This window comes from Nomascus leucogenys, chromosome 15 (genome assembly GCF_006542625.1).
Source record: "Nomascus leucogenys isolate Asia chromosome 15, Asia_NLE_v1, whole genome shotgun sequence".
In the NCBI taxonomy this organism is placed as follows: Eukaryota; Metazoa; Chordata; class Mammalia; order Primates; family Hylobatidae; genus Nomascus; species Nomascus leucogenys.
In genome coordinates, this window is record NC_044395.1 from 4,459,532 (window position 1) to 4,520,479 (window position 60,948).

Below are 60,948 nucleotides of genomic sequence, written 5' to 3' on the forward strand. Positions count from 1 at the left end.
CCAGCCATCCCATTACTGGGTATATACCCAAAGGACTATAAATCATGCTGCTATAAAGACACATGCACACGTATGTTTATTGCGGCACTATTCACAATAGCAAAGAGTTGGAACCAACCCAAATGTCCAACAACGATAGACTGGATTAAGAAAATGTGGCACATATACACCATGGAATACTATGCAGCCATAAAAAATGATGAGTTCGTGTCCTTTGTAGGGACATGGATGAAACTGGAAAACATCATTCTCAGTAAACTATCGCAAGGACAAAAAACCAAACACCGCATGTTCTCACTCATAGGTGGGAATTGAACAATGAGAACTCATGGACACAGGAAGGTGAACATCACACTCCGGGGACTGTTGTGGGGTGGGGGAGGGGGGAGGGACAGCATTAGGAGATACACCTAATGCTAAATGACGAGTTAATGGGTGCAGGAAATCAACATGGCACATGGATACATATGTAACAAACCTGCACATTGTGCACATGTACCCTAAAACCCTAAAGTATAATAAAAAAAAAAAAAAAAAAAAAGAAAAAAAAAGTCTTGAGTCAATAATCTAAGCTCCCAACTCAAAAAAGCCTAGTGAAAAAAAAGAGCAAAATAAACCCAAAGCAAGTGGAAGGAAGGAAATAATAAAGGGAAGAGAAGAAATTAATGAAATCAAAAACAAAAAAAGATTAAAAATTAATAAAACAAAAAAGAGCTTATTCAAAAAGATCATTGAAATTGACAAATCTTTAAGAAGACTGAAAAAAAAAAGGAAAGAAAATACAAATTAATAATATAAGGAATGAAACACAGGATATCATTACAGGCTCACAGATATCAAGAGAATAATATAGGAATACTACAAACAACTCTCTCACATAAATTTTTTTTCTTTTTTTTGAGACAGAGTCTCACTCTGTTGCCCAGGCTAGAGTACGATGGCACAATCTCGGCTCACTGCAACCTCTGGCTCCCGGGTTCAAGAGATTCTCCTGCCCCAGCCTCCCGAGTAGCTGGAATTACAGGTGCTCGCCACCACGCCCAGGTAATTTTTTTATTTTTAGTAGAAACAGCGTTTTACGAGGTTGGTCAGGCTGGTCTCGAACTCCTGACCTCGTGATCTGCCCGCCTCAGCCTCCCAAAGTGCTAGGATTACAGGCATGAGCCACTGCGCCCAGCCGTAAATTTAACTTAGAAGAAAGAAATCAATTTTTTGAAAGACACAAACTCATAACTCACCCAATATGAAATTAGTAATTTGAATAGTCCTATAACTATTAATAAAATTAAATTCGTAATTTTAAAATTCCAAAAGAGAAATCTCCAGGCCCAGAAGGTTTCACTAGAGCATTCTACCAAACATGTAAATAAAAATTAACACCAATTCTATACTATCTCTTACAAACAACATAAAAGTAGAAAACACTTCCCAATTCATTTAAAGAAGTTAGCATTACACTGATACCAAAACCAAGTAAAGATGGTACAGAAAAAAAGAAAACTACACACCAATATTCCTCATGAATATAAATGCCAATATCCTTAACCATATATAATAAAACGGAATTCAGCAATACATTAAAGAACTAAACACATGACCAGCTAGGGTTTATTCCAGATATGCAAGGCTGATTCAATTCACAGTCAACGTCATCCACCATATTAACAGGCTAAAGAAGAAAGTATTCATAATCATAACATTAGCCAACGAGGAAAAAGCATTTGACAAAATTCAACACTAGAATTAGAGGTAATCTTCCTCAATCTGTTAACGAGTATCTACAAAAAGCCTACAGCTAACATACTTAATGGTGAAGAATTAATGCTATCTACCCTCCCTTCGTCAAGTTCAGGAACAAGGTAAGAATTGCCTACTCTCACTAAGCACTCAATATAGTGCTGAAGGTTCTAGCCAGTGTGAAGGAAAGAAAAAGAAATAAAAGGCATATAGATCCAAATGAAACTGTCTCTATTTGTAGATGACATTATTATATAGTCAAAAATTCCAACTAACCTATTTTTCAAAAAAAAAAAAACTTCTAGAATTAACGAATGAGTTCAGCAAGCTTGTGAGATACAAGACTTTTTTTTTTTTTTTTTTTTTTGAGACAAGGTCTCGCTCTGTCACCCAAGTTGAAGCACAGTGGTGTAATCATGGCTGACTGCAGCCTCAAATTCCTGAACTCGAGTGATGCTCGCACCTCAGCCTCCCAAGTATCTGGGAATACAGGTGCACACCACCATATCCAGCCAATTTTTAAATTTTTTTGTAAAAACAGGGTCTCATCATCTTGCTCAGGCTGGTCTCTAACTCCTGGGTTCAAGTAATCCTCCGACCTTGGCCTCCCAAAGTGCTGGGATTACAGGCATTAGCCACTGCACCCAGCCAAGACAAATATTTTAAGAGTTAATTATATTTCTATATATGAGCAATGAACATATAGATACCAAAAGTAAAAATACAATATTGCTTACAATAGCTAAAAAAGAATTAAGTTCTTGGGTATAAATTTAACACGTGTAGACCTTCTATGCTAAAATCTACAAAATGCTGATGAAAGAAAAAATACCTAGATAAATGGCAATAAATATCTTGCTATGGGTTAGAAGATTAAACATGAGGAGAAGATTCTCCTCAAATTTATATACAGATTTAACATATTCTTATTAAAATGCTATCAAGGATTTTTGTAGATATACAGAAAATTATTTTAAAATTTATAAGAAAAGCCAAAGGAACTAGAATAGCTAAAGAAATTTTTCAACAGAAGAATAATTCTAAGAGGAAATCATCTACCCAATTTTAAGACTTATTATGTAGCTACTATAATAAGTACTGTGTGGTATTGGCAAAGGGAAAAATGCACAAATCAATGAAACATAACAGAAAAATCCCGAAACAAACCTACATAAATATGCCAAACTGGTTATTAATAAAAGGGTAAAAGCAATTTATGAAGGATAGATAGCCTTTTCAACAAATGGCACTGGAACCATTGGATACTCAGAGGCAATAAAATGGACCTCAATCCGAGTCTCACATCTTATAAAAGGAAAAAATTCACTCAAAATGGATCATGGACTTAAACATAAAACATAAAACTATAAAACTTTTTTTTAAACGAGAAAATCTTTATGATCCAGAACTAGGCAAAGAGTTCCTGGGTGATACCAAAATCACAGTCCCAAAAGAGACAAACGATAAGTGGGACTTCTTCAAAATCAAAAACTTTTGCTCTGCAGAAGACTCTATCAAAAGGTCTACAGACTAGGAGAAAGTATTTGCAAACAAATTTCCAACAAAGGACTAGCCTCTAGAATATATAAAGAATGATCAAAACAAAAATAAATCAACAATCCAACTAGAGAGTGGGCAAAAAGCATGGAGACATTTTATCCAAGAAGATGTAAAATAAAAAATAAGCACATGAAAAGATGCTCACATCATTAACCATTAGAGAAATGCAAATTAAAACCACGAGATATCCCTGTGCACGTATCAATATGGCTAAAATGAAAAATAACAACAATACTAAATGCTGGCAAGAATGTGGAGAAACAAGATCACTCATTGTTGGTAAAAATATAAAATGGTATAACCACTCTGGAGAAGTTCAGCAATATCTTATAAAACTTAACATGCAACTCCTAGGCATTTATCCCAGATAAATGAAGATATTTTTATACAAAAACCTATAAATGAATATTTATTTCACCTTTTTTAAATTAAAGCCAAAAACTCGAAACATCCTTCAGTGGGTGAATGGTTTAAAAAATGTGGCACATCTACACTATAGAATACTACTCAGAAATGAAAAGAAACAAACTATTGACACACACAACAATCTAGATTAATCACCAGAGAATTATGCTGAAGGCAAAAGCCAAGCCAACTTCTAATTTCCAGTCCAGCATGTAAGGAGCTTAGAAATCACTATTCTGTCTAACAAGTTTTAAAAGCTGGGGAAAAAAAAAAATTCTGAAAATTAACAACTCTTCTTAGATCCATTGGAGAAGTAAGGCAACAGGGCAAATTACCATCCCCAAAATTGGAGAGACAGACAGGTTAACACAGAGAATCACAACTTACCAGAGCAGAAACCCACAATCAGAAACCTTTGTGGAAGGTATTGGAGTAGGAAAACCTAAACTGTAATTAACAAATTGCCAGAGGCTCAGTGTGGACATGTCTCAGAGTTTAAAACTTCAGGGGCACCCAGTCATGGAGGGAACCATGCACACACACTTGCGAGTTTTGCCTCCAGGTTCTCACAGTGAATATTAATTTAAAAGTCATCTTGTGGGCCAGGAGCAGTGGTTCACACCTGTAATCCCAACACTTTGAGAGGACAAGGGGGAGGACTGATTGAGCCCACAGGTTCAAGTCTAGTCTGGGCAACATAGCAAGATCAAATCTCTAAAAATAAATAAACAAATAAATAAAAGTAGCTGGGCATGGTGGCATGCACCTGTGGTCCCAGTTACTTAGGAGGCTGAGGGGATGATTGCTTAAGTCCAGCAGTTTGAGATCAGCCTGGGCAACATAGTGAGACCCTGTCTCTACAAAAAAAAAAAAAAAAATTAATTAGCTGTACTGTGCACCTGCAGTCCCAGTCACTCAGGAGGCTGAGGTGGGAGGATTTCTTGAACCTGAGAAATCAAGGCTGCAGTGAGCCATGATTTTGCCATTGCACTCCAACCTGTGTGACACAGTAAGACCCCGTTTCAAAAAACAAGCCAAAAAAATCCCCTTCTGCTTCTAGGAGAGGAAGGGAGAAATGAAACATCTTGAAATTTGTAGCTAAAGCAGGTGGGTAGATATAATACCCAATGAATGGTGGACAGAGGTCCCAGCCTTGATTAAGGTTGTTGGGGGAGCTCTCTGTTCTTCTTAGCAAGGCCTTCCTTCAAAAGCAAATTATTTTACTGGAACCTAAATTATGAATGTTTTTCCCTAGTCTAACTGACCTGAGCAAAGCAAATACCCAGTTCCAGACACCCCTAACCATCATGTACAACCTAAGGGGGTTGAAAAAAAAAAGACTGAGAAGCACTGGTGAAGTTCATAGTCCAATGTTAATAGACTGAGACCTAATCACAGCACTATAGGACACTCCCCTTGTCCCCAAACCTTACCACCACATTAATAAAGGCCTCTTTACTGCACTTTCTTTTACCCAGTACATCATGTATGACTATCCAGAAAAAATTACAAGGCATACTAAAAGACAATAAAAATAGTTTGAAGAGACAGAGGAAGCATCAGAACAGATTTAGATTATGGCAGGGATGATGGAATTACCAGACCAGGAATTGGAAACAACCATGATGAATATGAAGGGGCTTCCAAAAGTTCATGAAGTCTGGGCATGGTGGCTCAGGCCTGTAATCCCAGCACTTTGAGAGGCTGAGGTGGGTGGATCATTTGAGCCAGGAGTTTGAGACCAGCCTGGGCAACATGGTGAAAGCTTATCTCTACAAAAAAAAATGCAAGAAAATTAGCTGGGCATGGTGACATGCACCTGTAGTCCCAGCTACTCAGGGGTGGAGAGCTGAGGTGGGAGGATCAATTGAGCCTGGGAGGCAGAGGTTGCAGTGAGCCAAGATCATGTCACTACACTCCAACCTGGGCAACAGAGTGAGACCTCGTTAAAAAAAAAAAAAAAAAAAAGTTCATGAAAAATACACATTAAGAAAAATTCATGAATGAATTTCAAATTTGTCTGCATCAAAATTAACTTGTACTAACTTGTAATAACATGTCTGAACAGGACCCAGTTTGAGGCACTAAAAAGGATAAGATATCAGTTTCAAAAGAGCCCCTATCACATCAACATGAATTCTACTAAAATTGAAGCAAGGACAAACATCACATTTACAGTGGAATTTCGGTGAAAAAATAATGAAATCATTGAGGCTTTATAAAGTTTGTAGGGACAACTCTTCAAATAAATCAGCAGTTTACAAATGGATAACTTGATAAAGAAGGAGATGATGTTGAAGATGAAACCCACAGCAGCAGAGCATTCACATAATTTGTGAGGAATAAAATGTATCTTGTTTGTGCCCTAATTGAAGACTGACAATTAACAGTACAAATAATAGTCAACACCACAGTCACTCAATTGATTCAGCCTACACAATTCTGACTGAAAAATTAAGGTTGAGCAAACATTCCACTCAACAGGTGACAAAACCATTGCACCCAGATCAGCTGTAGACAAGAGCAGAGCTTTCAGTGGAATTTTTAAACAAGTGGGATTAAGATCCCAGGGCCAGGTGCGGTGGCTCACGACTGTAATCCCAACACTTTGGGAGGCCGAGAAGGGTGGATCACCTGAGGTCAGGAGTTCGAGACCAGCTGGCCAACATGGTGAAACGCCATCTCTACTAAAAATACAAAATTAGCTGGGTGTGGTGGCGCATGCCTGTAATCCCAGCTACTCCAGAGGCTGAGGCAGGAAAATCGCTTGAACCCAGGAGGCGGAGGTGGTAATGAGCCAAGATGATGCCACTGCACTCCAGCCTAGGCAACAAGAGAGAAACTCTGTCTCAAAACAAACAAACAAACAAACAAACAAAAAGATCCCAAAACATTTCTTCAAACAATTGTAACAGGACTTGAAACATGGCTTTACCAGTATGATCCTGAAGACAAAACACAATCAAACCAATGGCTACCAAGAGGTGGAAGTGCTCCAGTCAAAGCAAAAGCAGACCAGTTAAGGGCAAAAGTCATGGCAACCATTTTTGGGGATGCTCAAGGCATTTTTCTTGTTGACTCTCTCTTTGGCCAAAGAATAATAAGATCTGCTTATTATGAGAGTATTTTTAGTTAGCCAAAGCTTTAAGCTGAAAAAGGCCCAGGAAAGCTTCAGCAGAGAGTCATTCTCCACCACAGCAAAGCTCCTGCTCATTCCTCTCATCAGACAAGGGAAACTTTGTGAGAGTTTCAATGGAAAATTATTAGGTATCCATCTTACCGTTCTGAAAACTTTGGGAGGCCGAGGTGGGCAGATCATGAGGTCAGGAAATCGAGACCATCCTGGCTAACATGGTGAAACCCTGTCTCTACTAAAAGTACAAAAAAATTAGCCAGGCATAGTGATGGGCACCTGTAGTCCCAGCTACTCGGGAGGCTGAGGCAGGAGAATGGCGTGAACCCAGAAGGCGGAGCTTGCAGTGAGCCAAGACCACGCCACTGCACTCCAGCCTGGGCAACAGACCGAGACTCCATCTCAACAAAAAACAAACAAACAAAAGCCTTTAAAAGGCACCCATTTTTCTTCAGTTAATGTAAAAAAGACCAATTGATCTGGTTAAATTCTCAGGATGCTCAGTTCTTTAGGGATGGACTAAATGGCTAGTATCATTAGTTACAAAAGTGTCTTGAACTTGATCAGTATTGAGAAATAAAGTCTATATTTTTATTTTTATCCTTTAATTCCATTTTCACCAAACTTTTAAAAGTCTCCTCATATACTACAGACCCTCATGGATAAAGTAAATAGTATGTCAGAACAGATGGGTAGTATAAGCAGAGAGACAGAAATTCTAAGAAAGAATCAAAAATGCTAAAAATCAAAAATGCTATAACAGAAGGGAAGAATACCTTTGATGAGCTCATTAGTAGACTAGAAACAGTGAAGAAAGAATCTCTGAGCTTGAGGATATCTCAATACAAATTTCCAAAACAGAAAAGCAAAGAGAAAAAAGGCTGAAAAGCAAAACACAACAGGATATCCAAGAACTGTGGGACTACAAAAGGTATAACACATGTGGGATAGAACACCAGAAGGAGAATGAAGAAAGGAAACAATAGATGAAATATTTGAAGTGACCATGACTTAGAATTACCCCCAAGTTAATGACACCAAAACCCAGATCTAGGAAGCTCAGAGAACACCATCAGGATAAATGACAAAAGCTACACCTAGGCATTTCATATCCAAACTGCAGAAAATCAAAGATAAGAACAAAATCTTGAAAGAAACCAGAGAGAAAAACACCTTACCTATGTAGAGAAGCAAAGATAAGAATTATATCTGAGTTCTCCTCAGAAACTCCTCAGAATAGAATGTACTGAAATGTTTAAAGTGTTGAGAGAGAAAAAAAAAAAAGACACCAACCTAGAATTCTGTACTCTGTGAAATTATCTTTCAATAGTGGAGGAAAAATATAGACTTTCTCAAAAAAACAAAAATTGAAAGAATTTCTTGTCAGTAGACCTCCCCTGCAAAAAAAAAAAAAATTAAATTTTTTTCAGAAAGAAGGAAAATTATATAGGTCAGAAACTCGGATTTACATAAAGAAAGGAAAATCATCACAGGACAAACAGGTGAAGGTAAAGTAAAAACTTTCATTTTTCTTATTCTTATGGATCTTACAGATAATGGTTTGTTCCAAATGATAATAGCAACAATATATTTGATTATGTATGCTTATGTGTGTACATTTTAATATATATTATATGTTACATTTATAATGTATGTTTATTTATAAGTGAAATGAATGACAGGAATGATACAACAAATAAGAGGAAATAATTTTTCTTATTACAAGGTACTTGTCCTACCTGTGAAGTAGTATAGTGTTATTTGAAAGTGGACTTGGATTAGTTGTAGATGTATATTACAAACTCTAGGGTCACCACTAAAAAAAAAATTTAAGCATAACCTTATGCTAAGAAATGAGAGTAGGTGGAATTATATGAAATGCTCAATTAAAACAACAAAAGACACAGTGGAAGGCAAAAATAGGATCAAAGAACAAGGGCATAAATAGAAAATAGTAGCAAATAGGGTAGGTATTCACCCAATTACATCAATAATTACTTAAGGGCTGGGTGCGGTGGCTGACACTTGTAATCCCAGCACTTTGGGAGGCCAAGACAGGTGGATCACGAGGTCAGGAGATCGAGGCCATTGTGGCCAACATGGTGAAACCCCGTCTCTACTGAAAATACAAAAAAAAAAAAAAAAAAAATTAGCTAGGTGTGGTGGTGCACACCTGTAGTCCTAGCTATTTGGGAAGCTGAGGCAGGAGAATTGCTTGAACCCGGGAGGCGGAGGTTGCAGTGAGCCAAGATCACACCACTGCACTCCAGAGAGAGACTCTGTCTCAAAAAAAAAAAAAAATTACTTAAAACATCAATGGCCTAAATATACCAATTAAAAGGCAGATATTGGAGATTGTCAAAGTGGATGAAGAAACAATACATAACTGTATGTTGTCTACAAGAAACCCACTTTAAATATAAAGACACATATACATTAAAAGTAAAAGGATTGAGAAAGATATATCATATTAACACTAATCAAAAGAAAGCAAGAGGGACCACATTAATTTCAAGCAGAGCAGACTTCAGAGTAAGGAAAGTTATAGGGGCTAAAGAGGGGCATTACATAATGATAAAGGGATCAATTCTCCAAGAAGGCATAACAATCTTTAATGTGTATGTATGTAACAACAGAGTGTCAAAATACATAAGCAAAATCTGCTAGACCACAAGGAGAAACAGGCAAATCCACCATTATAGTTGGAGACCTCAACACCCTTGTATCAGAAATGGACACCTCCAGAAGACAGAAAATCAATAAGGCTAAGGCTATAGTTGAACTCAACAGCACCATCAATCGACTGGACATCTATGACATTTATTGACATCTATGGACTACTTCATTAAACAACAGCAAAATACACACTCTTCTCAAACTTAGAAGAGCATTCACCAGGATAGATCAAATTCTGGGCTGTAAACAAAGTTTAACAAATTTAAAAATGAAATCATACACTGTATGCTTTCAGTCTGCAATGAAATTAAACTAAAAATCAGTAGCAAAATGATAGTTGAAAAATCCCAAAATACTTGGAGGTTAAACAACACATTTCGTCGTTGTTGTTGTTGTTGTTGTTGTTGCCCAGGCTGGAGTGCAGTGGCTCGATCTCAGCTCCCTGCAATCTCCACCTCCCAGGTTCAAGTGATTCTCCTGCCTCAGCCTCCTGAGTAGCTGGGATTACAGGCGTGTGCCACCACGTCTAGCTGATTTTCGTATTTTTAGTAGAGATGGGGCTTCACCATGTTGGCCAGGCTGGTCTTGAACTCCTGACCTCAGGTGATCCATCCACCTCAGCCTCCCAAAATGCTGGGATTACAGGCTTGAGCCACCGTGCCTAGCCTACAACACATTTCTTATCAAAATTTGTGGAATGCAGTGAAAGTAGTGATTAGATGAAAATTTATAGCATTGAATGCATATATTTAAAAAGAAAAAATATAAAAATAAATAATCTAAGATATCACCTTAGGAAACTGGGAAAGGAAGACCAAATTAAATCCAAAGTAAGCAGAAGAAAACAAATAATAAAAAATTAGAATAGAAATATATGGAATTGAATGCATAAAACCAATTTTAAAATATCAACAAAACCAAAAGCTGGTTTTTTGAAAAGATCAATAAAATCAATAAGCCACCAGTCAGGATAACTAAGAAAAGAGAGAGGACACAAGTTACTAATATAAAAAATGAGAAAGGGAATATCACTACAGATAACCTGGACATTAAAATGATAACAAAGGAATGCTATGAACAACTTTATGCCCACAAGTTTGCTAACCTAGATGAAATGGACCAATATCTTTAAAAAATGCAATCTGTCAAAACTTACACCAGAAGAAATTAAAATTTTGAATAGACATATTTATTAAAGGAATTGAATTAATAATAAATATCCTTTCAAAACAGAAAGAACCAGGTCCACCTGGGTTTGCTGGTGAATTCGTCTAAACATTTAAGGAAAAAAAAAAATCAGTTCTCTGCAATTTCTTCCAGAAGATAGAAGCAGAGGGAATAATTCATTCCTAATTCATTCTGTGAAGCCATCATTACACTAACACAAAAAAAAGACAAAGATATTAAAAGAAAGAAAACTACAGCCCAATATCTCTTATAAACACAAACACAAAAATTCTCAACAAATTAGCAAATCAAATCCAACAATCCATAAAAAGAAATATACACCAGGTGGGATTCATCCCAAGTAGGCAAGGGTGGTTCAATATCTGAAACTCAATTAACATAATCTGTCACATTCACAGGATAAAAATGAAAAATCACATAATCACATCAATAGATGCAGAAAAAGCATTTTACAAAATCCAACACTGATTCATGATAAAGACTCTCAGCAAACTAGAAGTAGAGAGGAACTTCCTCAGCTTGATTTTTTTAAAATGCCAGTGAAAAAACTACAGATAACAACATACTTAATGAGGAGAAACTCAAAACTTTACCACTAAGATCAGGAACAAGACAAGAATGTCCCCTCTGCCCACTCATTTTCAACATTGTACTGGAAGCCATAGCTAATCCAATGAGACAAAAAGAGGAAACAAAATGTATACTGATTAGGAAGGAAGAAATAAAACTGTCTTTGTTCGCAGGTAACATGATTGTCTATGTAGTAATTCCAAAAGAGTTGACCAGAAAAACCCACTTAAGTGATTTAGCAAGGTTGTAGGATATGAGGTTAATATACAAAAGTAAACCACTTTCCTATATACCAGCAATGAACAAGTGGAATTTGAAATTTAAAACACAATGCCATTTACATTGGCACCCAAAATAATGAAATGCTTAGGTATAAACCTAACAAAATATGTGCAAGAACTGTGTGAAAATAAAGACCTACAAAGCTCTAATGAAGGAAGTCAAAGAAAAACTAAACAGATAGGGAGATATTCCACATTCATGGATAGGAAGACCCAATATTGTCAAGACATCAGTTCTTCCTAACTTGATCTATAGATCCAGTGCAATCCCAGTCAAACACCCAGCATGTTATTTTGTGAATATCAACAGGCTGATTCTAAAGTTTATATGGAGAGGCAAGAGACCCAGCGTAGCCAACACAACATTGAAAGAGAACAAAGTCAGAGGACTGACACTACCCAACTCCAAAACTTGCTATAAAGCTCCAGTAATCAGAATAGTGTGATATTGATGGAAAATAGACAAATAAATTAATGAAATGGGACAGAGAGCCCACAAATCGAGCCTCATAAAAATGGTCACCTGATCTTTGACAAAGGAGGAAAGGCAGTAGAATGGAACCAACACATTCCTTTTAACAAATGATGCTGGCACAACTGGACATCCACATGAAAAGAAAAACGAATCTAGATACAGACTTTAAACTCTTCACAAAAATTCACCCAAAATGGATCACAGACCTAAATGTAAAATGCAAAATCATAAAATTCCTAGAAGTATGTAAAAGAAAGTCTAAATGACCTTGGGTATGGCAATGTCATTTTAGATATTACATCAAGGGCATGATCCATGAAAGAAATAATTGATAAGCTAGACTTCATTAAAATTCAAAACTGCTCCACAAAATACACTCATGAGAGAATGAGAAGACAAGCCACAGACTAGGAGAAATATTTGCAGAAGATATATCTGATGAAGGACTATCATGTAAAATATGTAAAGAACTCTTAAAATGTAACAATTTAAAAAATGAACAACTCGATTAAAAATGGGCCAAAGACCTGAAAGAACATCTCACCACCAAAAATATACAGATAGAAAATAAGATATGAAAAGATGCTTCACATCGTATGTCATCAGAGAAATGCAAACTAAAACAACAATAAGATACCACTACACACCTACTAGAATGACCAAAATCCAGAACGCTGATAACACCAAACACTGACAAGCCTCAGTTGTTTCTTCAACCCTGCCTTAAATTATCTGAGATCCTTCAGTGGCCTCCATGCATTTCCTCCATTTTACCCTAAGTTAGCTCAAGACAACTATTGTCCCTTGCAAGTAAAACAGTACTGCCCCAAATACCAAGACTTGGGCTCTGTCAGTTTAAATGCCATTAATTAAGTACAGTCATGAGTTGCTTAATGACAAAGATACATTCTGAGAAATACGTTATTGGGTTATTTCATCATTGTGCAAACATCCTAGAGTGTATTTACACAAACCTACACGCCTAGGCTATAGGGCAAAGCCTATTGCTCCCAGGCTATAAACTTGTACAGCATGTTGCTGTGCTCAGCACTGTAGGCAATTGTAACATAATGGTAAGTATTTATGTATCTAAACATATCTAAACATGGAAAAAGTACAGTAAAAATACAGTATAAAAGATGTTTTTAATGGTATACCTGCATAGAGCACTTACCATGAATGAAGCTTGCAGGACTGGAAGTTACTCTGGGTGAGTCAGTGAGTGAGTAAATGTGAAGGCCAAGGATATTGCTGTATATACTGTAGGCTTTCTAAACACTGTACACTTGGGCTACACTGGATTTATTTTTAAATTTTTCTTTCTTCAACAAAAAATTAAACTTGGCTTATTATAACTTTTTTACTTTATAAACTTTTTTATTTTTATTAACTTTTCAGTTCCTTTGTAATAACACTTAGCTTAAAACACAAAAACATTGTTCAGCTGTACCAAAATATTTTTCTTTATATCCCTATTCTATAAGCTTTTTGTATTAATTACTTTTTTACTTTTTAAATTTTTTTGTTAAAAATTAAGACACAAACACACACAATAGCCTAGGCCTACACAGGGTCAGGATCATCAATATCACTGTCTTCCACCCCCACAGCTCATCCTGCAGCACATCTTCAGGGACAGTAACAGGCATGGAGCTGTCGTCTCCTATGACAGCAATGCCTTCTTCTGGATACCTCCCTAAGGACCTGCTTGCCTGACCCTGGTTTACAGTAAACTCTTTTTTATAAGTAGAAGGAGTACACTCTAATGATAAAAAGTATAGTATAGTAAATTCATAAGCCAGCAACATCGTCATTACTTATGATTATTAAGCACTATTTACTGTACATTATTGTATGTGCTAGATTTTTATATGACTGGCAGTGCGGTAGGTTTGTTTACACCAGCATCATCACAAACACATGGGTAATGCTTTGCGCTGCAACGTTCAGACGGCTACATCACAAGACAATAGGAATTTGTCAGCTCCTTTACAATCTTATGGGACCACCATTGAACATGTGGACTGTCATTCACTGAAAACTTGTTATGCGGTGCATGACTGTAGTTGTCACCTAAGAACAAATATACTCCAGGCTTCGCTTGTCTAAAGCCTCTGATGGTGGGGGGAGGCAGAAGGGATGATTAAAACAGTAAAAATGTCCAAATGGATGAATAGAGAAAATCTTCCTCCCTCTGTCTTGATTTCATCCTCTGTAAAATGGGGACAATAGTAAGAACAAAAGATCCCTATGTCTATCCTTCCCTCTCCTAGAATCAGTGTAAATGTCAACCATCTTCGCAGTCTGTCTTCATTCCTTATCTCCAAATAACTGCTTCCTCCCCTCAACTTCAATAAATTTTCTCTAAAACATTCCCACACTTTTTATCTTGTGTTTTAATTAGATGAGCACGCTGATATTCCCTGCTAAACTGTAAATTCCCTAAAGGCAAAAGTGTGTGTTTTATCTTTATTGGTCCATAGTGCCTAGTATATTACAAATAAAGTGAGAAGTGAGTATTTGTTGAAAGACTACATCAAGAATAAATTAAGACGAGATAGGAGGAAGCCCTTTTAAAAGTATAAAGCATGGATTATAAAGCGTCCATGCACTGCATAAACGTAAGGTCTGATTCTCATCACTGATGGTGTGATCTTGGGCTAGTACTTTAACCCCTTTGGCGTTTCTCACGAACAAGGCTCTATGGACATGGATCACAGGGAAGGTGCAGTTGTAGTCTATTTGCTTTTGCTTTTAATTTCCCACTCTGAAGCTTAAAGAAACGAAAGTGAAGGGTGGGTACAATAAAACCTCCATGCCCATAAAGATAACAGGGAGAAATTAGAAGTTATAAAGGAAATGGGGGAGATAAGTTAACTGGAATCACAGGTGAAACAGTCACTTGGTTGAGTCCTAAATTTAGCACTAAGCTTCCTGGTAACCAAGGCAAAAAGCAAAACACAATGGTGTTCATAGTTCTTATTGCTAGAAAAAGAGATTATACCAGTTATCAAAAAACACACACCCTTCCCTGGAGCTGCCTTCCAGAAGGAATTATGCTGTCATTCCTTTAAAAAGGCCAGTGAATGTCACTTTGGGCAACATTCCCTGCTACATCATCACAGAATCAGGGAGGCTGCTGAACAGTTTCTCATCTAGGGGAGCTCTGCTTCTGGTAGAGGGTCAGAAAGGACTGGCAGTAAAGAGCTGGGCCCCAGCCAACACCCGGCACAAAGCAGCTGCAGAAACTGGCCAGTCACATCATTATTTAATGTTGGCTGATTAGATGTAGGAAAATGTCTGCCTAAAACAACTATTTTCAGTCTGGCATGAAGTGGGGCTATTCTGACAATACTTTGCCATTGAATTGAGGTCTTTACTAAAACAGATCACGACTCCTGAGGGCAAAGCATAGGCCATGATAAAACATAACAGCATAGGTTTACTATTTATTGTAGCAGAGGGTCATTCGATAAATTCATCTAAAAGGTCACCAACTGTCTGCAAGTTAAAAAAGGAGAGTATTACACAGGGAAGGGGGCATGATGTTGAGGAAACAACAGCAGCAGAAAGCGGGGTGATGAGTGCCTGGGCCTTGGTCGTTCAATTCTCTCTGCTTTTGCGTCTTTGAGTGTCATTGTAAAAATGTTTTAAAACATTTCTCATGCAGGCTCCTGAGGAAAGTGATCTGGGCCCCGTGAAGCACGAGCCAGGGGTTACCGACTGCTCATGGCTGCCAGTGAGACTCCATGAGGCCCCACGTGGCTTTCCTGAGTTCACACACAGGCCTTGTCCTCCAGTCCTGGCTGAGGGCACCCGGTGACCTGTGGATTTTGAATGATCCCAGAAGTATTTCCAACAATGAGTTGAGTGTTCCCATTCCGGTGGCTGGGCTTAGCTCCCTCCATGCCTGCAACAAGAAACCTTGACCCTCAGTGGAGGTGGGAGCTAGAGGGAGATCAGGGGCTCTGGCCCTCCCTAGAGTTGGGGAGGCAGAATGGGGTGCCGGCCCTAGGGACTGGTGGGTCTGGAATGAGAAGGAAAGAGAAGGAGCAGGAACAGGAGGAAAGGCGGAAACCAGAGTCCTAGGGAAGCCAAGTCCCCTCGCCTGCAGACAGGCAAGTTAGCTTTGCAGAGGGAGCTGCAGACACCATGACATGAAGAGGTGGCCCAGCCAGAAGGAGCCTGCGGCTGTATTCTGGGATGGAGAAAGGGCTTCAGCATGCTGGAGATGAAGGGTTGTGACCTGGGAGTGAGGGAGTCATGGCGCGGGGTGGGGGTGAACTCTCCCCCCAGAGCTAAGTTCAGAGATGCTGTTGGCTGCAGAGCCCTGAGCTTGAGTAGGCTTAATTCCATAGACTGGCCCAAGAAAGGCGTATGCCGGGATCAGAGGCTAAAAAGAGAGCGCAGCTCTGACCCTGAGCTAGGCAGCCCCTGCCCGGGGGGCAGCAGCCGGCTTTGCTCTTTCCTCCCTTGGAAGAAAGCAGAAAGAGAACATGCTTTGATTGTCCTCAAACAAACACTGTGTTGAGTAAAGAGATAAGCCCAGCCTGGGTTGGCTCAGGCGTCCCCAGGCAAGGGAAGTCACACTTCATATTTCCAACATGAAAGTCCCAGATGGGCTGGGCCTCGAACCTGGCAGAAAGCTGAGAGGCTGGGGCCTGTGCCCTGCAGGGAGAGGCCCAGCACGCGAGGGGTGATCTGCTGTGACCCGTGACAGCTGCGGCTGAGGCCCTTTTTTCTGCCAGCCAGGCCTGCGTGTCCAGAGCATATAAGATCCAACCCAGAAAGAGCCAGGTCCCCACCGAGGGGACATTGGTGGCTGATGCTCAAGGAGGTGCCACCTCCCTAGCCAGGGGCATTGGAAAAGTGACCTTGCTGGAAGGAACGTTGTCCTCTAAGAAGCTGCCTGAGTAAGGCAAGACGTGAGAGGCAGGAAGGGAGAAGGCTTAGGAGGCGCAGGAGGACCCCTTTCCCATGCCCATGCGCCTTGACTGCTGCTGCCCTCACCTGCAGTGCACGCCTGGGTGACAAGGACACCGGGCACTCGGTGCTCTGCACGTCCTCCGCAAGCCTGTCAGCCAGGTACTGCTATTACCTCCCTTTACAGATAAGGAGGCCAAAGCACCGGCAGGAGCGACCGTCACTGGAGGTCACGCATAATTCACAGGGCTTGAACTGGGGTTTGGACCCGCATCCTTGAGCTGATTCTCTGCGCCTCAACCTCTCTTCCCAGATGCCCGCCGCCCCCGACCGCGCACCCCTGCAGGTGGGACACTGCCCTCGAGGCTCTCCCTGCACTTGTTTCTCCCGATGGTGGGGTCCACCCCAGACCCAGGACTGAGGTCCTCCCTCAGTCCCTGGTCCTCGTGGCCCTTCTTGTAACCCTTTCTCCAGACTCCTCCAACCTCCCCGCCTCCGGCACAAAGCCTGCAAGTATATATTCCTCTCTCCTCATCTCTCTCACTGAGAAAGTCAATCCCACAAGGCATCCCCCAAAGGAAAGAATGAAAAGAAGAAATAAAATAGTCCCCCATGTCTAGCCCCAGTATTCTTTTTAATTTTTTGTCAAGTTGGGCTTGCCAAGCCAGTCTCTTTCGATGAAGCAGAGGACTCGGGTGCAGCCACGGCCCACGCAGGCTCTGAGGTGCAAGCCGCGAGCAGATGCCATCAGGGTGGACACACACCGTGGACACACAGACGGGGGCCCAGCCCATGCATGAGACCACGAGTGCAGAGCCCAGGACAGGCCAGCACCATCACTACTTATGTAGTGGCCACAGTGTCACTGACCAAGTGTCAGTGTGGGCTACCAGGGACCCACAAAGAAAACTGTATTGCAAGACCCAGGGAAAAGGGACAAGAATCTATAGGTGCCTTTCAGAAATAATCCATGCCACAGGGAAGCAAGTGCCAAAAAGAAGCCAATCTCTTGGGTGGGGACAATAACCTAAGAAGCTGTCACTTGTCTCTGTGGTGAAGCTATAAAGAAGCTCTTGGTCACCAAAAAGGAATAGTGAGGAGGAAACCTGTCAGATTCCCACCTGGTGTTGCAGACAACACCCAGCCATGACAGGTATTCCTGTCTGCTTCTAGAGACATCTAGAATGAGCCAGTGTCTGCGTGGCTTGATGACACTTCCCTTAAGTAATTCTTCCTATATCTGTAGTTCCTGAGCTGCCTTCCAAATTTAATTTTCCAGGTAGGTTTTAGTATAAAAAAGAGGCGAATATAACAACAAAAACATTGCTGTGTGTTGAATTCCTGCTAATATCTGCTTTACAGACATTTCTTCATTAAGCAGTCGCAACAGCCCTCTGAGTTAGGGTTATTTTATAGACGAAGCTGTATCTGCCTATTGTGAAGTTATTTACAAGTAAACGTTGGTCTAACTACTTTTATTCCTCATTCCTCTCTGCACATTTCAGGGCAGTCCCTTGCATAAACGGTAGACTCTCAATTATTTGTTCAATTAAACTGAACAAGATTTAACAACACTCTGGGATTAAGAACACCATACTTCTTAACATAAATTGCATATAAGAGCTTTTTTCCTTGTCTATTACCTTTCCACGGTAATAAAAATAGCTAATATTCATCAGTCTTACTAGGTGCCAAGCACTGCGCCAATGAATGCATTCCATTCATTATCTGATCTGATTATCATAAAAATCTTACTATTTTCTCCATTATGAATGCAGAAACAGAGATCTAGAGAAGCTGTTACAAAGCAGCAAAGTCAGGATCTGAGGCTGTGCTCAAATTAAGAGTCAAACAACCTGACTCTAGGTGTGTGCTCTTCATCACTAAGCTAATACCAAAAATAAAGCATAAAACAAAAGAAATTCATACAATAAAGAAATGGAGGGAAATCACCAGAGGTCATTCCTATACTGCCACATCCCTATCACCAGCATGGCCCCCACTTTCTCAAAATTTTCACTGTTAAACATTCAGCATATATCTTTCCACATGTTTTTTTGGTATACCTATATACATGTAGGTTACATATATACTATTTGTTTTCAAAATGGTATCATGCTTATTATACTGATCAGCAATTTATTTATTTTTTAAAATTCTAGGCACCTTTCCATATGAGTATATTTAGCTTGTTATGAACTTAATTGTGACCTCCCCAAAATTCGTATGTTGTAGTCCTAACCCCCAACACCTTAGAATGTAACTATATTGAGAGATAGGCTTTAAAGAGTTAATTAAATTAACATGAGATCATTACGGTAGACCCTAATCCAATATGACTGGTGTCCTTACAAGAAAAAGTGACTAAGACACAGACACACACAGAGGGAAGACCACGTGAAAACACAGGGGAAGACAGCCATCTACAAGCCAAGGGAGGCCTCAAGAGAAACTAACCCTGCCGACACCTTGATTTTAGACTTCCAGCCTGTGGGGTTGAGAAAAACCATTTCTGTTATGTGAGCCCTCCAGTCTGTGACACTTGTTATGGCAGCCCTGGCCAACTAGTACATACCTCTGCCACGTTTCTTTTTAACTGCCACAGAGAATTCCATTTTATAAATGTACTATAACCGATTTAAATAGCTCTCTTTTTGGTAGCTTTCTAAATCCTTTTTCTCGTTCCTTCTCTCTTCCTTTCTTTCTACCTTCCTCTCTTCCTTCCTCCCTTTCGTTTTTCTTTCTTCTCTCATCCTTTTCCATTACAAATAATGCTGGGCTGAACATCCCTATAGGTGTAATCTTGCATATTTATGAACGAGTGTTTTCAGAGGTTAGATTCATCAAAGAGCTCTCATGTCAAATATGCAGCATATCTTATAAGTCAGTATAAGTCATGTTGCCTGGGAGCTTTGAGTTTTGCAAGCATACAGTCTGTTAAATAATTCATCATGGTTCTTTCCCTGTACTAAACTGGCTTCCTGCTCTCCCTTCTAGGTTTCCTGTTTTTTTGGTGTTTTTTTTTTTATTGAATTTGACTTTTTCAGAGCCAAAAAAAGAAAAGGAAGAAAAAAGAGTTATTCACATACTTGACTCTAGAAAATGACGGAACCCTTAACTCCAGAGAAGTCAAGGAGCCTGTTTTGTCCCTAGTTTCAGTTTAGGACTAATTATCTCTTGGGTTCCCTAAGTGATTCCTTAAACTTGTAGAGACCAACCTAGGAAGTCACATGGCTGTCATTGCTCCATATGCCATTATTGTCATTGCTAAATCCCTCTAAGAATAGTTCTGGGTGGAGATGGGCAGTGGCATGGCAGTGTTGCAGAGTTCTCCGTAGTCGGCTTCAAAGAGCTCAACCCATTAATGCAGAGACGTGTTTCTGGCACTAGGCATATAAATCCATATTCCTCTCTCCTCTCCTCATTTCTCTTACCTAAAAAAGTCAGTACCACAGAATTTCAGAATACTATTCCCTTGTTTAGAAACCAGACTCTCCATTGCCAAGGCTTAACATGAAGCCTCAACTTTCTGGGCAGAACTCAAGCTCCCCCACCAGTCTGGTTCTACACCCTCTCCCCCGCCACACCTCTCAGGCACAGCGCCACTGCTCCAAGCCAGCTTCTTCCTCCCCTGCAGAGAGGCTTCGGTTATCCCTGCCTCATGTCTTTGTTCAGATCAGCTGTACCATGTCAACATTAGACTGTGACCTCTCAGAATGCACATCCTTTGTCTCATATTCCATTATTTCTGGAATATACTGAGAAAATAATAACAAAATATCAAAAAGAAAGAAAGAAGAGAAAAAGAACAGGGAAAGACACAGTCCTGCGTCAAGGGGAGGACTCCCCTGCGTTCCTCTGCACCACCTCATGGCTCTCTTCTCCAGCCTCCAACTCTGACCTGTGCTTTCCTTGCCTGTTTCCACTCCTCCTCTTTCATAACTCCTCCTCTTTTTGGACTACTCTATACTCTTTATTCACCTCCCAAGTGTATGCACAGCCCCCTGACCTGGACTATAGGCCCTTCAAGGTTATGGCCAATGCTTTGGGTCTCTTCTTAGTACTCCAAGCACACACTGCCATCGATAGTTACTGAACCAAACTGAAAATACCTTCCACCACCCAATCCGCTCTTCTTTGACAGTTGAGATAGAAACTTGGCTATTGAGAATCTCTGTGAGATCAGAGGCCCAGGAGTAACTACTCTTACCATTTCTAGCACTAAACTTATCAAGCCACTTGTCACGTACCAAGTTTTATAAACATCAGTTTTCTAATCTGCAAAATGGGGATAATAATAGAATGTACTTCATCAAGTTCCGATGAGGACAGATAACTTATGTAAACACTTATAAACTATAAACACATATGACATATACAACATACCATCCCGTAAGAGTGCCTGGGTATTGAGAACTCTTCCTTGGCAACAGCCGGCCTTCTTTTTATCCCACCTTCCACAAGGAACTGAGGTCTCTTTTCCCAAGGCCCAGTACAAGGAAAATGCAGTGAATAGAGCTACGCACTGGGCAGCAGCGCAGAGTTCAAAACGGATTTTATTTGCTAGGTATGGGCATGACAAGTACAGGGAAGAAATAGAAATATTTAAGTATCAGTTTCCTGGTCGCTGACATCTAAAACTACTTTAAAAGTCAAGAGGAGCTAAGGAAACTTTAGAAGCTAATCTATGTACTGAGATTTTGCAAATGTTTATTCCCCTTTGGAGGGCTGCCTACCAATGGAAGAGCAGGTAGACATGCCTTGGGTGAGGAACTTCCAAATAGGAGTGGAGAAGCATGGAAATTTTTGAAGTAGCATGGAAATTTTTGAAGTATACAGCCAAAAGATACATCTACTTTTGTTTCAAATGAAGTGGCAGACAAATTTTTTAATCCCCTTAGAGCTGAGATTTTCAATGGATGGAATCGACGTGTCTTAGAGCTTGAAAGGGAATGCGTAATTTATAATCAAGTTCAATGCCTCATCTAACAAACAGGGAAATGAACACCCAGAGGGTGACCTTGTGCAAATGACCCAGTGCTAGCAGAGTCTAGACAGAAGCTTAGGTCTCCTGTCTCCCCAGGCTGTGGTTGTCCAGGCCACCCGGGCCATGACTAAATAGGTGACTTTTGAAGAAATAAGACTAAAGTGAACTCACCAAGACATAGTGGGTAACTAACAGAAACTTTCCCATTCAGCAGTTAGGTATTTATCTAATGATCTCAAAGGCAATCTACATGTGCAAACTTGCCTAGGATGTTAGGGGAAAAAATAGCAGTGGCCTAAACCATTGGAATCTCCATTTCAGATCGAGATTAGGCAACAAGGAGATTTAGCCAGATTGCTTCAGGAAGGTTTTCTTGCCCTGATATAATACATAAGATAAACCTCTCATTCAGAAGATCTTCAATTTTTGTCAACCTAAGTCCCATCCGCTTGCCAATCCAGTCCACAGTGTGTTACACGTTAAAGCCACAGGCTTCCTTATGGGTAACATATGTTGCTGAGACATGTGGAGCCATAATATCTCGCAACCCAGTGATACTGTCCCTAGAGTTAATATAACTCCACTAACATATGTTTCTGCTATTCCCATCCTGAGATACCAGTATTGAAATATATTATGCACAATGTACAGTTAATTGAAAGATACAGGGGGTATATTAAAAAATAAATCTGTTTCTACGACCTCTCCTAAAGTACATTTGAAATACCATATCGTTGCTTTCACACTAGTGTACGTGAACTATCTCTGTTGTTTTTTCTGGTCTCTATTTTTTCCTTTCACTTGCCCATGTCTTCTTGGTGCCATGCTAACCACACGACACTAAGGCTGGAGGTTGGGGGATGTGATGCCAGGAACTAAGGCAGTGAGTAAGGAGGCGTGGTTGGAAGTGAGAGCAACAGGAGAAATCATCAGTCATCTCATCCCTCGGAATCCTGGCAGTACCATATTTTAGAAACTTAATCCCAAGAGGAAGTCAAGTATATCCGCCTTTCCCCTGCCCTTGTGGCATGGTCATATCTATGTGTCAAGGAATGGCCTAATTTTATACTTCTTTTGTAAAGCAAGGAAGTCGTTGAGATGGAAAACATTGATCTGCATTTCCTCTAACACTTCTTTTATTGTCACACCCTGCACACGGTTAGCGCTCAAGACCAGCTCATACTCCTCCTAGATATTTCTAGAATTTATGTCATCCTCTCCAATCCACTTACACTGCCAGGTTTTCATGGTCTTAAATCTGGATTATTGCAGGTGCCTCTTACTTGGTCTTTCTGCCAACAGTCTTTTCCCATCCCAGTCCATGCTTACTACCAGCTCACTGGAGTGGTAAGCTAATTACGGTCTGATTTAAAATATTTCCATGGCTCTCTGCTGCCTGTCAAACAAAGCAAAAACTCCCTAATGCAACATAAGAAGGCCCTCCATGATCAGACCCCAGCCCAGCCCAGGCTTCAAGCCCACCACTCTCTCTCATGTATTCTACAGTCCAGCCACATCAAGCTGTTTTCATTCCTGACCTCCATGCCGTCGTGCATGCTGGCCACACTTACAGGAATCTCCTCATCTGCCCAACAAATTCTTTTCATTCTTCAAAACCCAGCTCAAAAGCATCACTTCCCCTGACTCCTTCCCAGGTCCACTCAAAGTGATTCCCGCAATTGCTTCTTGTATAATTCCCATAGATCTAGAAGCATACTTCTGTTAGAGCACTTCTCATGCTCCATCATAATCATTTTCTCATGTCCATCTCCCCCAAAAAAATGTTTCTCGAGGAGTAGACTAATCGGTTCATTCTACAACTTATTCAGTAAATACAGGGCTTGAAGTCCTGATGCTGCCATTTACAAGTTGGGGGAATATCTAAGGTCCTCAGCTTTGATCCTCAGCTTCCTGATACACAAGAAGAGGCAGTGACAGAATATAATTCATAATGTTGTTATGAACAATAAATACAATAAGAGAAGTAAAGCCTTTAATAGAATGCGTATATATAGTTAATGCTGGGTGATGGCTATTATCATTGTATGATCACTGTGTGCCAAGCACTTAGTGAAAAGACAACTAAAGCCTGCCCTCGAGGCCTTTAGGGTACAGCCAGAGAGACAGACAGGCAATTAGCTCAATGTCAGAAGATGCAGAGGGTGCCATGAGAGCTCAAGATGGGGCACCTGCTGTCACTAAATGTCACACCTGCTGGAAAGATTGAAAGCAGATGAATCTGAAACAAGGGAAAACAGGTAGAGACTACGGACATACTCCAGTGAGACATGATGCCGGCCTGCACTACAGCAGCAGCAGCAGCGGGAAGGAAGAAAGGGACCGAGTTTGAAGATATCCTGGAGGTGCAATCAAGTCATGTGACTGGATGAATAATGAGATGTTTGGGGTGGTCTGTGTGGGGTTGGTGGGGAGTCTGGGTGAACACAGGTGGGTGGGAGGGTTACGTATGCAGACGCAGAACCCACTGATGTGTTGGTTTTAACTGAGCAGTGAGAGAGCACGTGATCCCCAAGGAAAGCATATGAAATGCATGAGCCAAGCAGAGGGCTGCAAGGAGCAGCAGCACCGGGCAGGCGGTGAAGATCAAACAGAACCAAGTATGCAGACAGGCGGTGCCCACACTGAGAAGTGTCCCCACAGTTCCACCAAAGACAGGCTCCTTCATCCGTCTTGGTTTGGTGCGTGTTCCCAAGGAAGCCTCTGCGTCACAAATGCTCATTGACCACTGACTGTGTCCCAAGCCCTGGGCTCTAGGTGCTGTGTGTAACTGCAGTTTCAGAACCAGGTTCCCATGCACTGCAGACTCGGCCCAGGGAGGGTGCTTAGAGAGGTCATGTCATCCTCCTGAACATGTTTCCAGAGCACTCTCAAAGGCTTTTTTCTCAAAATCCTCAACAACAACAAAACCGCATCAGGAGTATCTGCTCAATTACCCACGGCAGAGAGTCGGGGTGCTCCGTGCTGAGGCCAGAATCCCAGTCCCCTGAGGTCATCTGAACTATTGGTCAGATGTCTGGGACAGCAGTGGCTTAAGGCCCTGGACACTGTCTGGGACTGTGGCTAGGTACAGGAACAGGGAATGATATGAAGGCAATTGTTTATAACAGCCTAGGAGTACAGCTAAAATCTCATCAAATTCCAGCCATTCCCCACGACAATATTTTCACCCTTTGCCCAAATCCAGTTTTTCACAAGGAGATTCCCTCCTCTCTTCATCTCCCTCTATCTTACCCTTTCTGCCAAAATTGTTCTCCTTTGGAAACAAATAGTTCTGTTTCTTCTTTGGAATGCCTTGGGAGGTCAGGAACTCTTTATCTCCTCCTTCACAACATTCTGGTCACTGCTTGGAATGTGACTTACGTTACTGACCACAGCTCAGGAGAGCAAAACAAAGGCAGGGCTGCCCAGCTGAGCACGAAGGGGTGGGCCTGGAGGGAGGGGAAGGTGAGGGCTGAGTTTCTGGCTGCCCTCTCCCTCCCCAGTTTCATGCTTTGGAGCAGCAAACATTTCATTGCAGGCTTCTCACAGCTGCCGGGGGCTGAGGGGTGACACCGTGGCAGTGATGTCTGAAGAGCCTGAAGGGGGATGTTCTGCTCTTCTGGGATTTGTTGCTGGGATTGCAGGCTTCAGGGCTGACTCACCCATGAGGGCTGGACACAAGCCAAGGAGCAAAGGAAAGATGCTTGGGTCACACGCGCTGCCCTTGGCCACGCCAGTTCAGCCTGCTGGGGGCTCGCCAGGGTTCACGGGGCAGGCGGAGCATGACCCAGGGGTCGACACCTTTTTGCAATTATCAAGGTTTTTTCTCACTGGGGCAAGAACACATTCCCCTCCAGAGGATGGATTACAAAGCAAATCGTTCCTGCCTCTCTTCAAAGGCCAGCAAATTTAGGAAACTGCTCCTTCCTTCTCCAGAAACTTTAAAATGCGGCCAAGTTTGTTACCCGCCACACACCCCATTGCCTTACCTGGAGCTCTCCTGAGCCTCCAGGCCCCGCTGTAGTTGGGACCCAGCCTCCTCTGCTTCCTCAGTAATTTGCTGATCCCCAAAGCAGCCCAGAGGACCTTTTCCTTAGAAAGGTTTTACTGGCAATTGCTTCAATGGAAAACAAAAAGGATTACAAAAATAACCCCAGGAATATGACAACATTTTGAGCAATTTTAGAAAGATCTTACAATTGCTGACTTCCAGCTTAGACATTAACCCAGACCCCTGAAGTTCCCTTCTGGGCCTTCTGCTAGCTCATAGACTCATGCAGGCTCTTCTGGCTAGTTCTTCCTTCTTCCAGAACCTTCTATCAAGTGCTGAAACTTTGTCCAACCTCCCCACGTCCCTCACCCACATGCCTGAAGGGGCAGCTCTCCCAGCTCAAGAGGGAGTCACTCCCCATGGCCTTGCCCTGCTGGAAAGTCAACAGGAGAAACCCCTTCATCTCTGAACCCCAAACTGAAAACAAACCATCAGCTAGCAAAATCTAAACCATAACTGGGCCTAGAAACCCAGACTGCTAAAGCTGGAAGTGCCCTAATAGAACACTGAATCTACCCTTCTCACTTTGCAGGTAGGAAATGAGGATTCCAAGAGAGGATCTCAGACCCGCGACCAACACGAGTTTCTAGATGTTCTTTGCAGTGTGTCACACCTCTCGTGCCTGCATATTCGCTAACATTTCCAGACCAAAACAAAACTAGGAAGAGAGAAACATTCTCCAAAGAGAATGAACCTTTCCCTCGGGACACTTGGGGTTTCCTCCTAAGGCAGGAGACTGGAAGCCCACAGGACAGGGGCCCCTCTGGCCTCTCCCGTGTCTCATCCTCTCACCCGCGCACAGCCCCAGAGCTTCTCTCAAGCCCTCCGCACACCCTGCCCCAGCGGCCCCCAGGACTGGGCCTTCTTGTCTGCTGCAAGGCCCCTGTCCCCTTTTAACAGGGCTGCTGTCTCATCCTTCAATCTGTTTCATTGTCCCTTCCTCTGAGGGGCTTTCCCTGATCACTCTCCCACACCCAAGCTCTTTTTTCTTCGTTTCTTTTTTCAGCTCCTTCTCTCTGAAAAAGTTCAAATGCAATCAAACACCCGCACCCAAGCTCCCACTCTTGGCATCAGTTGGTGTCTCCTTCACTTGTGGCATGATCTGTCACAACTCTGTGCTTGCTGACTTGAGCTCCGCCTCCTCAGCTAACCTGGGAGCTGCACAGGACCAGGACTGTGCCTGTCAAGGTCACTGCTGTCTCCATAGCTCCTAGCACAGTAGCTGGCGAAGCTGGGCATTCCATGGATGTGAGGAATGCATGCATGAATGAGAAGCAGTCACAGAGGCAGGACACAGGTTTTAAATACTTACAGCTTTATTAGGAGAAGGCTGTGGTCACCTCAGCAGCCAGCTCCCCTGTATACACAGTATACACAGCCCAGCCAGCACCCAGGTCCTTCCATCCTTCTGCGGTACATGGAATGCAAAAGAACCAAACACAACGGCGGGGAGGGAGGGTCTACCAATGAGTGTCAGTGTCTAGTGCTTCCGGGAGCCAACTGCCAGGCTAGGGACACTCAAGTCCCTCGAACTGTCATCAGCTCCTGCCAGACCCCACTCCAGCATGTCGAGGTTCACGTGAGAGTGTTTGGGCCAGACTCCTCCAATCAGTGCACGCGATGGGCAGAGGAGGCTAGGGATTCCTGAGCCCAAAGCCGTATTGGTCCATCCCCCTCAAGAAGTTGTTGGAGCTTTCAGAATGTTCCTCTTCTTGTGTAGACATGAGATACCACTGTAACTTTACTCCATCACCAGAAACCTGTGCCTTGAGTCTAGTCTCTGCTCAGCCCTCGAGAGCATGGTTGGATTAAGGAAATAGTCAAAGGCAAGCAAGACAAACTCCCTAGGTTGTCTTGGTCATGCGTCTTTTAAAAGGGAAAGAAGAAAAAGGAAACACCACCACAACAGATAAAAGCACTGAGGCCTGGCTTGTGTCAGGAGTCAGAGTGGTTGTCCTTCCTTGAAATGGTTTGTAAAGTGACTGATGGCAAAAGCTGCTTCTGCTCTACTGGAGGCCAGCCTCCTACCGATGGCACCTCTCTTCCCACCCACCCAATCCCCCTGCCATCCCGCACAGCCCCCATGCCACCCTCTCCTCCTCCAGGAGGGAGTGCACCAAGCACAGGGCGCAGTGCTGTCGTCAGCTAGCAAGGATCTGCTTCTGCCTGGTACCGTGGTCCTTTTTGTCCCTGTAGCCCCACAGTGGTCACTGGCACAGAGGGGTTCCTCTTCACTTAGTTCTTCAGGGGTGACTGCAGCCCTGCCTCAGAGACTGGCACCCCCTCTGCCCCTGCATGATCTCTGTCCAAGGGCTCCAGCCCAGCGTTAGACCGGATGAGAACATCATCGCAGAGGCTTGGCTGGCTGGCTAGTTGGTTTGTGGATTCTGACTATTAGGGAAACCCACATAAAAGAACTGAACTCTTCTCTCCCAGGAAGACACATGCTTTGATCTTAGCTCAATAAAATTCTCCACTGAGGTCCTGGATTCATCACCTACACTCAGAAGCAGAATATCCCATGTACATAGTGGGGCATCTGAACCTTCAAGAAACACCCTGCTTAGCCAAAGAAGCTGTAACCCCAAAATATCTCCCCACTTGGAGCTAGAGAAAATGCCTGTTTCTATTTTCCTGACGTCTATAAGCCAGACAGGTCTCCAGCAGTTCACACTAGTGGCTGCCAGGCCCCCTGGGTCAGTCATTGATTCTTGGTGCCTCCTGAAACCTACTCCCAAGGCGTCTGAAGAGGCCCTATCTTCGGCTTTGGAGCCCCAGCAGGGGGCTGGGCTGTGGGGAGCAGGAAGCCACACACCACACCCTCATTTCTGTGGCTGGACAGCTCAGTCTCCAAAGACTGAGTGTGGTGGAAGGACCAGGTCACCACTGTCCTAGGGGAGGCATACGGCTGGGTTCCCAAAGGGCGTAATCTGAGGTAGCAAACAGTGGAGAAGCTAAGGCCTAGGATGCAACGTGACGTGCCCAGGGCAGACAGCAGTAGCTGTTTGGAATGAAGACGAGTTTATAGGCACATAGATATTCAGCACCTAGCCCTCCTAGGCACGCCCCACCCCCTCACAATGGGTGCAGGACTGTGGCCACCATCAGGGCTGTCTGAGGCGACACAGACCCTCCGACGTCAGCCTGCGTACACGTGCCTCTCTGGAGGAGGAAGCCATCAGAACTGCAGCCTCCTCCTCCCTATCCCAGGGTGACATCCCTCAAAGCCAGGCCCAGAGCTCAGCACTAACCCCAGTCCAGTGACAACAGAACCCTCCAGAACTTTCCAAAAACTCCCTGCATCAGCCACAGACTCCATCGCCCCTAGCAAATGTCAACATCTTTCTGTAATGGCCAGCTCCATCTTGAAGAAGACAGCAGACTCCCTACTGACTTTCCCCCCTGCCTGCAGAGCCTCAGAGGACGCTTCCGTGGCAGCCCTACCACTAGTCCTATACCCTGCACATCAGAGGAAGGAGAGGCTGCCTCTTTACGGGAGGGCCAAGAGTGCAAGATGAGAAACCTCAGGACTCCCTGTGCACGTCCACGTATTCCAAGGTGGAGTGCCAGGCTCCAGGGGCCCTAATCTCACTCTCCCCGTGGCTTCTGCCCAGCCCCAGCCAGCTTTTATTGCTTAGTCCATGTCAGTTCAAAAAGGAAAGTGGGCTAAAAGCACCGTGAAAACCCTGCCTCGTTCAGACACGGCTCAGAGCCCATGGGGCCACCTGAGGGTGCCAAGCTGCCGGGACATGGCTCTTCCAGCAGCCTGTGGCCTCCGTTCTGGGGGCCGGGGTCCCTGAAGTTCTGCCTGGAAGGTGCCCATCCTCCAAGTCCCTTGGAAACTGGGCCTCAGCACCTTCTGCCCTGTACCTCAAAGCCTCTCCCCGCAACCGGCCCGAGGAGCGGGGCCTGAGGTAGACTGTGCGGGAGTTCCTGGGCCTCCCTCTGCCCAGTCCAGGGAGGAGGAGGGAACCTCTCGCCCCAGCCCATGGTCCTTGTCCCTGGATGTGGGTGACATCGTGGCGTGAGCCCCTAGCCACCGTCCTCTGCCCGCTACTCCAGCTGGCAGAACGCTGGCACATCAGTGGGGTGGAGAGTGAGGGGGAGAAAGGAATGACCCCACTCAGCACGGCCTCAAGACGCAGAAGTCCAGCTCCTGAGGCTTGCGGCGCAGGTTGCACTGGTCCCGGGCCAGCAGCCGGCCTCCGTGGCCCACGCACTTGAGTGGGCGCCTCTTAAATCCCCGGCCGCAGCTCTTGGAGCAGGGTGACCAGGCGCTGAGCTCCCAGGTGGGGCAGGGCTCCCCGCAGGCTTGGGTCTCCACAGGCCGATGGGCTGCATCACAGGCAGGGACCGTGCGCTGCCCCGGGGAGCCCCGGCAGTTCACCGCCCGCTGCTGCAGGCCGCTGCCACAGCTCGCAGAGCACGGCCCCCAGCTGCCTGCCACCCAGCGTGCAGGGGGCCTGTCGTCCGGCTGCTCCACCTGGTTGGAGAGGCTAAGGACGCTGTTGTGCAAGACAGAGGGTCCCCGGGGGTCCTTGGGATGAGAGGACTTGTCTTCCCGAGGCTCTTTGGGCAGATAGAAGGAGTAGCGGACCCGTGGCGGTGTCATCTTCCCCACGGAGAGGACCTCCACGGTCAGCGGCTCCAGGATGGGCCGGGAAGCCTGCAGGCTCTCCACCGCCGTGCCCGTGCCGCTGTACCGCAGCAGGCTGCCCTTCACCACCAGGTCCCGCTCCACTGCCGACACCACGAAATGCCCGTTGAGCAGGTACTTGCCTTGGCTGTTCTTCAGAGCCAGGTAGTTGTCATCCCCAATCAGCCCCTTGTAGCCGCGCTGGCGGATGTCGATGCTTGAGGCGCCTGCGGGGATGGCCACCACGAAATTGTAGCCATGCCTGGGGTGGGAAAGGGGGGTTGTGCATCAGACAGAATCCTGGACCTAAGGACCTCACGCTCCAGGATCTGTTTTCCTCAGTAAACCTAGCTTTCGGTGAATTCTGGCATGGGAGTAAAAGCACAGGTTTCAGAGTCAGAGAGGTCCCTGCCCCTTGGCGATTGGTGCTGGAAAGTTGCTGAACTTCTCCAAGCCTCCACATCCTCACCTGTAAAGTGGAGCTCAGAATTCCACACACCTCATTGAATTGCAGGGAGGACTGAGTCCACCAAAGCACATAAAGCATGTAGCATGGTGCCTGGCACACATCAAGGATGTGTAGACATCTGCCATGAGGACGAGGAGGAGGAGGAGGAGGACGAGGGATGGGGCGGGGGAGTAAGTCCACCATCCCGGAACCTGAGGCTAGGAGCTCAGGGCAGTGAGAGAACACTGGCCCTGGAGGCAGGGACGCAGATCCAGCCTGGCTCACACGCCAACTCTGGCCATTTTAAGCAAGCCAGTATCTCTGGGTTCTGGTGTCCTCGTCTGCATAATAAGTAGGTTAAGCTAAATGATTTCTAAGGCTCTTTCCAGCTCCAACAGGCTGTGAAAGGAACATCTGCCATTTAACCAGTGAGGCAAGCCTGGGGTATGTACCTCCCACTCCCCACGTGGCCTCCCCACCACAGGTCCCTGCAAAGCACAGCCTGGAACGCCATCCGTCCCTGGTGCCCGAGCTCCCAGAGACAGGGCTGGGCATCCTCCCTTCGCATCACCACCCAGGGGCTCAGGAGACGGTGTCGTGCCCAGAGGCACAGTCAAGGTTCCAGGACAGCCATCTAGGCCTTTCCATCACCAGCACCTGGGCTCCCAAATTTTCTGGGCCAACCATAGCCCCCACCCCCAAGTGGGACCTCAGGTGCCCTGCCTGCCCCCTCTTCTTCCAGAACGTGGATCGGGGCTTTCCAAGGAGCATGTGTTTGACCTCAGGAAGCTCAAGCTGGGAGGCCCAGATCCTGGAGTTGGGACTAGATGCCCAGGGATTGCCCAAGACGTGAAGACTCCTTCAGTCCCAGCTGCTCACTTGCTGTCTCTTGGCAGTTTATTGCCATTCTCACCTCAATCTGATCCCCAAGGTCAAGGCCTCAAGCCCAGGAAGAGGCTGGCAGCTGTCACATTCAGCCTCATCAAGGTGAAGGTACAATGCTAACCATGTTACTTAGACTAACTCCCTTATTCCTCACAAAAGCACACATGAAATATATTAGTATTATACCCACTTTACAAGTGGGGACATCTAGAGACCTGGAGATTGAGTTCACTTGCCCAAGGTCGTCCAGAAAATGGGTAACTGCGATCTGAATCAGGTCGGTCTTACTCTAGAACACTATACAGACCCTAACAACTCTGCCCACCTTCCTGAATGCCATCTCCTGTTAAGTGGGTCTTCCCCCAGCATTCATCTTGGCTTGCTGAAAGAATGAATGAATGAGTGAATGAATGAATGAGTGAACGAATGAGTGAGTGAAGGACTAGCAGCCCTAGAAGGGTATGGGTGGCCTCTGCAGCAAGGGTCCTGGCTGGATCTGACATTTACCCCAATCTAACCCAAGCTTCCAATACCCTGGGAAATTCCACCTCCCTCCCTTTGCTCCCTGGCAGGACCTTCCAGGGCCCAGAACTCACATGGGCTTGGTGAAGAGTCCTGTCACCTTCTTGCAGCTCTTATTGTCTCCCCCACACACCCCACACTTGTCGAATCTCTTCTTGGAGCCCAGGTTCCCATCACAGCCAGCCTTGATGCACTTGCCTTGGACACAGACGGAGGTGGAGTCAGGAGAGCACAGCGTGCCATCCACCACCTGCAGCACCCCAGAAGGGGAAAAAGAAGGAAGAGCAGGGCAGCTCAGCTGATGCTCCCCCGAAGACCTGGTCCCTACTTTGTTCTCAGGCCCCAGGCTCACTCACCTTGGGTGCCAGCACATAGAAGTAGCCAGTGCCATTGGCTCGGCAGATGAGCTTGCACTTGTCCCGGGGAGACACGCCTGAGTACTTGGGCACCCATGCCACAGCCAGAGTGAGCCGGTTGGTGCTGTGGTTGTAGCCATTGAAAGCCTCACACTGCTCCTCCCTGAAGCTCTTTCCGGAGGCTGGGGAGGGAGAAGCATAAGAAAGAAGTTGAGGGGAAAAGACAAGGCCGGTGCAAAGGACAAGCCTCCCTCCCAGCCTGCCGTGACTCTCTTAGCCCTTCCCACCCTCATCACCAAAGCTGCAACCTCCCCCCATCTCAAAGCACTAAAGCAGGCTGGGCCCAAAGGACCCAGGGCACAGATGAAAACACATCCCCTGAGCTATGCACCACCTTCTCCAGTAACCCAGCCTCAAACTCCCTCTAGGTTGCAAACTATTTTCAGAATAATGTAACTCAGTGCATAAAGTAAATTATATAGATTAACGACAACACCAGTTACATTTGCTACACAACTATCGATATATTTTGAAACAAGTCTGTGATATATATGCTTTTTTGTTAATGCATTAAATATGATTCAGGGCCGGGCACAGTGGCTCATGCCTGTAATCCCAGCACTTTGGGAGGCCAAGGCAGGCAGATCACCAGAGGTCAGGGGTTTAAGACCAGCCTCACGAACATGGTGAAACCCCATCTGTATTAAAAATACAAAAATTAGCCGGGCACTGTGGCAGGCACCTGTAATCCCAGCTGCTCGGGAGGCTGAGACGGGAGAATCGCTTGAACCTGAGAGGTGGAGGTTGCAGTGAGCCGAGATTGCACCACTGCACTCCAGCCTGGGCAACAGAGTGAGTGAGACTCTGTCTCAAAAATATATATAAATATATATATATATAATATAAAAAATATATGTATAAATCATATATATATGATTCAGTAATGAACCTGGTAACTACTATAATTTTGAAGTAAGGATGAGCTTAAACAGCATTTTGAAAATTCTGCAACAACCAAAATGTCATGTGAAAATATCCATGGTTCCTATTGATGACAAAGTCACAGGTACTTCTACTACTATTGTAGTTTTGTTGTCTAACTGAAAGAAATATTAAATTTTAGATGGAAAGGTAGTTAAAAAAATACTAATTTCTATCTGAAAGAAATACTAAATGTTAGATCGAGACATTAATAAAAATAGAGATGTAATTCTGTTTTCCCCATCAAGTTCTTGGGCTCTGGACTCCCGCTTACAAAGGTGGGCCGGGCAGGCCTCGGATAAGAGGATTTCTAGCATATCACTCCCATGATCCATTTAGTCTCCCAGGCTAAGCATCCAGAAGGGAACACCCTTGCCAAAGGTGAGCGGAAAGAGGAATGATCCCAAGAAGAATCGGCACCTCTCCACTTCCAGGCTTTGTCCTGAAGGTTAGAATCTTGACTGCAGTCCCTTCGTCATCAAAAGAATCCATGATAGAAATACTAGACTACCTGAATTACCTGTGTACCCAATTACCTGGAGGGCATGCATTACGTGGAGTAGGGGTGGGGTGGGGGGGACCTCCAGCCTCACCTCCCCCGGGCCCAGGCCACCACAGCTCTCCCCACCTCACCTGAGCTGGGGCAGGGCTCCAGGTTGCAGGATCGGTATTTCACCCTCACTCCCTCGCAGTACTTGCCCCCGTTGGCAGGGGTGGGGTTGGTGCACTGCCTCCTGGCCAGCTGCACGCCCCCTCCACATGTGCGCGAGCAGAGGCCATAGGGCTCCCATTTGGCCCAGGCACCATCCACCTGTGAGGAAGAGCCTGTTATACTCCTTGTCGGATCCAGGAGCCACACCTAGCCCCTTAGCCCATAGAAGACTACACCGTACAGCCTCCAAGTTCCCATCCCACCTTCCCGGAATCAAATTAATGTTGTATCATGAAGGAAAAAACAATAAGCAAATGGCCAGTGTGCACCAAGCCCACCCAACATTCCAACCAACTAATTAGCAAACAGCAACTGCTCCCAGGTGCAAAGGAGGCCTTGCAAAAGAGAGGCCTCTTTGGGCCGTAGAGTGAGACAGATGTGAGATGTGTTTTCCTTTTTTTTTTCTTTTGGTGAAGTGGAGTCTCCCTCTTTTGCCAAGGCTGGAGTGCAACAGCGCAATATTGGCTCACTGCAACCTCCGCCTCCCAGGTTCAAGTGATTCTCCAGCCTCAGCCTCCCGAGTAGCTGGGATTACAGGTGCCTGCTACCATGCCCGGCTAATTATTTTGTATTTTTAATAGAGACGAGGTTTCACCACGTTGGCCAGGCTGGTCTCAAACTCCTAACCTCAAGTGATCCGCCCTTCTCAGCCTCCCAAAGTGCTGGGATTACAGGCGTGAGCTCCCGCGCCTGGCCGGACGTGTTTTTGATGGCCTCCGCCCACACCACACCCCCCTAGTGGGCTTGAGCAACAGCAAACCCTCCTTAGCTTTCCGGTGCTTCACTTGCAAAACTGGGTTTGATAACACTGATACTCGGGCCCGATGTCAGGTGGATGACAGAAGTGGCCTAACAGGCATGAAAATTCCCAGCGCCACACTGGCCCCGGCAGAAGTTCAGAGAGTCCTCTTATCTCACAGCTTGCCGGGAATAAAAGGAAAACACAGAAGAGGTTCCCTTTATTTGTTGTTAGTGCATTCACAGGCATCCCTACGGCATGGCCAGCCCCCAGCCTTGCGGATAAAAAATGTCACCATAGATATGTGAATGTTTTTATTCCTTAGTGTTCTATAATTCAGACTTGACACCAGACCAAACTGATCTTAACCTCGATCAGGGGCTGTATTTGAGCAAGTTTCACCGTGAACCATTCTAACGTTTCTTTTAAGAAGAGATAAAGACAAGACACTATTAAGCAATCCTCAAACTCGATTTGGCTGTGGGGTGAATTGTGCAGTGTTTTGGAGGGCTTTTTTTTTTTTAGTTTTTAACAGGGTAGAAAGAGAATAAAATTCACATTGTCCATGATGTTTTCCTTAGAATGACAGTGAAATGAGTTTGGATCCTCTGAACACACATCAGCTGAGCAATAGAGGAAGCAGCCCGGCTGCTGTACTCGCCTGGAATTAAAACTCTGCCACCGACCGTCCTACACAGTGCCTAACTCACATGGAACTAAGCAGGAACTGGCTGCGTGTAATAGAAACACTTTAACCTGTGTACATATCCAGCATATTTATTCGATCTACCCTTTTGTCAGATAGCTCTTGTTTCATTTTGTCAAAATCTGTTTGATCCTGTAAAAAACAACCACCATCCTCCTTCAACCCTGCTTTGGCCTCAAACTACTCAAACTAGTGCCTCACCTCATTCCATCCTTTCACTCCCTGACAGCATCACCCACATTTGCTCTTTCCTCATACTCACTCCCCAGAGCCTTGCACTGTGGGTTTTGTCCCCATCACACCCCGGAAGCTGCCCCCTCCAAAGCCACAATGGCCATCAGAAGACTGAAAGAGTGTGCCCAGGCCTCATGATCTCCAATTCTTCTTCAGCACATAGCACTGTTCCTGCAGCTCCTGAGACAATGCTACCTGGTTTTTATTTGGTATCATTGCTTCCTATTTGAACAAAAAACGTTCACTGTGCTCCCGCCCTGTGCCATTCACTCATTCCTTCACCAAGCACTTGCGGAAGTCCCTGCCCTCAGAGCAATTACTCCCTAGTGGGGAGACAGACAACGAAAATGAATCCGTGAACACAGAGTGTTGGGTGGGCTTCACAGCAGGTGGTAGGGAGGAGTTGGGAAGGGCTGCTCTGGATTAGGGGGTGCCTCTTGTGCCTGAAGGAAGTACAGGTGGCATACAGGGAAAGGGCATTCCAAGCAGAGGAAGCAAGTACACAGGCCCTGAGGGGGGATGAGCCTGAAGTATGCCAGTGTCACTAGGGCCAATAAGGCAGCGAGAAATGGGAGCCGGGGCAAAGCCCCTAAACGGTGCCGAGCAGAGAAGTGACATAACCTAAGGTGCATTTCAAAAGAGCTGCCATGGCGGGAATCATCTGTAAGGAGGAAGATCAGAAGCAGGGAGACCAGTTAGAGGTAACTCCATTAATCCAGGGGCCAGGGGGTGGTGGCTGGGACCAGGGTGAGAGCAGATGCAGTGGTGAGAAATGATCCTGGATCTGCCTTGAAGATAGTGTCCACAGGGACGTGGAGATACAGGGTGTGAAGCATGTGAGAGAAACAGGGTTTCAGCTTGAGCAACCAGAACACGGAGTTGCCAGCGCAGCTTCGGGGGAGATGACCAGGAGCTCAGTCTCACAGACACACGTACAAGATGCTAATCAGGCGTCCAATGGACACGTCCAGATTCCCTTACAGATGCAAGTCTGCAGGTCAGGATCGAGGCCTGGACTGAAGATGCAAATTTGGGAGTCTTCAAGCTCTAAATGGTATTTAAAGCCACGGCCTAGATGAATCAGCGAAGAGATTGAGTGTGGATGGTGAAGAGGGAAAGGACTGAGTGCCAAAGCACTCCACACTTTAGAAAATGAGAGTACAGGCCGGGCGTGGTGGCTCACGCCTGTAATCCCAACACTTTGGGACACCAAGGTGGGCAGATCACCTGAGGTAAGGAGTTCGAGACCAGCCTGACCAACACGGTGAAACCCCGTCTCTACGAAAAATACAAAAATTAGCCAGGCGTGATGGCGGGCGCCTGTAATCCCAGCTACTGGGGAGGCTGAGGCAGGAGAATTGCTTGAACCCGGGAGGTGGAGGTTGCAGTGAGCCAAGATCACGCCACTGTACTCCAGGCTGGGCGATGAGAGTGAAACTCTGTTTCAAAAAAAAAAAAAAGTAAAAGAAAAAGAAAAAAAGAAAAGAAAATGAGAGTACAAGGAAGAAGCAGTGAAGGTAATGAGAAGGGAGGGGCAGTGTGAGGAGGGGGACAACCGAGAGGCAGTGGAGACCCTGTTCCAGGGGCCAGAGCTCTGGGTTGCCACAAATGCTGCTAGCTGGCTGGGCGATGGGAGGAAAGGTAACAGTCACTGATCTTCGTAGTGTGCAGGCCATTTGGTAGCCTTAATAAGAGTTGTTTTGGAGAAATGATGGCAGTCAAAGCCTATTTGGAATGGGCAGCAGAGAAAAGTGGGAAGATGGAATTGGAGACAGCAAGTTTGTACAACTCCTTCCGGGAACTTGCTGTGAAGGGAGACAGAAACAGACCACAAAGGAAGTGGGATCATAAGAAGTTTTGTTTCAGATGGGAGAAATTACAACAGGTTTATATTCTAAAAGGCATGATTCAGCTCAAGATTGGGAAATACTGGCACTGCAGGAGAGAGAGAATTGATCAGCGATGTCCCTAACAAGTGAGAGGGGATGGGGTTCCTGTGCAAAGCACACAGCGTGGCCTCAGATCAAAGCAGGGACAATTCAGCCACTGTAAAGGGGGACAGTGGAGAACAGGTGCAGAAGCAGGTCGGGGGGTGGGTGGAAGTTCCCTTCTGATTACTTGATTTTTTTTCCGCCTTCGGGAAATGAGAAGAAAGGTCATCGGTGAAAGCTGAAAAGGAGGAAGAAAGAGTTGGTAATGGGAGGAGAGAGGTGATGGTGGGTGCGAACTAATGGTTCAGGAGGTTGGGAGAGGAAAGCCAACTGGGGAAATGAAATATGTCACTCCTGGACAGCATTATGGGCCCACCTAAGTTTCCGGGTCATCAATTTATTTTACTTTTTTCTTTCTCTCTTTTTTTTTTTTCCTTGAGACAGGATCTCCCTCTGTCATCCAGGCTGGAGTGCAGTGGCGTGATCATGGCTCAGTGCAACCTCTGCCTCCCGTGTTCAAGCGATCCTTCTGCCTCAGCCTCCCGAGTAGCTGGAACTACAAGCATCTGCCACCACAACCCACTAATTTTTGTATTTTTTGTAGAGATGGGGTTTTGCCATGTTGCCCAGGCTGGTCTCAAACTCCAGGGCTCAAGGGATCCTCTCGCCTCAGCCTCCCAAAGTGCTGAGATTACAAGTGGGGGCCACTGTGCCCAGCTCAGATGATGAATTTAAACTGAGACCAGTGAGCACAATTGCATGTTTTTCTCCAACCATAGTCACCTGTGCAAGAACAATTGAATGGGTGAGTGAGTTGGATTCAACCCAGATGGTGGCTTATCCAAGTGAGTTTGATGCAGAGAGACAGGGGCAAGGGAGTCAAGAGTGTATGCGAGGGAGTGATTTCAACAATGGACCATGGAATTTCAGCTCACGAAGGAGGAGGCAAGGGCAAAAGAAGGGTGAGGCATGATGGGAAGGTTGTCATAGTAATGCATTGTAGGCCCAGATGGGATTGAGGAATTGTTGGAATCCAAAACCTAAAGGGAGTAATCTGGGAAGACAGGGCCTTGGTGATTAGAATGGGATTCCTGAAACAGATCTGTGGGAGCTGCAGTGATTTGTAAGACATGCTTTATGATCTGACCTCGGCCAATGAGGGCAATGACTTCCATGAAGGTTTCCTGGAAAGTTTCAGTTAAAACAAGGTGGCCAAGGGATTGTTTAGAAAAGAGGTTGAGGAGGTAGATCTTGCCTGATCACAGACTAAGAATTCCAGAAAGTGTGGAAAGATGTTGCTTCTCAGACGGCGCTTTCTCTATCCAACATTATCTCAACTTGTCTCTGCATCCTCCAGCCTCATCTTCCCAGGAGGCAGCACGGGCCACATATTGCCTGTCCTCAGAACCTTCTAGTGCCTGGCAATCAAGGTGGCTGCCGTCTGGCCCCAAACGACCTTCCTGAAGACGGTTCCCATAGAGCCCTCATCTGCGCAGCCCTGCAGCTCACTCCGACCCGCCCAGGACCGCCCGCCTCCCTGCCTTGCTCTGTTTCTGCCTACAGGGATCCTACTTATCCCTCAGGCTCTCTTCAGATCCAACCTCCTCCTCCAAGTTTTCTCAGTCCCTTCTCATCATCATTAATCTCTTGACCCCTGTTCTCCCGTGACACATTTTCATCCTTCTGTCCTTCCGCATAACACGTGCCTCTCTGTGTCTTGTATCACAGCTACATTTTTGAGCTTCCCCACTTGACTGTGAGCTCTCTGAGGCATGGCCTGTGTTTTATTTCTTTTTCTGATCATCACAGTATCTTACACAGTTCCCCGAACACAGTGGGTTGTTGCCTAGCAAACGGTTGAAGGTTTAATTAGATATGTATCCCCAGAACACAGAAAAATATTTTAAATAATTCTGTGCCATACTCATCTCAGGGCAATTGATAACGTGCTTGGTGGATGCTTTTTTGTGACATTGCATCTGTGCCCAGAGGCAAGTCCTCCCCGAGCTGAGAACAGGGGATGGGAAGGGACAGTCAGCTCCAGGATCTGGGAGGAGGACAGACCTCTTATTCCCGCCCAGAAAAGTACAAATCCCTCTCCTACCCCCAAAACAAGACCTGAGGAAGATAAAGTTATTATATTCAGAGAATATTTGGCATTCTGAATGTGTTCTTGTTCGGTTGCTATTCCTATTTATCAGGAGGGAAAACAAGTATTATTCGACTATGTTTCTGCTAAAGAAAAACAATCGCAACAGAAATGGAAGCTTGGTTCAGAATGCTGCCAATTCCCGAAGCTTGCCCAGGGCTTTGCTTCATTGCAGCTCTGAGCCCTGTTCCTGCGCATGGTCCCCAGCTCCCTGGGTGTGGAACACACTGGGAAAGAGTGGATGACAGAAGGAAGGGAGGAGCCAGCAAGTGAGCTGCTCCTAACACTAGGTGTTCAGCTTTGAGCCCAGAGCTCCTGCCCAGGTGGGATGAGGCCCGGGGGTCAGGGCTGAGACCCCATCCCCTGTTGAAGGCTTTTCCCCATGTGTCTGAGGCCTCACCAAGTCCTCTGACCTGCCATAGCTTTTCCCTCCGGTCTTGGAGTCAAGAAGGGGATAGGACTATATAGAGGGCAGTGAAAGCACAGCTCAGCAATGCAGCAGCGATGGTCCCATGGCCAGTCTGTGATAGGCAGCTTCCTGGTGAAGACCAAGGGCAGGGGAGGCCCCCGGGTCTCCGTCCCTCCTCCCAGCAGTCCCCGAGCGCAGCTCCAGCACTCACTCACCCTGTGCTTGTTGAGGTTGTGTCTCTCCACACAGGCCCCTTTGAGGCAGAACTTGCCCTCGCCACAGCTGGTGCCATCGGCCCAGGGGAAGTGGCGGGTCTGGCACACCATCTGTCCCTTGGCCTTCCCGGTGCACCACAGCTTGGTGCAGTACTGCATGTAAGGACAGGGCTTGGAGCCCACGCCAAAAGCCAGCTCGCACTGCTGGCTCAGGGTGTAGCTGGCGCCCGGCAGATCCTCGGGCAGGGAGATGGGCTTGCTGGGTTGGTCCAGGAGGCAGTCACCTGCAGAGAGCCGAAGGTGTTCATTAGGATGAGCTGGGAAGATGAGGTTTGGCTAGCCCAGAATCTGAATAGTAAGGGGAGAATGAACCAAGGGCAACAGGAAGGCACTCATGTCAGAGCCCGGCTCTGAGGGGGCACACACACCTAAGGTACAGAGGACGGACAAGTGAGCACCTCCACTAGGGGCAGCAGCACAGCCTCCTCCGAGGCAGCCTCATCGCCCTCCGGCCGTCCTGGCTTACCGTGCCCGCTGTCCAGGAAGTCGGTGATGATGGCAGCACTGCAGGCTGACCAGGGGTTGGCGCGGTCGATCTGGATGAGGGTCGGGGACATCATGTGGTTGGCTCGGAGCTTCCCAAACACCTCCTCACAGACCTTCACGTTGTCATGGGGCATGTTGAGCACGTGGCCTGTGGGGTAAGGCAAGAGGACTGAGAGGGCAGGAGGAAGGACCGGGGGGTTGGAGGGAGGGATGGGGCAGGGGAACTAGAAAGCCCATGTCAGAGGTTTTCAGGCTGGTCGTTGCCACCTATCGACAGGCTGCTTTCAAATGTCCTCAAGATCATGTTCTTGTGTTTTCTGTCCCCTCCGTCAGGCTGTGGGCTCCCTGACAACAGAGTGTACCTCCTTGTCGTTAACATGGTGTCCCCACAGTGCCTAAGTGCTGAGACACTCTGCCAAGGGGCTCAAACCATGTCACTGGCCAGCGGGGCTGGGGCAATCGGAAAAAATACAAAGCTGCTGCTAAGGTTCACTGTGCCCTGAGAAGGGGTCCTAAGGCTTCAGAACACAAGGGGGCAAAGACACACGTCTCCCACCCTCCAGGCTCCACAGGCAAACCCAGAAGACCCCAGGAGGAGTTTATCCAGCCTTACCCAGCTCGTGGGCAGTGGTGAAGGCTGATGGAAGCCCATCGTCCTCAATGACAGAGCAGCTTCTCTTGGGGTCGCACATGGTGCCCACATCAGCCATGCCCAGGGTGTCACAGGTGGTGGCTCCGCACAGGTCCTGCCGGGTGGGGGAGAAGCAGAAGCCAGCCCGAAGTTAGAGACAGTGACAGAAGGGACCTGAAGGGAAGAAAGGACATCCTAAGGGACATTCCAGCTCATCTCATTCCAACGTCACCAGGCCCAGCACCTTCCAGCTGGGCTCTTCTTCCTAGGAGGTTGTGGGGCTGTTCACAGAATCAACCCAGGCTGAGGGAGGAAACCCAGGAAGAGCTCTGTGGCTTCACCAAAAAGACTTTGCCCAAACCCTATGCAGGGAGGTCCTCTGGGAGGAAATTAGGAGGTACAAAATTAAACTACAAGGCCCACTACTTTGTAGACAGATGGCCCTCCAGACCAGAAAAATGGTGACTCCCATAGCCAAGGGAGGCTCGCTGAAGCAACAGGGAGGAAGCCAGTCCCATTCCCACCCAGAGGCAGCTTCGAGCAGCCTCGGTCTTTGCTGGGCTGCCTTTTGGCCAACTATGAATTAAGTTAAGATTCTCAGCCAGAGGGCTGCCGGCCAAGGACCCACCCATGCCAGTGATTTGGCTGCCTTAGGCTGGGAGGAAGCATTGAGGTGGACCCGAGACCTCATCCAGACACAGTTTCATTGGCTACAGAAGCTCAAGGGGACACAGGCTCAGTGGCTGCTAGGAAGAAAGATACATGAAATAGAGAGATGGCCACCTAAGCAGGAAGGTCCCTCGTTTTGTACTGAAGCTTAACTTGGCCGCAGAACCTAAGGCCCCCAGCAGCAAACCCTGACAGGAAGTATTCCCAGGGGACACAGAAAGGCAGGATAGGGCTTCCGGGGTGAATATCTCAAAGAACCTACTGAGCATCGTTGGCCAGAAACACATTCAGATACCTTAAAAGCCCAAAAGTTGGAAATAGGATAAGACACTTGTGTACATTCTGCTCCTCTTAAGAAAACGTGTGTTAGGCCAGGCACAGTGGCCCACACCTGTAATTCCAGCACTTTGGGAGGCCGAGGCAGGTGAATCACCTGAAGTCAGGAGTTCGAGACCAGCCTGGCCAACATGGCGAAACCCCATCTCTACTAAAAATACAAAAATTAGCTGAGCATGGTGGCAGGTGCCTGTAATACCAGCTACTAGGGAGGTTGAGGCAGGAGAATCGCTTGAACCTGGGAGTCAGAGGTTGCAGTGAGCCAAGATCGCACCATTGCACTCCAGCCTGGGCGAAAAGAGCAAAACTCCATCTCAAAATAAAAAAAGAAGATGTGTGTTGAATCAGTGATGCTGGTTCTCTCATTACATCGCTGCCTTCAACGCATAAGGCATTCTGCATTTCACAGGAAGCTACTACATGTGTCACCTCATTTAATCCTCACAATAGGCTTATGATGCAGACATATTATTGTATCTACGTGTCAGAGATGGGAACTAGGCTCATGCCCATAGTTCATCATGGCTATGATGTATTAAATGCTGACACTGCGCATGCACTTTGCACACATGGCCCTATTTAATCCTCACAACATCCCACTGAAATAACGACTATTACTACCACCTTCCAAAGACAAAGAAGCACGTGTTTGCATGCATGTGCATGTATATGCGAGGCCACATGTGCATCTGTGTACATGCTGGCAAGGGGCGAAGGTGGGCAGCAGCGCAGTGCAGGGAGCCAGGAGCCAGGGGGCATGGGAGGAAAAGCGGTCAGAGTACAGAAAATCAGCAACATTTAATCCAAAGCACTCAGAGGTTTACCACCTAAGCAGTCAAACTTGGCTCCCCACGGTCAGATGATAGTCACACCTCCTAATGAGTGAACAGTTATTCCAAGGGTGACCAGCCTGAACCCGGGTGCACCAGAGGCAGTGACGTGTGCCCTGCACACCCAGCCAGGTCTGCCGCCTGTGCTCGCTGGAAGCACTACTTCTACTTCTAGGAGCCCATGGAGGACTTCAAACGCCCTTCTCTTCCCATATTCTTTCGTCTTCAAAGACTCACTCTCCCAGGAAGTTTTCCTTCTCAAGAGCTCTGAAACCTAGAAAACAACCACTGTCAAAACTTGGGAAGGGCCTGGGCGCAGTGGCTCATGCCTGTAATCCCAGCACTTTGGGAGGCCAAGGCAGTCAGATCGCTTGAGTCCAGGAGTTCAAGCCCAGCCTGGGAAACATGGTGAGACCCTGTCTCTACAAAATATAAAGAAAATTAGCCAGGCATGAGGGTGCACACCTGTAATCCCAGCTAATCAGGAGGCTGAGGTAGGAGGATCACTTGAGCCTGGGAGGGTAAGTCTACAGTGACCTGTGATCACGCCACTGCATCCAGCCTGGATGACAGAGCAAGACTCTGTGTCAAAAAAAAAAAAAAAAACTTAGGAAGGGACCTTCACCTGACCAGCACTTTAGGGAATGTGACAGCTGAGGAACATGGATCAGCGTGTGAACTGTGGGGAAGGGAGCCCAGATGAGGAGGGCAGGGATGAAGGCTCTTGCGAGGGCATAAGGAAGGATGTAGGTGTAGGACAGGTGTAGTGTAGGACCCAGCAAGGCTGGGGCTCTGGACATTCTAGGCCAGCAGTTGCAGCCTGTGGGGGCAGGCACCTACCCTTGCCTCTGGGCTGCCCTGCACACTCACTGCTCCCTGTGTAAGAGGGAGAGGGCGCAGAAATAAGAATCAAGAAGGCTAGATTCTGGTCCTGGCCCCCATCGCTAAGTAGATGTGTGACTTCATCAAAGTCCTCTCTCTCTTCGGGGCCTTGGTTTCCTGCTCTGGGGAAGGGCCAACTTTCAACTAGAGCCTGAATCAACCAGTGCTTTCAGCCTCTGCTCCTTCCCCGGTCCCAGAGCATGCAGCCCCTTCTGGCCCTGTAGGTTATAAAGGGAACCCACAGAATGACATTTCTAGAACCCCAAGGAACATCTTGTCTACTGACCCAAGTCACGTAGTTGACAGCACTCACTCTCAGAAAAGTAGAAGTCACCCATGTGGAGATTCAGAGTCCTGTTCCCCGCCCCGCTCTTCAGAAATACGTAGACCAGGCAGGACGCAGTGGCTCAGGCCTGTAATCCTAGCACTTGGGGAGGCCAAGGCGGGAAGATGACTTGAGGCCAGGAGGTCAAGACCAGCCTGGGCAGCGTAACAAGACCCCATCTCTACAAAAATTAAAATTTAAAAAAGAAAGAAAGAAACTGCTAAACCAGATTGAATGCTCAGACTGGGATCTAGAGGGCGTCTGGAACTCAGCCACCCTGCAGCCGCCTCTGTGGCTGGGAAGTCCTTACAGCCAAAAGCCTCCTTCCTCCTAGGGAGGGTGGATTTTCTCTGGAGCAAAGACATGCAGCTGCAGGCCCTTCTTGGCCAGAAGCAACCTGTTCTTTCCATCAAGAAGTCCCGGTTTCCCTGGATCAAACAAGAGGAACAAGGAAAGAGCCGGCAAATTTCCTGAGGGTAAGAGTGGCTCTGGAAGCAGCCGTCTTGCAGTAACCAGCGTCTTCACTGTGGGAAGACACAGCTGTATGGGGTCAGAAGCTCTGCCTGTCCTCCTCCCCACCCCGGCAGGGACTCAATGAAGAACCGCTGGGCCTCTGCACTTTGAACGCTTACGAGTGCTTATACAGGGGCCCAGCAGTGCCTCATTTGTGGCATCAAAAATCTCCACCCTTCTGGAACGAACTCAGAGGCACTAAAACTGCCTTAACCTCTTCAGCTCAAGTGCTTGCCTCCAAAAAACAGAAGCTGTTTTGCCTTCTTCCTCCCAGAAGGTGTAGGTATTCCTAACCCAGCCCCTACCTGCCTCACGATTTCCAGCAATTGGCTGTTTTTCTTTGTAGCTGCAGCTGCTTTTCCAGATGATCCTGGAATCATCTTGGCCAGGAACCTAACCCTCCTGGACTGTTATTTTCTAAATGTCCCTTCTTGTAAAACAATTTAGGATTGGAGCCACAACTTAAATAAATAAACAAGGATAACACCTGGCAGTGGCTTGTTTACCAGTGTCACTCCATGCACACCTCCACCACAATTCCCACCAGCTGCCATCACTGTGAACCTCCTTCCCATCTCCTCTCATTTCCCAGGCATGAACCAAGATGCTCAAATGTTTTCCAGCAATACAAAGACAGAGGGATGCACAAAAATCAAGCACATTAACTTTTTTTTTTTTTTTTGAGACTGAGTCTCACTCTATTGCCCAGGCTGGAGTGCAGTCGTGTGATCTCGGCTCACTGCAACCTCTGCCTCCCGGGTTCAAGCATCTCGTGCCTCAGCCTCCCGAGCAGCTGGGATTACAGGCATGCGCCACCACGCCTGGCTAATTTTTGCATTTTTAGTAGAGACTGGGTTTCACCATGTTGGCCAGGCTGGTCTCGAACTCCTGGCCTCAAGTGATCCACCCGCCCTGGCCTCCCAAAGTGCTGGGATTACAGGCATGAGCCACTGCGCCTGGTCGCACATTAACATTTTTAATGTGGCAGAAGACACATGCGTTCTCATGTAGCCGACTGCTTCCATTGAAGTTCTAGGCAGGAGAGCCAGAGCTCATCTTCGTGGCTGCATCATGGCATCCAGGACTTCAGGGCTGTCCTCTCATGTTGCAGATGAGGAAACCGAGGCTCAGTGACTTAAGATTATGCACCCCAGTCCCCTTGGCTATTGAGTGAAGAATGAGGTCCCAGATCCAAAGCTATGTTCTTTGGTCTGAATCATGCAGCACTAGTTAGGAGACCGTAATTACTGGCGAAAAGCACCCTGTGCTAGTATCACTACTGTGCCTTTAACTTGTTTCCCATCTGAATCTCTGCCATGCATCACTGTATTTCCTTGTCCAGCCCAAAATCCATGTCTGTTTGTAATCCCCAAGGATGGGAGGGCCTTGCTTTGCTAGAAGAAATAAAATCTAGCAATTCAGTGCCTTGGCAATGTGACGAAGAATGTTAGTTACTTCTACTGGCAGATTCTATTTCACTGGCATATAAATCCCTCCAGATGTACAAAATGGTATTACTGCAAGAGAGTAGGGTAACCGAAACAACAGTAATTACCTCAATGAGGAAGGAGAGGAGCCCCAAGCTTGCAAGAAGGCTAAATCTTCTATTAAAAAAAATCACCCCTTCAAGAGAGGGTGCCTGCAAGTAGAGTGACAATAGCTAACAGTTACCGACTGGCTACTGTGTGCCAGACAGTCGCGAGAGCTTTATCTGCCTTCATTCATTTAATTCTCACAGCTTTAGGAAGAAGACGCCATTATCAGGCCCCATCGCACAGAAGAGACCCAGAGAAGGTAAGTAACTAGGCCAGGGTCACACAGTAAGCCCAAGGTTAGACAGAGAGGAAGGAGGAGGATTGAAGTGCAGGCAGCACAGCGGCAGGGTTGAGCTCTCACCATGACTTCCTGCTGCCTCTGGTGCATATCACCTCAAGAATGGAAGGCCTCACCCTATAGCTCAAGCAAGTGCTGGTTGACACTGAGTGGGGAGAGTCCCGGGGAGAGGGAGAGGCAGGATTAAGTGCCGAGAGTGCTCTGAGCGCACTGTCTGCGCCGCCTCGCTGGTTGAACAAGCCCCTGGCTCCTTGCCCCACACCTGCATTGACACACTGACCCTGTCCCTGCCCTGCCATGCACCCTGTCTGCTGACTCCAAGGTGGATTAAACACACACCTCTCTGGAGCCCCTCCTTTCTTCAGGGCAAAACCTCATGGCAAAGAGCCAAGATGAAATGCCAGAAGAATCTAAGACTCCCCCTCCCAACCCTGCAGCCTGACTGCCACAAAAGCTGGATGAATGATCCCCAGGAAGGGAGGTGAGCTACCTAAGCACCCAGAGCTACAGGCAGTCCTTGCACTTCTGTCTGCACCTTCCTTCCAAAATCACCTCCTGAATAGCCGGCTTGCAGGGATCCACACAGGGGCTTACAAATACTAAAGAGGTTCCAGCCTAAAAGGAGTTTACAGATCAGTGGGATTAGCAAATTCTGGTGTCCATAGTTTCCATACAAAAACAGGAACAAATGCTAAGCATACTTGAAAGGACAATGGGACAGAATGCTTTAAATCAGGGCTATCCCAAACTTGAGTCTGGCGAGGGATCCATAGCTAATTATTCAACAAGAAGCATGTACTGAGTGACTACTAAGGTAGTGATGATAATAACTACCATAACTGGGGGCCTATTCTGGACCACTCAGTAACGCTTATCTTGCAACAGCCCCGTAAGTAAGGTATCACGTCATCATCATTATCCTCATTCTAAGAGTGAGGAAAGTTAAGTGCACATAGCTGACTCATGCAATGTCCACTGCTAAAGAGTTCAAGCCCCCGGATTCATACTCAGCTCTGCCTGACTCCAAGCCTGTGTTCTTTCCATCATGCCACGTGATCGAGTCAAGGTGTCAAGGAAAGGTTGGGGGGAAAATTCCAGGGGTGGGAGGGGACGCAAACAACTACAGAAAAGTTCAAAGGCAGAAGGAGAGAAAGACCTAAAGAAAGAGAAAAACTCACTTGCCTTTCTGACTAGACCAGCGGTTAAAAATAAAAGAAAAAGATTCCCTCCAACCTTCCTCCCCCATCTGCTGACATTAATATCAGGCGAACTCATTTGATGTAACTAAAGAGAGAGAGCACTCATCCTGCACGACAGGGAACCAACATATTCCACTCCTCCCTCTCTCTTCCCACTCCTTCCCTCCTCCCTCCCAGAAGGCATGGTGTTGCGTTTCCAGTTAGTGGCCAAGAATAACAAATTATTAAATACTCAATCTACCAATGACCTCTCTCTCCTAATATCTTCCAAGGCCCGACTTCAAGAAAGATCCTAATGAAATCATGATCCTTTTCTATTGTATAGGGAGATATGTGTAACATGCGGATTATCACTTCATTATTAACTATTTTTATCTGAACACTAGATATCACTGCCCTATGACAAGTGCCTTATCACCAAAAGAACTGGCGTCTGTTTCACACGAGGTTCTAGAATGCTGTTCCGCTCTGCGCAGTGTAGGGCATCCCCAATGAAACACAGTACTGCTCAAGGTCAAAACAAGAAGATAGCACCAAGCTCAGGGTTGTGAGAGGGGAAAAGTCATAGTACAAATGAAGAGAATAAGGGGGAAGAGAAAGGCTGTAAAGATCCTGCCTGGATGGTCCCAAAAGAGGAGGGTGAGAGCACGGAAGAAGAGGGAGAGGAGAGGAAACAGAGGTGGCGTCAAATGATACGAAGAGGCGGCAGGAAAAAAACAAACAAACAAAATAGACCGGGCGCAGTGGCTCACGCCTGTAATCTCAGCACTTGGGGAGGCCACGGCGAGCAAATCGCTTGAGCCCAGGAGTTTGAGACCAGCCTGGGCAACATAGCAAGACCTCGTCTCCAAAAAAAGAAATTTTTTTAATTAGTCAGGCATTTTTTTAATTAGTCACATGCCTGTAGTCCCAGCTACTTGAGAGACTGAGGTGGGAAAGATAGTAGACAATATTATAAGCAACTTTTTGTCAATGAATTCACAACTCAAATGACATGGAAAAATTCCTTGAAAAATATAAATGACCAAAACTCACTCAAGAAAAATAACTTGAATATATATGTTTTAAAAATGAAATTTGTAGTTAAAAGTCTTCTCACAAAGAATATTACAGAGCCCAGGCATGGTGGCTCACACCTGTAATCCCAAAACGTTGGGAGGCTGAGGCAGGAGGATCTCTTGAGGCCAGGAGTTCAAGATCAGCCTGGTTAACATAGTGAGACCCTGTCTCTACAAAAATAAATTAGCTGGGCACGGTAGTGCAAGCCTGTAGTCCAGCTACTCAGGAGGCTGAGGTGGGAGGATCACTTGACCCCAGGAGTTAAAGGCTGCAGTGAGTTGATGGCACCACTGCACCTCAGCCTGGGTGACAGAATGAGACCCTGTCTCTAAAAAATAAAGAAATGAGTGAAGAAGCAGACAGAATAACCATAAAAGTCCTAAAAAAAAAAAAAAAAGACAGTAAAACCATAAACTACAAGTCCTAAAAAAAAAAAATCAGTCCAAAGGAGAAAAGGTCACAGATAGCAAAGCAGACAGTGGAATGGAGGAGAGGGCATCTGACGACATAGAAAACAAGCTCCCCTCCCCAGCCCCCACTCCGCGGCCAGTGCCCTTCCTGCTCCCGTCCCTTGGAGCGCGCTTCCTTAGCTTCAGCATTCAGGAGAACACCCCTCCTCCCCAACGGGGCTGGTCTGGCACGTAGCACATCCTGTTGAAATTAACTGTTGTCTTGTAAGCTCCCCATCACATGTGAATTCCTGGGGACCTGAGACTGCAATTTTTTTTTTTTGAGACAGAGCCTCACTCTGTCACCAGGCTGGAGTGCAGTGGCATGATCTCAGCTCACTGCAACCTCCACCTCCCGGGTTCAAGTGATTCTCCTGCCTCAGCCTCCTGAGTAGCTGGGACTACAGGCGTGCGCCACCACACCCAGCTAATTTTTGTATATTTAGTAGAGACGGGGTTTCACCATGTTGGCCAGGATGGTCTTGATCTCTTGACCTCATGATCCGCCTGTCTTGGCCTCCCAAAGTGCTGGGATTACAGGCGTGAGCCACCGCGCCGAGGCCACATTTTATTACAATCTGTAGCTCCACAGCCCAGGGTAGTACCTAGAAATAATAATAAATAATGCTCAACAAGTATTAAAGGAGTGTAGGAATAAATGAATGAAAGCCATTCTACCACAAAGGGTTACGCAAACGGCAGCATTATTGGACCTAAAGACAGAGAAGTCTCAGGGAATGAGGGAGGGCCTACCAAGTCTCGACATTAAATACCTGGCTCCTGCCGCCCAATGCAACAAGAAGCCAAAGAAACTTTTCTCCTCATAGAAATAAATGAGAAACACTCTGGCTCTAGTTCTTCGCAGATCCTGGTTCCAGTCCTGTGCTGACCTCACCCTGCTGTTATGAGCCTGGAGACCGATCACTTTGCAAAATCAGATGTGCACTTTTCTCCATGAACTTATTCTGAATCTGTAAGTAAACTCCTCAAATTGTCAAAATACTTGTTGTATAACCACTATATTCTCTTTTCCAGGCAGTTAAGGTTCCCGGAGACCACACCTGCCTTAATCTTAGAAAGGGCAGCTACTCCCTCCTGTTCTCATCAAATACTATACCTTCCCCCAGAGAGATCAGGAGTGAGAAGATTCTGAGACTCTCCGAATGCAGTAGGCCCTGAAGTCTGAGCTGCTGAGGAGGTGGGGAAGAGGTGTTTACTCTGAAGCATAAAGTACATACCTTGATGGCGGCCCTGACAACACAGAAGCCTCACTCTCTGGCTTTGCTCTCTAGGCACCTAAGGGGAAGGCAGCTTCTAAAAGTCACATCTTGCACATCACTGCTTCTGATCCAGTGGTCATGCATCTTGTACCCATTATGCATGGACAACACAGCCCCCGGGGGGTTGAGCACACACCACTGAGAAATAGAAGCTGTCATGCTGTTTGATTGCTTCTTCTTCAAAAGGCGGCCTCCTTCTGACGGCATGGTCCCTATTCCCAGCGGGAGCTCTCCTCCTAGGGCTGACTCCAGAAGCCAGCCTTCACCACCAGGCTGCAAAGGCTGAGGCCTTCTATTTTGGAGCCAGTGAGTGACCTTCACTGGGGCAGCCCAGGTAGCAAATGGGGCAACAGCTGCTTTGCCCATTAAGATATCCTGTTCTTGGCCTTTGCTTTTTTTCAAGCCCCAGCAATCTCACTGCCAAGCCGGTCTGTGTGCAGAGGTCAAAGCCACCTCCTTTGCAGCTTCCCCATGACTCAGGCAGTGCTTGCAGAGGCTGGGCAGTGACAGCTCAACAGACCTCAGTTGGAAGAATGAGCACAAGGAAACAGACTCAGGCCAAAGACCTCCCTGGAGAAACCAGGTGGTGGGAGGAGAAGAAGGCTGGGAAAGGAGGAAGTCCGACTCCAGGAAGGGACTAGCTGTGCCAAATGGGTTACTGTGGAGGACTCCAGCTCCAGCCTGTGTGCGCCAGTCCAACTTGACCATTTGGAAACAGTGGAGAGTTAGAGCCCCAGAGGTAACCAAGGATTCCATGCCATCCCCAGAATGCCGTGGTTATGATAATAACCAAGAAAAGAGCATGGCACAGATTCAAGTCACAGTCCCCCAAATCAGAAGAAGAGGCTCACTCGGATGGCTCTTCCTCCCAGCCTCCTGTATCTGAGAAATTTCAAGAATCCAAATACTCCTCAGTGCCCAATCACTCCAACACCTGTGAATCTAAATGTTTGCAGATTTAGAGCTTCTTTGACATAGAATATCAGGTAAGGCCTTGCGAAAGGCAGGGCTGCTTCCTGGGCTGGGTCCATCTTTCTAACCCCAATACTCAGTTTCCTTCTAACTCTACGGCGGGAATCTCCAAATACTCTTGACTAAGCTCACACCACTTCCACTCCAGCAAGGGCAGAAGCTAGAGCCCTGAAGTCAAGTGTGGTCATAGGAATTTTAGTGACTTGGGAGCAGAAGCAAGCGTGCCCGCTCTGCTCTATAGCATACATCTGGGCAAACGGGTCACCCTCTGACAGCAAGGATACAGGAAAATTGGAAGAGATTTTCCCAACTCAGCTCCAAGTAAAACTCCACTTGAAACTCCAAATGAAACAGTCTCAGCTCCAAACAGGTGCCCTAACTACACCGCCTGCTCAGAATGGTCTAGAAGCCTCTTGGACCATGCTCAGCAGAGAAGGCTGTAGGAGAAGCGGCAGTGAAGGAGGGATGCTCGCAGTACTTGAGTCTGGCCTGTCACTGCAACCCACAAAATCTCTCAATGATTCCCTCCACCCCAATCCCGGCATTCCAGGCCCAGTACAGAGAGGGGACAACATGTTACCCGAGGGAAATGTAGCAGGCGCTGACCTTGGATCACCTTCAGTTCTACAACCCTTGAAAGGAGACCTCACGAGGTGTCCGAGAAGACTCAGCCGCCCATACAATAGGGGCGGGCCGTTCCCGCCCTCTCCAACACCAACCTCATAGCGTCTCCTATCGGTCTTGAACACAAACTGCAGCTCCGGGGCGGCAACTTCCTGGGTTCCGGCCCCTCGGCGCCTGATCCAGGAGGCGCTGATTGGCCGCGCCAGGCCAACACCTTCGGAAAGCGCAGGCTCTCCTCCAATGGCCCAGATGCACGTGAGCCGCCGCTCCGCGGAGCCTAGGAGAGGGCTCTCCCTGGAAACTCCAGAGTTGGAGTCAGAAGAGGTCAACGAGGTTTAAACTCGGAGGCATTGCACGATACAAAGGGGATTTGGAGCGCTAGTGGAGGTGACCCTAAAGAACGGGACTATCTGGGTGCAAAGTGACGGCAGATCAACTCACCTGCCTGGTGAAGAGGATGGCAGTGTCCCAGTACTCGGGGTGCTTGTCACTCACTTTGTTCAGCTTCTTCTGCCAGGCACAGAAGTTGCGCAGCGTCAGGGCCGCGTTGCCGGTGACCTTGGGCCCGGAGTCACGATCTCTAAGAAGCAGCACCTTGACCACAACGATGTTGATGGGGTTGAGGATGCTGGGATGGCGGTAGAGTCGCGCCGCCGTTGCCAGCAGCGTCAGCAGATAATGTTCCAGGTCCGCGCCGTGGAACTTGACCATTGACTCGTCCGCGACCACCAGCGTCTCCACGTACCGCGGGATAGACACGAAACGCTTGGCGCGCCCAGACCTGCGCCGGCTACGACTCTCCCCGAAGCCCGCCCGCCGCGGCTTGTAAGGGTCCAGGGCCCGCAGGATGGCGGGGTTCCAGCCCGAGGCCACCCCGCAGCGAGAGGTGGGGTCTCCGGAAGGCCCGCCCGGAACACCCCGGCGCTGGAGAAGGTGTGCGCCCTGGCTGTTGCGCTGCGCCTCCGGCGCGCTAGCATTGGGCAGCGGGCTAATGACATACTCGGCGCCTCGGTAGCCAAAGGCTCCGCGGAGCCCCCCGCACAGGCTCACAGCAGCGAACGAGTCCGGCTCGGCGTTCACGTCCCCGGAATAGAAGCAGCGTCGCAGGTCTGAAGAGCCCCCGGTGAGCCCCTGGAGGGGGACTCCCAGACGGTCAGTGGCGAAGGCGGGCGCCAAGAACTGAGCATCCGGCGTCAGGTGTAGGTAAAAGTCCTCCTGAAATGCTGTGATCTGAAAAATGAGTCCCTGATCCCCGGAGTCCTCGGGACCCCGCCAGTAGTAGCGGCGGCCGTTGATGTCCGGGTCCAGTCGGATGGGAACGACTACCTCCCGCTCTGGCTCGGAGCCTCCAGCGGTTCGCCCGGCGAAGGCCAGGGTGAGGATGCCCAGCAGAAGCATGGCGCCGGGCAGCGCACCGCCGCGCTCTGGGAAGGGGCTGGGCCGGGCTCTCCGGCCGCTGACGCGGTCTCCGTGCAGCCCGCACTCTGGAACAGCCAACGCTCCGGGACAGCCGGCAGTTCCCAGAAAGGAGAGCCAAGGGAGGGAGACGCCTCCCAGAGCAGCGAGCGTGCACCCGGCAGCCCGCGCTTCCTACCTGTGCCTTTCCAGGCAAAGCGCGCCCTGGGAGCTTAAGTACAATCGCTGTCAAGTGCAAGGACGAAGATTTGCAGTCGAGAACTAGCGGAAGGTGCCGGGCAGCTTCTCGCAGCCGCAGCCACTCGCAGCGCAGCAAGCCAGGCGCTGGGCGAGCCTATTAAAGGCCCCCTCCTCTTTGGACTGCCCAGTCAGCGCCCCTCCCCTCACTCCCCTCCCAGCCTCCCAGAGCTCGCAGCCTTAGCCTCCAGGGGCCACCGGAGAACTCGGTCCCGCCTCCAGAGCGGAGAGCCACTTGGCGGGGAGGGAGTGGCGTTGAGCTGAGGCAGGAGGCGTGGGCTGGCCCGAGAAACCGGCGCTGAAGTCTCGGTTCGCGTTTTGCTCTCGGTTATGCCCCACTGTCCCGACGCCTCAGTCGCTTCTGCCCCCGCGGACATCGTCCACTCTTTGCGTCTTAGCCTTTATCTCAAGGCAGACCGGGTCAGCAGCTAGGAATGAAGACCCTTCACTGACCCGTCCCCAGGCCCACCTCATCCCTGCTGTTTCTTAATCACAGAGTCCCCTAAAAGACCCAGAATCAAGAACTCTCCCCTGTAAATGTCCTATTGCCAGAAGAGCAATAGGACAGGGGCATGGGAGCCCTCTGGAACCCAGGACCGCCTAGCCCCAAGGTCTGCCCTGGGCCCACGGTGTGCTGGATGGGCTGGGGCAAACTCTTCAGTTCTCAGGAATCTTGCCAGCCAGCTGTTAATCACGGACATTATTAAAAATTAAACTAAACACACTTACAATTAAACAAATTATATATAGATATATACTTATATAAGCAAATTATATATATATATACTTTTTTTTTTTTTTGGAGACGGAGTTTTGCTCTTGTTGCCCAGGCTGGAGTGCAATGGCACGATCTCGGCTCACCGCAAACTCCACCTTCCGGGTTCAAGCTATTCTCCTGCCTTAGCCTCCCGAGTAGCTGGAATTACAGGCGTGCACCAGCACGCCCAGCTAATTTTGTATTTTTAGTAAAGACAGGGTTTCTCCATGTTGGTCAGGCTGGTCTCGAACTCCCGACCTCAGGTGATCCTCCTACCTTGGTCTCCTCCCTCCTACCTCTGTCTCCTGAGTAACTGCGACCACAGACACACGACACCACGCCAGGCCAATTGTGTGTGTGTGTGTGTGTGCGTGTGTGTGTGTATTTTTGGTAGAGACGGGGTTTCGCCGTGTTGCCCAGGCTGGTCTTGAACTCCTGAGCTCAAGCAATCCACCCACCTTGGCCTCCTGGTGCTGGGACTACAGGCGTGAGCCACCATGCCTAGCCACAAAGTACGTTTTTAAAAGGTAATAAATACTCAAAACCCGTCGCTTCCTAAGTATTTGATAATTACTTATGGTCTTGAGCCACCAGAACCACCAATCCTCTGAGACAGCAACTCCCAGAAAAGAGAGCAGAGCGGGGTGGAAATGTGAGGGAAATATTAAACGGCGTGCTGCCCTGCATCTCCCCAGTCAGAGACATCACAACGGCTTGAAATAGGTCCTGGCAGAAGTATTTACACCACCTGAATAAGCAAATCAGAGCTGGGATTGGGGGCAGGAGGATGAGCCCTTGTACACAGCTACCTGCCTGGCAGGGATGTGGAGATCAGGTGCTGGGGCTGCAGGTACAAGAGGAAGAGGCTGTCTTCCAGCAAACAGTAGAAAAATCGGGCCAGGCTTCCTCCAGAAATCATCTCATTTGACCCTTGACCAAACCCTGGACTGGGGACTGGCATAGGAGGCCAAGTGAGTATCAGCTGGAGAAGATACAATTGCACCTTATGTTCCCATCTAGTTTGGAGAACAGCCCGAGGAGTTTTTCAGGCTCTAGACCTCAAGATCCTTCTTACCTCTCCACAGAATCGACTTCTTTCTCTGACAAGGAAGAAAGGCAAGGAGAGGAGGGAGGCTTTGCTAGTCTCTCCTGACACCTACGAAATCTTTCTGGAGCCAAAAGGCTCTGAGTTGAATTTGCAAGAGCGGAGGACAAAGAAGGGAGTGTGTGATGATTTTAAGCATAAAGGGGATGATGTGGGAGAGTTTTGGAATTTTTTTTTAGGGAAGTGGCTGTTCAAGTAAAGAACTCTATTGTCCAAGGAGAGAAAAGGCTGGGACTGGTCCATCAGTGAAGAGCACTTTTTGCCCATTATCTTCTCCCCATAAAGGATCCACTCTTGGAAGCGCCCCCTGGAGCCTTGGAACATGCAGACGGCTCAGATGCCCATAATTCTAGCGAGGCCTCTCCTTGATTGGGACGCAAGGAGCTGAAATTCATTATGTGAATGAGTGAGAGATGGGTGTTTATAATCTGTAAATGAAAGAGAGTGTATGCATACGGGAGGACTGTGTGTGAGAGAGGGAGTTCAAGTTTACAAAGGCCCCATGTGTTTGAGCGTTCAAAGAGGGCCTATAATTAAAGAGAAACGCAGACAACCAACAGCAATGATAAGTCATTTATTTGGGGCAAGCAATTGTTTTACTACACCCAGCAGTTTTAATGGTGGATTGCAAGGTTTCCAACGACATTTTACTTTCATTCTGACCCGTGGGTTTTGGCAAGGGCTGCAGCATGTCAGTCAAGATAGCAGGCCCGGAGAGAGGAAGCTCCCTGCCCACTTATTGCTCCCCCTGCCCCAATCACAGCCCAGCTATTCTCATCCCTGAGCACAGAAACTGGCCATGTGGATTTGCTCAAAGGGATTAGCATGTATTGCAGGCTTAGTATGTGCTAAACATTGCACCAAGAGTTATATGTGCATTCTCGTATTTAATGCTTGACTGTCCCCTCTTGGAAGCCTGTGGTTCCATCCAATCACTTTGGCCGGAGAATTGAGGATCTAGGGATATGCAGAGCACTTGAGGAGAGGTAAGACTCAGGATTGGCACTCCGCTTCTATCACCGATCTGATTCTCTGACTCGTCTGTCAAAAGAGAAGGGGTTATCCTAGCTCAGAGGTCTTCAGCCAGCGGACTGCATCCGAAATCTGTGGTCTAGATAATACCTAAGATAATGCCCAGGTCAAGTATGACATGACCGACTGAGGCCTATGCAAGGGAACATAGTACAGTGATTAAGAGCCCATGGTCAGAGGGCCCTGTTGTGCGTGCCTCCACCAGATCTTCGCTGTGCAATCTTGGGTAAATTGCTGTACCTCCCTAAGCCTCACTCTTCTCATTATTAAGATGGGGATACAAATTCTACCCACCGCCTGGACTAAATGAGTTAACATGATACTTTCAAAGTGTTTGGCAATGCTTGGTATATTTTAAAAGTTCCTTAAATATTATCTAATAGTACTGCTAATGTTCTTATGTGCTATTATCATTACTACTGCTAGTGCTGCCAGTCTCTGCTAGGCCCTCCAAGCTGACTGTTGTCATCCGCTTCTGAGGTTTTCTGGGGCGTGTCCCCTCCCGGTTCTCCACGTGGACTCCACGTCCCATTTCCATGGTAGGACTCCACGACCGCCATGGAGTTCTCGCTTCTCCTGCCCTCTGTGATCTTAAGATCCTGGAGAAATAAAAGGCAACTCCCTGTCAAGGTATGAAAATGAAAATTTTTTAAAAAGCAGCTCTTCCCCCAGAGAACGACTAGGAGTCTAGGCCATCTGTCAGATCTAAGACCCCCAGTTTGGCCTTTCTGTCCTTCACCAACTAGGCTGGCCTCTTCACAGCCTCCAGGTCTCACCTCTTCACAGCCTCCAGGTCTCTCTCACCTCTTCAAAGTACAGCCCCCTCAGAGGGGCCTTCCCAGGCCACCCAATCTAAGAAGGCCCAAGTCGCAACCATGATTGCACGTTTCGTCTTGTCCACTAGCATTTACCTCTATCTCTCTGTCTAAACCTATTTTGCTCACTTGGATCTTTGTTTTTTTCTTGACTGACTTCCCTCCGTTAAAATGAGAGTAGGACCTTCCCCGTCTCGTTCACTGTTATGTCTCCCAGGGCCTGACACAGTGCTGGGCTCACAGGGGCGCTCCAAAGATACTGAGCAAATGAATCAACCCGATTCTAATCCAGCTTGGTCACTTACAGTCTGTAAAACATTGGACAACGTACTTCATCTCCACAATGAAAATGTGGCTCTCTCATAGAGCGAGTGCCTGACATACTTCTCTCATAATTATTTATTTCTACATCTCTCTGACAAAAACCTTAGCCTGCCACCCTAGTTACCTAGCCCAGTACCCTAGTCACCTAACCCAGTACCCCAGTCACCTAGCCCAGTACCCTAGTCACCTAGCCCACTACCTTCACCCCACAGGTGAGGTCCAGAGAGAGGAAGTTACTTGCCTAAGGCTACCTAGCCAGTTTCTCTACTCATCTCAAGAAATCGTTTTCCTTACTCTTCATCTGAAAGCCTGGCCCTAGCTAAATTCATTAGCTTGAGTGCTCCTGCTCAGAAGCGGTTCTTTCAGCACGGATATTTATGTGAGCCTTTCCTCCCATACAGAATGCCCTCTCAGCCTCATCCGTGCCTGCCTATACAGGCCTCACCTCCTATAGGAAGCCCCTTGACTTAACTCACACAGCTCTGGTTGCTCTTTTTTTGTTAGTTCCTCTGGCATATAGGCATTCCATTTCCAGCATAGGCAGAGTCCATTTGAATTGGCTTGCCCTTTGCTAATTGTGTGTTCATCCCTTTTCCCGAGACTGGGCTGCAGCCACACTCGCCTGGAAACTCATCAAAAGCAGGGCTTCCTTTCCCATTATACCAGTCTCCGTGACAGTCCCCAGAGGAGGTGTTAACTTCCTGGTCAAGCCAGCTGGATGCAGCCGGTTCCAGTTAGATCAGCCCAAAAAGGTAACTCACTGAGACCAGAAGGAGGCAGCCGCAAGGATTAGGTTTGGATTTCACCTTTTTTTTTTTTTTTTACGAGACAGAGTCTTGCTCTGTCGCCCAGGCTAGAGTGCAGTGGCGCGATCTCGGCTCACTGCAACCTCCGCCCCCTGGGTTCAAGCGATTCTTCTGCCTCAGCCTCTCAAGTAGCTGGGATTACAGGTGCCCACCACCACGCCTGGCTGATTTTTGTATTTTTAGTAGAGACGGGGTTTCACCATCTTGGCCAGGCTGGTCTCAAACTCCTAACCTTGTGATCCGCCCGCCTCGGCCTCCCAAAGTGCTGGGATTACAGGCGTGAGCCACTGCGCCCGGCAGATTTCTTCATCACGGGATGAAGTCATCACAAAAGTCATCACAGGGTGACTTCTGCCTACCTGTGACATTGGGCATCCTGGAGGACCTCTTCAAAACAGGAGAAAATAAATAATTCAGGAGGAAAACGGGGTGGAGGGACAAGCACTATGATCTGGGCAAGATTTTAATGGGCAGGGAAATGACTTAGCAGAGTCTCCCAGTTCCCCAGATTAGCTATTCTAAATCATTGGCCTACCATGTTAGGACTTAAATCGGTTTTTACACAGCAGCATGAAAACAGATGTACAAATTTATCATGTTTTGAGCTTTAGGACTTAATCATTCCTTACCAAAGATCCCTAAAAATCCCAGATGCATTTAATCTGCTCCTCTTGGAATCTGTGGCACAGACTTGGGCAAAGCAGGCAAAGTATAGAAAGGCACAGGCCTCAGGAAGCCCCCGGGAAGGCCCAGCGAGTGTTAAATGACTGAGCTGCCATCATCCACTGGCTTCCACAACTGCTGGAGCTCTTGGCTGGTCTTCTCCCAGATGCAGAGACAGCTGAAGCAGCTGGAGATTCATCTAAGGCCCCATGAATTATAGCCCTGGCCTGAGTTCACTCTTCATTACTCAGAGAAAATATTTAACTCTGTTTTTTCCCTCTCAGCCACCCACTCTGTTTTTGACTCTGGGGCTAAGCGTTTAAGTAGAAGTCTCTCTGGTGCTAACTCCTGTATTTGTTCTCTTGGATGCTAGGAAATTAGAGCAAAGGGTCTTGATTTGGCTTGGACAAACTCAACAAACAATAGTTCCAGGCTGCCTCCTTTCACCCTGAATCCCCCTTAGACAGTCTTAAATAACAGCCACCCACCTCAAATCTCAGGCTCCCTGATTCAATCATTTATTTTTTAGATTTACACACACGCCCCAGGGCAAATTACTCTGGAGCTCTTGGCTATTCTCTGTATAGCTGCACCTTTAGCTTTTAGGCTGGTTGAAGGAGAATGCCTAAATTGGAGATGAGATGGATGCTAAATCCTCAAGTCCTGTCTAGGGATTTAGAAAGCAATTAGTTTTTCCAGCCAAAAAGCTTCCATCTCCTCTGCTCTTCCCAGTATG

At 47.0% G+C, this 60,948-nt stretch overlaps 1 protein-coding gene across 1 annotated transcript; it reads right to left on the bottom strand.

The window, feature by feature from the left end:
- Nucleotides 1–27,284: 27,284 nt before the first annotated feature.
- ADAMTS15 (ADAM metallopeptidase with thrombospondin type 1 motif 15) lies at nt 27,285–54,521 on the bottom strand. Its single transcript, XM_003253413.3, has 8 exons — nt 53,499–54,521; nt 42,069–42,201; nt 41,436–41,603; nt 40,910–41,193; nt 34,448–34,625; nt 32,834–33,015; nt 32,552–32,727; nt 27,285–30,884 (listed from the first exon to the last, which is right to left on the bottom strand). The coding sequence occupies exons 1-8, from the start codon at nt 54,453–54,455 to the stop codon at nt 30,110–30,112; spliced, it is 2,853 nt and encodes a 950-aa protein (XP_003253461.1). The 5' UTR covers nt 54,456–54,521; the 3' UTR covers nt 27,285–30,109.
- Nucleotides 54,522–60,948: the final 6,427 nt, after the last annotated feature.

Excerpts from the sequence above, each read along its gene's own strand:
- ADAMTS15 (XM_003253413.3), bottom strand. The coding sequence starts at position 54,455 with ATGCTTCTGCTGGGCATCCTCACCCTGGCCTTCGCCGGGCGAACCGCT. Across the intron at positions 41,194-41,435 it reads CTTCCTGGACAGCGGGCACG|GTGACTGCCTCCTGGACCAA; the intron begins GTAAGCCAGGAC and ends GGCTCTCTGCAG. Across the intron at positions 33,016-34,447 it reads GGAGCCCTGCCCCAGCTCAG|CCTCCGGAAAGAGCTTCAGG; the intron begins GTGAGGTGGGGA and ends CTCCCTCCCCAG.